The following is a 72089-nucleotide window of genomic DNA, read 5'->3' as shown; positions in this document are numbered from 1 at the left end:
TTATTGGATTTGAGGTGATGGGGAGAGGAAATATGAATAGACACTGGTAGAGGTTAAATATGTGAGAGGGGCCAAATATTGATACAGCGACACCTTTGCTTTTGAGACGGATTCAGTGTCAGATAAGACAAAGAACTCGGGCTCCACTGTACACGCAAGAAAAAAGTGAATATTATGGGAGGATGTACATTATAAGAGGAGGAATAAATCGATTCTGATATCGATCAGAGTAAAAAAAAAAAAAAAAAAAAAAGATCTCTTCCAAGAAATAAATGGTTTAAATCCAACAGCATTGGGGGAAAAAATCATACTAGACATGCATGCTCATATATATATATATATATATATATATATATATATATATACTTTATGTTACCTGAGGCCAAAGATGAGGCTTTTCTCAGTACAGTTGGGAACAAAGGAGAAGTACACTAGAGAAATCTGTTTTCACAATTATCTTTCCATTATTTATGATGTTTTCTATTGGTTTGGGGTTATAAAAATGATCCACGGGCTTCAGTAAAACACTTGGATGAATTTGATTGACTGTGCAGTCTATATTCTCTGCTTTGTGAAGATTATGAACATCTTTGCACTCCCATTTTTGATTTTCATACCATAATATACATCTAAATTTTCTTCATCTTGAACAGTCTCCCAGAAGACATTGTCCTGGCGAAATCCTTCTGAATCAGATTCGTCCATGTTTCTATTCTACAGTAAATGTCTTCAACCTTTCAAATACTTAATTTGTCAACTTAATTTGTTTTCAGAAAACAATTGAGAGGACAACTTTGAATTACTTTCTCAAAAGTAAACTTTGGTTTCTCATTCAAATAGGAATCGACAGAGCACTGGTCTTTTGAAGCAGGTGGTGACTCAGCACTCTATGCTTCAGCAACCTTCTTAAGGAATATATTAGCTCCTTCTCAAACTTTGATGTGCTCATGTGCATACTGGTTAACACCTTAAGGAACCTGCAGGCTCATAACAGGTGATGTGCTTGAGCCAGTGCTGGCCAGCTTTGAGATTGATGCAATTTGGGAAGTGTGTCTTTCCTGAGCTACACGGTATGGTGCAAGGATCATGCAGATGAGACTGGTGAGCCAATGAATCCCTAGAGCTGAAGCCATCGGAAAAGAAAATGATGGCGATTCGGCAAGACAGGTGGAGGAGAAAAACAAAGCATTAGGAATGCGAGGGAGCTGTAACACATTTTTCATTCATCAGAAAACAGCTGACAGGGCAACCAGAAGAACGCGTTTGTAAAGGAAGTTGTCAGAGCTGGTCAGTAAAAGCTGACAAGACTGAATTTCCCCAACACAGAGCGGTTCTTCATACTTATGACATGGATCTTCAAATATATAATAAAATAATAACGCTTTAAGATTTTATATTCAAGTTCCTGCCAGAATTATGAATATAAAATAATCTTCCATAGCTGCAAATTTGCAGGCAGAGTACTGTTATTATATATTTGCTCAACTTTAGCATCATGAACAGTGGAAATACTGTAATAAACATGAAAACATGTTCAACTAATAAAAAGAATAAAATAAATGTGCAATCATATATTTTTTTGTATTTATTATTTTCACATTTTATTTTATTTATATTTAAACGCAATAAATTATATATATATAGCACATTTCCTCTGTGGGCTACTGTTTGTGCCAGTATGCAACTGAAGCCTCCATAGTGAAGTATGTTCTCTTTCTGGCAAATTAATCAACACTGCATATTTACAAACATTTCTCTCAGCTTCAGTCATACAATTAATTTAAAAAAAGACAATGGATGCAGATGAAATCCTCTGCATGGGGCCGCATCTGAAGTGCGTGGATATGGGAACATTGGTTATAACACAATGATGAAATAGGTTTTCATAGTGCTGAATCATTTCTCAATTTAAAAGATTGCTTATCTAGCAACATCTAGTCAATTAAATAGTCTAATAAATCCCAGGGGTGTATCACCTATCATCAGTTCTGTAAAATCCTATATAGGGATTATGTAATATAATCCTGCTTTTTTGCTTGGGTTGACAGATAGCGACAGGGTCCCGCGGCATACATTCTGGAGGGAATATACGTTCGAAAGGATTGCTGTGACCTCGTTACATTCCCAGCCTGGAACTGGAGCTCCTTAATTCAGAGGCAACCACTGAAGCGGATGATTTTGCTGAGCAACATCAAACAGCATTAACAGTAGTTGAGACTCTTAATGTAAACATGATGAGTCGGGTGTCAAGAAATACGGGCTCTCCCATTGATCACGGAACAAGTACAGATATTTCGCCGGGTCTTGACATTCCCAGCACTTCATCAATTATTCAGGCTGCGCTGCAGGCGTTTCGGGACACACAGTGCTGTTTAGCATTATACTGTAACTCTGCGCTCCCAGGTTGTCTGTCGGGACACGTGCTCCGTTGTTCCTCTGCACCTGCCAAAGAGCTTCTGACAAGCTTGTGTGTCCACTGAGGGCTGCTTGCTGGACATGCATCCCATGTTGAGTGCATGAATGTTTCCATGGATGTACCTTTCCATCTTTCACACATGCAACCTAAAGTGGTATACTATCTATCTATCTATCTATCTATCTATCTATCTATCTATCTATCTATCTATCTATCTATCTATCTATAGTAGTTATAGTAGTTAAGATGAAGTTAAGACCAGCACATCTCTCAGCTGATTGTTCATGTCTGCAGTGTAAATTTGTCCAATCAGTGTCCGCCGCTGTGTTTGAACAGAGGATCAATGGTGAGGATCTTTTGTCTTAGAGATGATTAGCATAATGATGAGCTGACCTCAGAACTGCCATCAATCAAAACGCCGCTCTCTGTTCAAAGCTTTGAGCTGACCTTAAGTTTGGCTCTGAACTAAAACCTTTAAGATGCCATTTGATGTCGTGCGTTTAAACAAAAGTGATAAGAACGGATGGCATACAAATGATGACTGTTTGATGGAGATTTCAAACAGAGGGATTAATGATAAAGGTTTCTGTCAACAGGAGATGCTTCTTTTAATCTAAAGGTCATCTCATGCTTGTTATGGAAATTGTGTTGATTTCTGCGGATGCTGGCGAAATTTCCCTCCACCAAAGCACAGCTTTTCCTTTGAGTCATGGAGAGCTCAGAAACGCTACAGTTTTCTGTAATTCAGAAATTTGTGCTGGAACCGTGAAAATGTGTTGTGTTATTGCTGATACATTTTAAACTTTATCTTCGCGATTAAGCACATTTGTCACAGAGCTTTTGCTGTATTCTTCTGTATCCCTACAATGCTCTTGAAATTGTACAGACTCCTGAAAAAAAAGAAATGTTCCTTGCATTCATAAAAAGGTCATGCAATGCAAAAGGCCATTATTTACTCAAAGCATTCCAAACCTGTGACTTTCTTTCATGGAATACAAAACGAAAAAAAAAAATATTTTATTACTTTTCTAGTCATTTTTTATATGCAATTTTTTCAAATGAAAGAAAAACTGAAGCATTCAAGCTTCACAAGAACAGAAACACATAGTGATAGTTGTCCCAAAAGCACTATATTGCCAGTCTTTTGAAGGTTTTTGATACAGGTTTTCTTGGTCACTTTGGTGCTTTTCTCAAATCATCCTTAATATTTTGAAAGAAGTAAGTTTGAATTTCATACAAACAGCACCACACAAAGAGTTACCTGCAAAAGCATGTAACTTACTCAAAATATTTAGTTCATCTCTTTTAAAAGCAAGTATTTATGTCTATAAACATATCAGTGCCATCAGAATGAAAAGTCCTTGTGTCATTGTTCACAAACAAGATAGTCAAAATGTTTAGTCACGTTGTCAATATAACAGTGCGCTCTGTTAGTATCACCTAATGTAAACTATTGCAACAGTTTGGATGACAGTAACTGATTTGAAGTGCAGGAGGCTGCACTTCTTATGTATGCAACGTATCCATTTCAAATTTAGACATTACTGTATGTGAAATATTGATTGAAGGCAGAAATACACAATTAGAAAGGCAAACACAGAAAACACCAGAACTTTGCTTTTGAATGCAGCACTGTTTAAAGTATTGTAGAAGGCATGGTTGAAATGTCATCGGCCACAGAGCTACTGTTGATTTGACAGTCCAAAGGGGAGGAAATCTCATGGCAAATTAATAAAAACGCTAATAGAAACGTGTAGAAAATATGCTTGACAGTTTATGACAACTAGATCAACTATATTGCATTCAATGACTTATACGATGAACTAATGACTGTTTTGGCAGGTAAGACTGTTGCACAGAGTACTATTTAATACATTTTGATCAAAATGACATTAGCAACTGATAATGTAGGAAACCGCAGACAAACATACATAATCAATTGCATGAACTTAACATAGCAATCATAACTTGTTCAAAAGAATGAGAAACTGCTTTCATTATGTGCGCTAAGTATTACGATGATGTGGAGGCTGAAAAGGTCGTTTTGAGAATTTCATTTCTGATCTGAGAAATGCACCAAAGCAACTTAGAAAAAAAATGAAATTTGATGTGATGAATTACTATTGTTACTAAAAATCTGCCTGTTCATATTTAAGATCTTAAAAGAAGTAGCAAAATCTGATTCAGTCTAAAACCAGTGAGATTTTTTTTCAATCATCTATTAATCAAACTGATTCAGTTATCAAGTTCAATTAACTCTTGAATAATGTATAGATGATTAACGTAAAAATCACTTGACTTCAGAAGACTGGATAGGAGTATGGACCATTTGCATGATATATTTATGGGTCCTTTGTGTGTGTGTGTGTGTGTTTGAAGCCTTTTCTACCTTTTTTTGTGGATCACTTGAGATTACATAATTTTGTAGGTGAACTGTTCCTTTAAAACCATCTGTAAACTACCAGGAGCATGGACAGGCCTGTGGTTTGTAAACTAAAGCAAAGTTTACAGAGAATTTCAGTAAAGTTGTGATCTCAGTGGCAGTGGTTTTACAGCATATCTGCTTGTTTCTATTTATATGTAGACAACCACATTTCATGGGTTGCCTGAGACTGTATCAAGCTGACAGTTTCATATGCAACGCATCGAAGATATAAATAAAGTCTCTCCTCCTAGGGGGCGAGATGAGGAGGAACAGCTCAGTTTGCATGGAAACATGCAGATCAGGTTTTATTTCCATTCGTTTTCAGCACACTAGATTACGATGCTCACGTGGATTCAAAGATAATAGCCAACAGAACATTCATCAATGATATTGCAAACTTTTTTAAACACACACACACACACACACATCTTTTTTAATTTATTCTTTTGATGGCATCATTAATTTTCAGCATCATTACTACAGTCTTCAGGGTCACATGTTCCTACAGAAATCATTCTAATATGCTGTTTGCTGCTCTGAAAATTTTGTATTATTCTTATTATTAATGTTTTGGAGTTATCCTGTTTAATATTTTTGTGGAAACAATGATTTTTTTTTTCAGGATTGTTTAATAAATTAAAAGTTAAAAGGAACAGCGTTTACTTGAAACATAAATGTTTACTATCATTTTTTTATTTATTTATTTATTTGCATTCTTGCTGTATAAAAAGTATTTATTTATTTATTTATTTTTAATCTATTTATTATTGTTGTTGTTGTTGCATGAAAAGAGCCCAGGCATGGTGTGCAGGGCTGAGATTCCAGAGACGGAGCTGAAAGATTGAAATGTCAGATATGAGTCAGAACCGCCAACCACAAAGAGATCAGGGCACTCGCACACGAATGACAACAGAAGACAGAAAGACTATACTTGGAAAGACCCAAATTTCCTAGCCCACACACAGCCTGTTATGAGTTCAGGCTTGTTTTATTGACGGTGAAAAAGGGCTTTTTAAATCAAAATCTTTTCCACAAGTTGCGTTTTTCAATGTGCAGTGCCTTTGCCCGGATCTCAAAGCCATTTTGTGCACAAAGTTCATCTTTTTTCTAGCTTAAAAAAAATTCTGTTAGCCCAAAAATATGGCATAATGATCTGTTTAAGGCAGTGCTGACCTTTAAAACTTCACCTCTACAGTAAATGTGACCTCCAGCACACAAGCAGCTCCTTTGAACTGATTCTTCTGGAAAGGTGAGAAAAAGAAAGGGGTCTTTAAATGTCAATAGCTTTGCTCTTGAATTACTTTATTTATTTATTTATTTTTTATGGGATGGTGGATCACATTGCCTTTTTTGGTTTTCTGATTATTCTGTGAGTCTTTTAATTAAACATACAAACCTCATGGTGCAGAAGAACTGCTAGACTCTCAATGCAGTCTCTTGAAGTCAAACTACCAGTTCAGTTGTGCTGAAAAAGACAAATGGGGACATCTAGTGGTGGACTGGTGGTATAACAGCTTTATTATATATATATATATATATATATATATATATATATATATATATATATATATATATATATATATATATATATATATATATATATATATATATATATATATATATATGTTTATTAATACGTAATATAAATATAAATGTTAGTAAAATTTGTACACACACATACTGTCCAAATACATTTTTTGAATAATTTGTTTCATATATACATATTTTTTATTTTATATGCCACAATTATATTGAAATATAGCCTCCTAAGATATTTAAATATATATAAAAAAAAAAACATGATCTCTAAAACAGTTTATCAGTTGCAAGACGAGACAACCCAGATTCAGACGAGTATCGCCGCTGGTCTGCTTACAGTGTGTCCTACACATGACCATGAACTCCACTGGAGGTCATGTGTGTGTCCCGTCTCACTCTGACTGCTCTTGGCTCTGTTCCTCTGCCTGCTGCATCCATCAGAGAGGCTGAAGCCAGTTTCTGGGCCCAGTCCAGCAAAGCTCTCAGCTGAGGGTGTCATTGTGAATTATGGTATGATATGGTATGAATTCGAATAGCCTCAGTAACACATAACAGTGAGTTGCATGTGACACATTCCATCTGTTAATGTTGAGTGAGTGTGATCTCACATCTGGCTATTAGTTGAAACAGTGTTGTGAAGGAAGGGTTTGTTTGAAGTAATCATCCAGTCCATCTGGAATTGTATGAAGAAACAGAAAAACACTGAGACAGACTAAATCCAGAAGAACACTGTCAACATCTCCAAGATTCTTGAAGAAACCTTCCTGCAAAGCTACAATACTGTGATGGGTTTTTAGGCTTTTAAAAATAGTATCATACCGGTAAATAGATTTTATTTTATAATTAACTTGAATTAACTAAATCAAATCAACATTTGGTGTGATCACACTTTGCATTTAAACCGCTTTTGTCCTTGGTAAACTTGCGTATAGTTTTCAGATTTGTGTGAAAGTTTCTTGAAGTGACTTGGAGACATTCCCACAGTTCTTCTGGATTTGGTCTGTCTCAGTTTGTTCTGTTTCTTCATGTTATTCCAGACAGACTGGATGATGGTGAGATCAGATCTCTGTGTGGAGCACTGGCTGATGTAAGACTCCTCGTGCAAACAAAAATCTCACTGGATTATTACAATTAATGGCAAAAATAATGTTTGCAAATGTGAACTGATATTTACTACTGACACTCTACAGCAAAAGATAGAAATAACTGTCTCTCTCTCTCTCTCTCTCTCTCTCTCTCTCTCTCTCTGTGAAAATACTTATCGCCTATGATTTTTGCAGATTAGTGTTTATACATTTTTTTTTCCTTTTTTACCAAAAAACTGTAATATTGTTTGAGTTAGACTGACATATTATTTCAATATACAATGATTGTTTTTTATTTAATCTTTTATATGATCTTAATATTTTCAAATGTAATTTATTCCTTTGATGAAGCCTGTGTATGTATGTACAGTATGTGCGTATGTAAATGCAGAAGTGCATGCGTGTAGTACTTAAAGAACTAAAATAACTCAAACTAAAATTAATAAAAAAATAAAAAAATAAATTTAAACCTAAAAAAATAAAACAAATCTTTAAAATGAAAGTGAAAATAAAAATATGGCACTCTGTGAAGGGTATGGTGTGGTTTGGATTAGTTTAGCTCTATATAAACACATTAGAGGTCTATATAATGTTCCCTTTTAAATATCCAAATAAACGTGTGTGTGTGTGTGTGTGTCTATTTTTTATTTTATTTTGTCTGACCTAATGTCATCCTCTGGAGGGAAACCTAGCTAATAAAGTATTTCATGATTGTCTCCTTACATGACATACCGCAGCAGTAATTTCATGATCAAACATGACCTTTGGCTTCAGTCGATGATGGCCTCGTGGGCACACACTGGATGGTGAGCGTGGAATGGATGGTGAGAATCAGCCCCATAGCTCACAGAGGACTTCGGCTCAGAGCTTACAACATTGCAGACGCTAAACTCTGGATTCAGCCCTGGCAGATCATTTCACAGACCATTTCTTACAGCTTTTACAGTGCGTCACCACTCACACAGCCAGCATATTCCTTTACTCTGCTAATTAAAAAAGGCTTTTGGTGCATTGAAAACACTGGCTTTGATAGATTGCAATACTTCCCAGACTCAACAACCTCTCCGCTTTCCCCTCGTCCAGGTTCTTCAGCAGTTTCATGTCCTTTTTGGCTTTCGGCCTCATTTTTGTAGTTTGATCTTATGAACCGAAGGTCAGCTGATGTTTGGAGTTGATGCTTATAATATGTGATGAATGTGTATTAGGATCACACATATTTCATCTTTGATACAACTACATCTCATTGGAGGAAGGATGTGCACAGAATAAATGTGACAAAAATCTAGCAAGCAGCCACTAGTGATTACAGAGGAAGTCGACTGCATTGATTCAGCAAGTTCAGTTATTATTTTGAGAAAAAGGAAAATATGCATTTAACAAAAATATAATATTAAAATATAGATCAGACTTAAAATGCAACACTTCAGTCCTCTTATAAACATATAATATTTATGTATTTATTAATATATTGATATATATAAGCCTTTATTTGTAAAAAAAATTGTTTTATTAATGTTGAAATATTTCTGTTTACCTTTAGTTTCTTTTTCTTTTTTAGTTTCTTTTTATATATTTAAGCTTACTTATTTCAGTTGCTTGCCAAATCTAAGTTTCTAAGGTTTTTTGTTTGTTTGTTTTTTCAATCAAGATTTTATACTTTTATTTTTATTTAGTGTATTTTACTGCCAGTACAATATTTCTTATTTTCATTCATATTTTAACTTGAAGTACTAAAACAAGTAAAGCTAAAACTAATAATATAAATAAATTCTATATAGACGAACCATAGAAACAAACGTAAAAAATAAAAAATAAAATGACAAACCAAAATTATTTAAACGAAAATAGTTAAATATATAAATAAAAAATAAACTATTATTTATATATATATATATATATATATATATATATATATATATATATATATATATATATATATATATATATATATATATATATATATATATATATATATATATATATATATATATATATATATATATATATATATTACTTAAGCTTCTGCCAAAACATTTCTCATTTTCCTTTATTTTACAAAAAAAAAAACCTACTACTAAAATAACTAAAAATAAATAAACTAACATTTATTTATATTATAGTGCTACATAGATAATAGAAAAATTAAAATGACAAAAACAAAAATAGGTTAAGAAAAGAGTAATTCAAAATATTTACTAAAACTATAATAGTATGTCAATGATACTAAAATTAACAAAAATATATATATTTTTAATAGTTTTAATAATAAATTCTAGTTAACAATAACAACACTTATAAATAAATAAAAATTATAAAAATAAAAAAAAAAATGTTTTCCATCCTATTTTCTGTTGCGTAGGGATTTCTTGTGGTGCTTGACAAAGTGGTCACCTTCTCCTTAAACACGGAGGTGGCCTTGTTCGAGTGAGCTATTATTGCTATCCAGTACATAACACTTTTCACAAAAATATTAAGCAGCGCTGTTGTCTTCAACACTGCTAAAAAATCTTGATTGTTTCTCGAAGGATTTGTGAAGAATCGAGTGACATTGAAACTGCCATCATGTGAAACCCGTGAAACTGCATTTGTTCATCTACATGGCCATGCATTCTCCTTCCTGTTTTCAGGCATCTGATGGCGAGCAATAGACTCTTCAGGCTCCACCGACTGCTGCCCATCTACTTCCTGTTTGCCGTGGCTTACGACGTCTTCCAGAGCATCCTAGAGATCACTGAGAACATGTCGCTTGTCCTCCACACCAATTCTACTTTTGGATGAGAGAGATGAGAGAGACTGAAGATCAGGTGGGACAACCTATGCTGCTGAGAATGGACAGTTATTACCTCACACTGTGCCAATGACCCAAAGCGATCACACAGCACAGATAATGTGTCCACTACTCCAGAGGATACACACAAAACCAAACTTCATTTATAATACTGCCCCAGTATAGAGCATGTGACAAAAGATTTATAGATGTTCTTTGGGCAAACAGGCCCCTCGTGCAAGCGTATTTTTATATCCCCCCTCTTCATTTCCATCCAGTAAATTGCATGCGCTCTCAGTGAGCTAGGAAAACATGTTTTGATTTCCTCAACAATGCCCAATGATTAAATCTGCAATCGTGCCATCAAACCATCCCAACGTTTCCAGAAAAGCTGCTACAAATAGATCTTTAAGGTAATCATGGGCTACTTTTGCTGTCCAGTATATGATTTGTCTTTTAATTTGCAGATTGGGAGTGATTTAACAAGGATAAACCACAACCGAATAAAATATAGTGATTTGATTCAAGAGGTGCAAGATGTTAATGTGTGTATAGATCATGCCGCTAGTTCATTTATTCACTTTTCTGCTCTCTTTTTTAAACTGCATTGATATGATTTAATAAAAGATTAAAGGTGCTTTCATGGCCAGATTACTTCTGATAAACTATAGCTTATTATGGAAAAAGTTCAACCAAAAATGGGAATTCTGTTTTAAACATTTTTAAATGAATAATTATTTACAACAAGGATGCAGTTAATTCATCACAAGTGACAGTAAAGACATGAAAAAATGTTACAAAATATTTTATTTAAAATAAATGCTATTTTGAACTTTCTATTCATCAAATAATCCTTGAAAGAAATGAATAATTCTTCTCACAAAATAATATATCAACTAAAAAGATTTCTTGAAAAAACGGTCCTAAGCAGGAAATAATTATATAAAGATCTGATATATATATACAGTACAGACCAAAAGTTTGGAAACATTACTATTTTTTATGTTTTTGAAAGAAGTTTCTTCTGCTCATCAAGCCTGCATTTATTTGATCAAAAATACAGAAAAAAAAATTGAATATTGTGATATATTATTACAATTTAAAATAATTGTTTTTACATTTATTATATTTTAAATTATCATTTATTTCTGTGATGCAAAGCTGAATTTTTAGGATCATTATCACATGATCCTTTAGAAATTATTCTAATATGATGATTCATTATCAAAGTTGAAAACAGTTCTGCTGCTTAATATTTTTTCAGAACATGATACTTTTTTCTTTTTATATATATATATATATGTTCTTTTTAACCTTTTATTCATCAAATATATTAGAAAGAAATGAGAACTGTTTCCAACACTCATAATAAATCAGAATAATAGAATGATTTCTAAATGATCATGTGATAGACTCATAGATCGATTACAAAACTATACAGGTATTCAAAGGCAGGCTCTAAGATGGTTTAGATCCTACCTGTCCGATCGCTACCATTTTGTTTACTCAAATGAGGTGTCATCTCATTTATCATCAGTAAAATATGGAGTGCCACAAGGATCCGTTCTAGGTCCCCTTCTATTTTCAATATACATGTTGTCCCTTGGTAATATTATTAGAAAATACGGAATTAGCTTCCACTGTTATGCTGATGATACTCAGCTATATATCTCAACAAGACCAGATGAAACTTCTCAATTATCTAAGCTAACAGAGTGTGTTAAAAATGTAAAAGATTGGATGACAAATAATTTTCTCCAATTAAATTCGGATAAGACAGAGATATTAATTATTGGACCAAAAAACACTACACAGAATCTTGTAGATTACAATCTGCAACTAGACGGATGTACTGTTACTTCCTCTACAGTCAGAAATCTGGGTGTTATATTAGACAGCAATTTGTCTTTTGAAAATCATATTTCCAATGTTACAAAAACTGCATTCTTCCATCTTAGAAACATTGCCAAGCTACGAAACATGTTATCTGTTTCTGATGCAGAAAAGCTAGTTCATGCATTTATGACCTCTAGACGGGAATATTGTAATGCACTTCTGGGTGGTTGTCCTGCTTCGTCAATAAACAAGCTACAGGTAGTCCAAAATGCAGCAGCTAGAGTCCTCACGAGGTCAAGAAAATATGATCATATTACCCCAATTTTACAGTCTCTGCACTGGCTACCTATTAAGTTCCGTATCAGTTACAAATTATCATTACTTACCTATAAGGCCCTAAATGGTTTAGCTCCTGCGTACCTAACTAGCCTTCTACCACGCTACAACCCATCACACACCCTAAGGTCACAAAACGCTGGACTTTTGGTAGTTCCTAGGATAGCAAAGTCCACTAAAGGAGGTAGAGCTTTTTCACATTTGGCTCCCAAACTCTGGAATAGCCTTCCTGATAATGTTCGGGGTTCAGACACACTCTCTCTGTTTAAATCTAGATTAAAAACGCATCTCTTTCGCCAAGCATTCGAATGTATCTCTTAATTGTGAGTGTAGTTGCATCTGATCAAATGTGTATTTTTATTCATTAGCTTGGGTTAAACTAATTTAACTTTTTTGGATCAGCAACTCTGCTAATGATGTCTCTATTTTGTTTCTATGTTTTGCCACGGAACTAGGATTTACACAAGCTCCAGTCTGGATCCAGAACACCTGAGAAGAGATGATGCTGACCCTCAGAGGTCCCCAGATGATGCTAACCCTGAATCAACAAACAGATCTAACAATTATTGCTGCAAGTGTGACTGCATCATATAATAACTATTCATTAATAATATTGATAGTTCATCGTCTAGCTGACTACGTCTTGTATTATTATTATTATTATTTTTTCTAAAATCCTGTCAAACGTGCACAAACTGACAGTCACCACCATAAGCTACTACTAAATATTGTAGAAACATAATTTTCTGTAAAGTTGCTTTGTAACGATATTGTAAAAAGCGCTATAAAAAAACTTGAATTGAATAGACTGGATGTCACATGTGACACTGAAGGCTGGAGTAATGATGCTGAAAATTCAACTTTGCATCACAGGAATAATTTATTTTCTAAAGTATATTCAAATAGAAAACTATTATTTTAAGTTGTAATAATATTTCGTTTTTTTTGTATTTTTGATCAAATAAATGCAGGCTTGATGAGCAGAAGAAACTTCTTTCAAAAACATTAAAAATAGTAATGTTTCCAAACTTTTGGTCTGTACTGTACTGTATGTATGTATATGTATATGTATATGTATATGTATATGTATATGTATATATATATATATATTGTGAATATATAGAAGTAAATCTGAATATATAAGTCTACATATATAGAAGTGACTCTAAATGTAAGTTGTGAATGAATAAGTTAAATCAGGAGAATCAAAACACAGCTGTAATATCAAAATATACTTTATTTTGGACTCCAGATCTGATTCAAATGACAACAGACCAATGCAATGCAGGGGGAATTTTTCAACCAAAAACATTTGACTGAGGAAACAAAGATCAGGTGTGGGGACATCTGAAGAGTGAGCAGAACTGAGGTCTAAGCTGTACACCCTCAAACCGACCTCCAGTAGTTTGTTAGGGTTTTATTTCTTTTTTTCTCTCTTTTTGCTTATTTCTTTAGTCCTTTTTTTATAGCTACAAAGAAATATGAATTACAAAAGTTTTAAAAGAGTACAAAAAGTCCAGGAGCCACAGATGCAGTAAGAATAATTAGAAATGACGCTGAAGAACTGAAGGTTGCTTTGGGGCAGGCAGACACTGGGGCGATTACACAGAAGAGCAAAGGGGCGACCCAGACACCCTTCTGTTGTCGTAGGCTGTAATAAATAGTGTTCAGATGGGTTTTTTGATCCATTTTGCACATCTCAAAATACAACACCCTTGTTTAAAATTTAAGTTTAAACACCGATATCCTAAAATATCTTTGTGTGGGACTTAAACAGAGATTCAGAGCCTCTTTCATGGGACAGAAAGAGAACTTTGCATTCTTGGGGTTTGACATTTTTTCCCCCTTGAAGGTCGAGGCATTGAAAACCTTGAGAAACCCTGAGAAAAACAAAAGCACATTATTACAGACTCTCCTCATGCAGCCGATGACTGAGCATCAGCATCTCATTACATGGCAGTGTAGAGAATCCCAAAAATGAGCTTTTATTTTCAAAAGCATCAAAATGATGTCTTTCTTAGATATTTGAGCAATGTTCTGTGCAACAGACTTGCTTCAGGTTTTAGTTCTGGATCAAAAACATGCCGAATTTTGATTTGCAGCATACTGTATAATATATTTTTTTTAACAGTTGAAACCGAAAGACAAAATTAATTGCAGAAATAATCCAATTATTAAAACGAAGTACAAAAGTATGAAAAATAAGCTGATGGGTTTAATTCAAAATATTGCAAACCTAAAACAAGTCTTTCTGTTTTCAGTCTGTATGTATGTCAAACGGTCCTCAGCTTGAACTGAGGGCTGTATGTGTTGATTTTAAGGGGGATATCTACCAACTAAATACAGTAGTATGAGCGAACAGATGCATTTCCTGTGGATGTGTGTGGCTTTTTTTTTTTTTTTTTTTTGTGGTTAATGTACCTCTCATTTGGTGGAGAAACAGGGTACAAGGGGGAAGGGGAGATTACAGTTACACCATAGCATAAAAACTAAAAATGAAGAACAAGATAAAGATTTTTGTTTTTTTTCCTCATGTCCCCACACTGTTGAAATCACAAAACATCCAGTACCAAAAAGACTTAATATCTGTACGTGTGTCAAATGGAGGAAAACATGAGTCCTGGAATCATGCAGCTGTTTCAAATCAAAATCAATTGTGCAAAGGGGGGGGGGGGTATTTGTCTGAAACGGAATCTACAAACAAAGAATAAAATCCTTTCGTTCGTTTATTTTGATGAGATTTTGAAGAACAAATAGTAAAATATCTTCCAAATTTGGTACATATACCAGTCCTCTTGTCTTTCTTCTTCCTCTGTTATACTGTTGTTGTTGTTTCCACCTTACAGAAGTCTTTTGAATGTCTCTGGTTGGAATCACATCCTCCCCGCTCAGCCTGGGGCATCGGGGTGCTTGTGTTTGTTTGTCTGTAGTGGCTGGCCATGGTTCACTAGGGACTGTAGCAGTTTGAGGGTCAGGGACAGTCATTTTGGCTATGTACACATTCATAGTCGGTCCATGGCTTCCAGCAAGCAGCGCTATTTCCGCAGATCTAATACACAAACCTTCAATGAAAGCACAAAAATGTTTAGTATAGGCATCGCCATATATCCATTAGATTTATTTGAGGTGCACTTGTACTTACAGAGCCATCCGACGCACTTGCTCCTACTTTGTCTCCTGCTGCATTCCAGCAAACTTCAAAAATGCCCCCCGTCCCCCTGTAGCTATGGACTAAAGCACCAGTCTGTGGAAATGACAGCCACAAAAAGAGTTCAGCTCGGGCTGCATTTTGGCATTCTGAGGATCAGATGAATCGGAGGACCTCCAGGCTTACCTGTGTGTTCCAGATGTGGACGCATTTGTCAAAAGAGCCGCTGGCTAGATGGCGTCCGTCAGGGCTGAAGGCCACGCTGTACACGGGCTCCTGGTGTTTGGTTAGTGTGTGGATGCAGATGCCCCGATCTACATCCCAGAGCCGAACAGTGGAGTCAAAGGAAGCACTAGAGGTGCCAGAGGAAAATGATGATAAAGAACAATTTGTGTTTAGTTAATAGTTTTATTAAACCACACACTTTTTTATTAGGTATGCCAAAAAAAAATTATATATCTTATATATTTTAGTGTTCCTGTAGCTCAATAGGTAGAGCACTGCGCTATCATCAAGCGCAAGGTTGGGGGTTCGATTCCCCGGGAACACATGATAGGTAAAAATTGATAGCCAGAATTTGGATAAAAGCGTCTGCTAAATGCATAAATTAAATTTTAATTTTAATTTTATATATATATATCTGGCTAGTACCGAAGAGCTATTATTTCAATACCTTTTTTTTTTTTTTTTTAAACATGTTATGGTTTTTGAATACGGTAGCTTGAATATGCCACAGGATTATTATTTTTTCATTGCAACCAATCTCACAAAGATGAAAACACATTTCTATGAAAAAAAAATTTGTATGAAAAAAAAAGAGTCAGGAATTAAATAATTGTGATGTCACAATCACATTTTTCCCCACTGCAGAAACGAGCTTTCAAAGATATCTGATCAATATACAAATTTCTGTACTTTACCAAGTATAAAAATACAACTAAAGAAATATCCCAAATTAAAATCGAAATAAAAATGGATATTCATTTTGAGATTTGCTAAAAAGCTATATGTAAATATGTAAAATTAATTTTTATATATTGATTTACCTTTGCTGTCATCCGATAGTTGAAACGATGTACTTTATATATATATATAAATGAGAAAGTATTTTCATTTTATGGCTGCTGTCTGATCTGATTAAACAAATCGATAAATGAAAAAGCCCTTATTTGTCAGCCATATAGCACTCATTTACTTTTTTTACATGCATTAATAGCGTTCCTCTAACTAAACCTTAAGAATAAGCCTTTCCAAATGAGAAGATTATATATAATGTAGCCAAAAGGAATACAGACTGAGTACAGCTTGTTGAGTTATTTTGTGGTTCGATAGATAGATGTGATCGTGAACATCGAAATCACTGAGGTCACGTAGAGCTGCTTCCCTGCACTGGATTTGGTTTCAATTTTAATTTGTACAAGTGAAATATTAGTGAAAACAGCCTTAATCCACAAAGCAGCAGGTGGTGAAAGTGTGTTAAAGGTGTGTGACTCTACCTGGCCAGCATTAGATTGGCATTGGGGTTGTTGGTTCCTGGACCTGTGGGGCTCCATTTGATGGTATAGATTTCTTTGCTATGAGCTTGCAAATCATGAACACAAGTGTCCTGTTTCATACTCCAGATCTAGGACATTGGAAGAAGCAATTATTTAGACCACCACAACATCATTTGCATTATCCAAACACCTGCTGTGTAGCCAGCATCGTAAATGGTCTTACCTTAAGAGTCATATCATCAGAACATGACGCCAGCAGGTTACCAGTTGGATCCCATTTGATTGCGTTAACTTCATTCTGGAGACAGAGAAAAAGAGTTTGATGCTGATCTTTTTGGCAGGCCGGAGCTGTAGGAAATGGGAGGACGAGCAGACAGGTCTTACTGTGTGTCCTTGGAATGTCTTAATGGGTCGGTCCTGGCCCAGTTTGCACACGTGGATGCACATGTCTGTGCTACAGGAGGCAAACGTGTTGTTACTCTGCCAGTCCACGTCCAGAGCCGGTGCTGAAGTGAGAGGGACAAAAGGCTACAGCATAAGAGCTTGTTCCCTCTAAATAATTGAGAAGATTATTCAGATATTGTGAACGATTAAGTATGAAGTGGAATTTGTGTGAACCTGAATGAAACGGGAACTGCTGTTTGGCTTCCCCCGTGTGAGCATCCCAAATGATTGTTGTCTGAAGAAAAGAAATATGAAATCAACTGTGATAAGGGGAAACCGTTACGTATAAGCTGATGTGGGTAATATATGTGCCACTGGCAACACATAAATAGTAGATTATTAACTAGCTATTTACATTTTCTGAAGAATATGTGGGTGTGTATGCCTTCACAATATGGTGTAGATCAGTAATTTACTATTTCTTTCTCACCAGTTGAACCCCTAACCTAAAATATTTTATTGAAGTATATAAATACCACATGTGATTAAATATTTTAAAAGTTAATATTTCAATGCTTTAACAACACATTCACGTTCATGGTTCTCTGAAGTCGGTAATTGTCACTTGACATGTTGCCAGGTAAGGAAATAAAAAAAAATGTCATCAAATGCATATAAGTATAAATTTTTTCAAATTAATTAATTTTATTTTTACATTTCTATTATTTAACTTTTCATAAACTCCCTGCAGTTCCCACCCTAGTTTGGAAAACCCTATTTCAGGCTTATTATTGTTAACTGTTTTACTCTAAAAATAAATACATAAATAAATAAATAAATAATAAAAGTTAACTGTAATTAAAAAATGAATAATAATAATAATAATAATAATAAAACATTTATTTTTATTTAGTTTAAAATGACAAACTTAAATAAAAACAGAGAAGGTGGGAAACATGAATAAAAATGACAAAAACAAAATAACTACAACTTTAAAATGAAAGTGAAAACAAAATCTAAAAATAAACTTCTAAATATTTAATAAGAGTATAATAGTATATCGGTGATATTCTAAGTGATTGTCAGGGTGCTTTCTAACTACACTCTCTTACTACACTGTAGCTTTTCTTACCTTATCAACACCAGCGCTTAGGATAAAGTTTCCTTTTTTGTTCCATTTTAATGCAAATATTGGACCTTTATGTTGACCCAGGGTACTGGCCAGATTACCTGTGAATGAACAGTTGTCAGTCTGCTGAAAGGAATGACAGAGAAAAGCATTTTGGCGCAGAAGGCAAAAAAAAACAAAAAAACTGTTTTCTTACCATCTTTCGTCCATATTCTTGCAAAGCCGTCATATGATCCTGTGGCTAATAGTGTACCTTCACTCTGATAAACACAAGGAGGAAATGTTAGTCTTTTAAAATACACCCATTTTTAGACCAGAGGGCGCATGTCGAAGCTAAACTCACGTTCCAATCTAACGATGTGACGTCTTTGTTGCTGGGCACGTCTTGGCCACCTTCCCGTATGCAGTGCCTGAGGACGAGCTGTGTACAGCTACTACTGCTGTTCTCACTCAGATTCCAGATGCGTGCCGTCGAGTCTCCAGAACTGTGGAGAGTCACAGTATTAAATAACTCTGCATTGACTGACTTCTGTTTTCTACACATGCACCAACAGCACTTTTTTCATCTGCTTCTAATATTTATTCCACGCTAGTGCTGAGTATTGACACAAATTTCAAGATTCGATTCGATTTTGATTCAAAAGCATGTGATTCGATTCAGTTGTAATCGATTAGATTCTATATCGATTCATTTAAATATAATATAATAGATAGTGAATGGAGGGTTTTTGTTAAATGTGAGCCAAAATCATCACAATTAAAATAACCGAAGACTTAAACTACTTCAGTCTGTGTGCACTGAATTTATTTAATACACAAGTTTCACAATTTAAGTTGAATTACTGAAATAAATGAACTTTATGACATTCTAATTGATTGAGATGCACCTGTACATCAAGGTATATAATCAAACAAAAAGAAATCTCTCAGCTATGCTGTAAACTATACGTTCAGTTGGTACATTATAATTTTGTAAAAAGTTAAAATTGACAACTTATTTGTATATAAACATTTAAACTTCACATAAGGCAGTTTTTATAATAATAGCAACCAACTTTCAATTATCTAATTATTTCTACTCTAGTTTGTTATTGAAATAGAAATATTTAAAGGCGGCTCAAATGAAAACATCATATATTTTTTTTCTCTTCTGTTTTCACAATAAAAATGAAACATGACATGTTACTAGAGTGCCTTTTCTGTAGCTCGATAGTGACGACTATGTCTAACCCAGAGTACTGAATCGGTCACATCTGAACGGATTCAGTGATGAAAAGAGTCAGAAGACCAGCAGACTGTGTAACTGACCCGGAGGCGAGCAGATCACTGACGGGGTTCCAGGCGCAGATGAAGACCTCCGACTCGTGACCTCTCAGCACCATGGCTTTATTCTGAGGGATCTCCACATCCATGTCCACGTCCATCATGTCTGCATGGTTATCTGTAAAGACAGATGGTGGTGAGGACTTACACTGACTAACACACAGGTGTGACTAACACAACAGTTCTTTGATTCATAGCCACAGTACATAACTGAAAGCTACAACATTCACATTTTCAGGAAATAATGGGGGGGGGGGGTATTATGAACAATACTAAGCAGAGTAAAGTGATCCCGAATCAATCAGTGACTCACTAGGTAAGGTGTGAGCACCGTTCTCCTCTCCGTTTGCGGTGTTTTCTCCATTTTTGGTGTTGCCCTGCATGTTGGTGCTGGTTGCTGAGGGCGCTGTGGCGGCCTGTTGCTGGGCGAGTTTGTCTCGGTACGCCTGCTGCCGGGTCTGTACCACATCAGGCATCACCGCATCAATCAATGACAAAGACTCAATCGGTCGCCCATCGAACAGCGTGCCGTCCTGTGGACAGGAGTCAACATATCGGTCAAGCACTCAATTTGACATTAACAGGATTTTAGCTAATATCATTATCTGGGTCAAGCTCAAGAAAACAAACTCCTTGATGCAGATAAATGTAGGTGTCGTGATCGCTTTTGTAAATAAAGCTCTGCTCTCACCTCATTGATGCTGACTTCAGCCTCCACATACTGCAGGCCCTTCTGGATGATGGAGATCAGAGCAGCAGGGGGCACTAGGGCGCCATTGATGTTGGACTGACTGATGTGGCTCTCAATGCCGAACGTGAAGGCCGAGTGGGAAAACCCTGCCAGAGGGAATGTTAAACACTTTAGTGTGACGCTTACTGGATCAACTTTCTCTCCAGCTCACGGCTACGAGAGTATCGCTTGCGTGCGCATGCGTGTTCATTTAAATAACAGTCAGTGTTTTACTGTAATCAACGCTGATAATAAATTATATCCCAAAACTCAAATTAAGGAGACATTACTGACAAATATGTTTACATTTCTGTGAGTGAAAGTGATAGTCTAAATGGTAAATGCTTCAAGACATGTAGACAGTTTTGATTATACGTTGAGATTTTTTTGCCATTTTTGGATCAAAAACCAGCTATTATTAACCATGATTGGTTACACAAAAGCTGTGCAAGATTTGATATGAATACAATTTTGGAGTGTTTATTTGGGCTGTTCTGTTTAAGCAGCACCTACCCGACTCCTGCAGGTATCTATACACCAGGAAGTTGACCTCATCGCTGCTAATACTCATCTTCACATCTGCTTACACCATGAGGTCAGCACACAGGAGACTAGCATAAGAAAGAAAGGACAAAACAATATCAGAAAGCCAGTTCACAGAATGTTCACTAAAAACAGGAACAGAATAGATATGGATATTGTCAGGCTCTTTGCCTTCCACTCAGAGTGTGTATAAAAAGCCTCTTTTACAGTGAAATAAGGGGGTAAAAGCTCTCTTTGTCAGCAGGAACCTGAGTGTGTACTATGCTGCCAGAGGTTACCAAGGGCTTCACAGCCCTGCATGGCTGAATAACAAGTTGTAGTACCAAAAGTGTCCATGGTATTTTGGGGGCGCTGTTGCACCAACACTGCAGAGCAACAAAAGCATCTCCCACTGAAAATGTTTACACGAGTGCTACTACAAAACACTTCTGTTTACTTGAGTTTGACAGTTGGATTCATTACGACTTTGGCTTTACAGAGCTGCCAAAATGTCAGTTTACACTTAAAGATTTTTTTTTTTTTTTTAGCACAGGAACATTTACTTGAAATCAAATCTGACCTAGATTTGACAGTCCTAAATTTACATTTTGAAACATTCACATACCTTTTAGAGTGGTTTATTCAAATCATATCTCATGCTTGCTCTATATTAAGCCACAATTTCAAGACATCCGCTCAGCTTTGGACTTCCTCCAGAAAAGAGCACAAGCGAGCACAAACATATTTTCAGTTCCACATCGAAATACTGCATAACCACAAGTGGGCTAATTCTGAAAAGTGACCCATTTCCTCATGACCCCTGGTGTCAACCATTCCAGATCACATCCTCTTCATTATACAGAGAAGTGAAGTGGAAAGTGTTTCCCCGTCACTGGGCGTTCACGCTCATAGGATGTGGTTTGTTAGTTAAATGGATGGCTTTCGTCTCCTCCTAAGGTTCTTGCTCGAGAACGGTTTTTGAGTGATGGGGTTTCATTCTATTTCTAGACCTAGCCATCGTGTGATGTAACACCTACCTGCTCCCTTATTAACAGACTACAGCTTGTTTTTGAGTAACATTTAGCCTGCTAATGAATGCTCAATTAGTTGGCTGAACTTCTCGAACATTAGAGTCGCATGTCTTGCGTTCCCTTCATGAAATATGCAAAAGTATGCAAATGGGAACATCATCAAAAGGCAGAGTGTCAAGGCCAATCAGACAACAGAGATACTGCGGCGTCCAATCAAATCAGGTAGAAACGGTGCCCCTGGATCAATGCGTTTTATCTCACAGCATAGCCGAATTAAATCTCTGCAACAGTGCAGAGTGCTCTTCTATGTTATCGAGCGGCTGAGTCGATACTAAGGAGGACTGCTACCTTCCAATAAATCACCCGTGCTCTTCAGGACCACCTAGCCTGTAAAACAGAAAAGGGAACTCCAGGCATTTACAGTGGCAACATTAGTTCAAGTAAAGAAACTATGGGTGGGGAAATTCCCTCGTAGACGTGACACAGAAAGAGCTTTTATTGAAACGGGTCACGGCAAACAGGGACCTCCATGAGATATATCGCCATGTGCGCCTCGTAAATTGTCCTCAGGAATGCAAATATCACAATATGTTCTCTGCCTTGGACGACATTTTGGTGTGCTGGCGGATGCTTCGTGTGTAGCGTAATCTTCATTGTATAATCAAAGGCAGCATGTGTTGCGTAACAGTGGAGTGCACGCAGTCGGGGTGAGGGAGTTTGTACTGTGTTATTCCAGGCTGAAAGGGAAGTCTGAGAGGAAATGCTGTTTAACTGGTTTGGGTGAAAGGTGTAACTGCCGGCTGTTGAGTTACGGACTGATAACAGGCCACTTTACAGCACGGTGATGAAGTTATTTTCCTGCTGATTTAAAGCTATTTTACATGTTCAAATAAGAGTAACTTCACAAAAAACAAAAGCTATTTTACATTTTCAAATAAGAGTATCTTCACAAAAAACAAAAGCTATTTTACATTTTCAAATAAGAGTAACTTCACAAAAAACAAAAAAAAAGTACTTTAATACCATTTAAAGATTATTTTATAAAAATGTTTATACTACTTAAAATAAGATTATCATCAAGTAGCATAACCAAGAAAATATTTTGTACACATCTTTATTATTTTCAAGAAAAACTTTTTTCAAGTAATTAAAAAAAAATGTATCATACAAACCATACAAACTTAAATTATTACATCTACACATTTATTATTATTAACAATATAAATGAATAAATAAAAATCTATTTAATGACTGTACAAAAGTCATGTGGTATAACCAAGTAAAAATGTTTGTGGTACATCTCAATAAATAAAACGTTTTAAATATAATTAATAATAAAAATTGTCAACAATGATAACAATATAAATAAAAAAAGTGTTATGACTGTGCAAATGTCATGTGGTGTAAAAATAAAAAAAATAAATAAAATTATATATATAATATTTAAATATACATAATTTTTTATTTTTTTTGGTGTTTGGTCGTTGTCTTTTCACCCGACTCCCATGACAACAGTGAACTTGATCCTCTCGAACCTCTGCGGGCCTCAGTGAACAATGAGAAGCTTGGAGAGCTTGTGTTCTTGTGTAACACTGACCGTTGGACACAAATTCCTCAAGACACTCTTCACAGTCAGTGCTCCTCTTCCACCAATTAAGCACAAAAGAAAATATCCCAAAAGCCTAAGCATTAAAAATCTGTCTCAAGAGTACCATGAATTGTGGGGATTATGCTTGACCTGCTTTCCAAGCAATATTACAAAGAGATAAACAGCTTGGTCCTGATTTTTCTAAGCGTAATGTATATTAGAACTCTTAAACTTCACAAAACCACAACATATTTAAGTAGACCCCGCACGTGATATCTACTTAAACATGCTGTGGTTTTGTGAAGTTAAGGAGTTATAATTTACATTACACATTTTTCTAAAGTGTCAGCAATTGATATATACTTTTAAATATATTTATATTTATTTATTTCACCATCCCAATATCAAATTTAGCATATGCAAATATTTAACCAATATGCTCAAATATGCCTTTATTAAATATAACCATTATTATTATAATTATAATTATTATTATTAAAATTACACATTACATGTGAAGCAAAGATTTAATAATAATTATTTTATAATAATGTTTTTATATATTTATATGTGTGAAATTATTTTGAATTCAAACGCACACCTGGGTACACAACAATATAATTACTTTTTTGGAAATTATATTTTCTGTTCTTCACTTTGTAATGCCACAAATGGCAACTACACAATCTACTCTTCTGAAATATAAAACACTTAGCTAAATGTAAAGTAAAGTAACGTCACCGCATGTAACAGAGCAGCTCTAAAGCAGACGTGCTACCACCAACCCACATCCTGACAATAGTACCATTTTTCTTCCTCTTTTTAAGGCAATTATGTCAACCCCATTTTTACCAGCTGCTTTTGGAAAAATCATATAGCTCACATCCCTCTGTCAGCATCTAACAATCGAGGTTGAGTTCAAAGGCAAAGCAGCCCAATCAATCCAGCAGGAACAATGACCATTGCTTATTAGATGCCTCATGCTAATGATTTCTGTCACAAGCGATTAAGACAGATGCTGGCCTAAACTGCTTGTGATGCAACCTACTCTCCGAAGGGCGAAAAATCAAATCAAATTGGACCAGCGAGATTACCACGTCACCTCATCTGACCTACTTTAGGATCTGGATCCATCAGTGTCTGTCTGAACATGGAGGGATAGGGGAAATACGACACGAGGCCCATGAATGGATCTCTCTACTCTTCTTCTTTTGTGTAAAGTGTCCTAGAAGCAGGTCAATGGATCGCACTGGCTGTGGTCAATCACGCATACATCCGCCGTAGGCCTTGTAGTGCTTTTTATTAAGAATCTTTTAACCACTGCCCTGCAGATGACATCGTCCTGCCATTATGGATCCTTCAGAAACAATATGTCAGCCTACGGATGGCTTGCATATAGTTGTCTCTGCACACAGGATAATGTATTTTAGCAGACAGACCAAATCCTGTAAAGCACATAACCACCGGCACTATGGGATCATTAAACCGTCTCATTTCAGCTCCAACAAAAATTGGACCGGAGTCATTCTGCAGAGGACTAAAGACTCTACACACAAGGATGTTTAAAGCCGCCTGCATTTCCAACACAGTTTAAGTCAGCCTTGTGTAAAATTATAATAAACATCATGAGGACTAAGTTCAGAGGCGAATGACAAAATGTTATGAAATTGGAATTGAAATGTAAGACTTCTAAAGAAACACATTCTAATGCAAATTAAACATCAAATCGATACAGTTTTCGAAAAAATCCTTGATTAATGTCTTTTATATATTAGACTTTCTGAGATTGTTTGCAATGGCCAACTGAAACTGATCAATAAACCAATTGTTTAAAATAAATTCAACACTTATATAGTTTGCTATTGTAACTACAGCTAGAAAATAAATCAGTAAGTCCACAAAATTGTATTGAAAACGTATTGAATGCTAGATAGTTGATCTTGTTCACAACCAAAAGTAAATATGACTGCTTATCAGTTATCTCTAAGTATTTCATATCATATCTCACAACAAGTCAAGAGAACATTTCACATACTGAAAACTAAGCCAGTCTTCGGAACACAAATTAAGATATTTTTGATGAAACCCGAGAGCTTTCTGAATTAATGACAGAATTTTAATTTTTGGGTGAACTATCCCTTTAACTCTTCAGTCCAACAGCCTGAAGTACACACCCCATGGCAAACAGTTATGGGTGATGTAACACAAGGACATGTTCAGAGACAGAGAAGGTTATCTGCTCATGTTGTGACATTGCTTCTGGGTGAGTGCGGCTGTCACTTTACCGAGGTGCCATTTTTTTGTAATGAAATGTTGACTCATCTCATATCAACAATTTTATCTTTGGCGCACAGGTGGAAATTGTTGGGAAGGGCGGCAACGTGCTGCTCCAAACTTGACAGAGGGCAACAAGAATGTGAGGTAACATGAGGACAAGATCTAAACTGCCAGCATTCCTGGAGGACCATGGGGAATGTGTAACATGTTTGCCCTCCTCCGGCACTTTGAGAACTCTACTAAGCATGTCATTCAGAAAAACAGCTATGTGACTTGTTTTTATTAAAAAGGAAGCATTTTGAAAGAAAATAACATTTTACCCAAGGGTTAGATAAAAAAACAGCTCCTTTCTAGAATCGATTAAAACATTAACTTGAGAATAATAAGCTATATTGACAGATTCATTTAGATGCTAATTAGCATATTCATATACATACTCAGCATTAATAGTCGAAAATCTACTGTCATTGAAAATAAGTCATCAGCAAGTTGTTTTTGAATCTATGTACTATCCTGCTGATGATGTGCTGTAGCACAGGTGCAGATGTGCTGAGAATGTTAAATGTACTCATTTGCCTCTGTTAACTAGTGACACTAAATGTGGCACAATTGCTTGCAGCTACAGAGGTAAACTATGAGTACAGCAGCTGAAGGCGACCTTACAGCCTACACAGTCTTTCGTAGTATGAATCACTCAATTCAACACCATGTTGGACCAAAGGTGAGGCACTGATGTGTAGCCTATGTCAAAGGATTCATGCGTTATCAGCTCGTCTTGTGAAAGGTTAGAATACAATAAAGGTTTGAAAAATTACAAAACCTGTCCAGAACATTTCACCACAAAGACGAGAAATAAGAAAACATTCATTTTAATCATTGTTATTAATACTTAAAATGACTCCCTAATTCTTAAAAAAAAAAAAAAAAAAAAAAAAAAAAATTAAAAGGTTTAGACACAAATTAGAGAAATGTGCTAAATGTTCATATAAATGTCACAAAAAAGGACAAATCTGAAACATGCTCTGAACCAAGGCTGCATTTATTTGATCAAAATAAATACATAAATAAAACCAGTAAAATTGTGAAATATTATTCAAATTTAGAATAATTGTTATGGATGCATGGATACCACTTTTTACAGAGCAAGGCCCATACAGATACTATTATTTTAGGTACTTGCTGATAATGATACAGATATCTGTATTTTCACTGCATTTGTAATAAAAAAAACCTTGGTACAGAAACCAAAAGATTATGAATAATGTTGGTTGGCTTAGTTCATTTTGTAAATATATATTTCCTTCAGTTATCTTCACACTTAATTATGATCGTTAAAATGTATTGTACAAGCTTTTGTTACAGTCACTGGTCATTTTATTGCTCCATGGTATTTCATCTTTAATTTAGAAACATATTAACGTTGCTCCTATGCGGCGGCTCAGTACAGTAATTACAAGATGTTTTCCTCTAACAACGCAGGGAATCACACATTATTCATAAATACTGTAACAGCGATGAACATGTTCACTGAAATATAAGTCCTGATTTTTATCATCTGAAAGTGCTATGACTTATATTCCAAAGCCACTCATATAAAGCAATTAACGCCGAGCAAGCAAAACATGCAACGTGCACAAAGTTGTCCTTTGTACAGCCTGTTGCACTTCACACAGCCTGCTAGTTTCACTTTTGATTTTCACTTTCATCCTATAAGCTTGATGTTAGGCCCCTATATATTTTGTTTGTTTTATATTTACTATTTAGATTTAATTTAAATGATGCATGTGCTAAGTGAGCAAACAGCAATCAATATTATGCAACAGAAGTGTGCGCTCTCTCCCTCGCTCTCTCTTCTTACCGCCAAGTAACTTGTGCATTGTTTTACTTACTTGCTTTTGACTTCTGACCAAATTACAAACTTTCCAGTGATGTCTGTGCTGCCGCACGCTCAAACCACTCAGTGTGCTTAGCTTATCAACTCTACAGGCCAGTACCGATATCGGTGTATCCCTAATAGTTTTCTATTTTAAAACATTTCAAAATTCATTACTGAGATGGTAAAGTTAAATATTTGTCAGCTATTTAAGCATTTCTTATTTATATCAATATTGAGTAAAGTGTGAGTGTGAATTCTATTATAATTTTTTTTTTCTCTCTTTCGATATTGGGGTGACAATCTTTTTTTCTTCTTCTTCTTCTTGACATGGTTATTGACAGAATTGGAATAATGCACCTGAACCTTATCTGGCATAATTAAAGAGTATCCAGCATGTGACAAAAAGCAGTAGATAATGAGTGATAACTGAGCAGGCAAAGAAAAGCCCATCATCGGAGCTCAGAGAAAGTCAATAATCAATAGCAGACTTGTTTAACCACCTCTGGTCAGTTACGAGAGCTATACATCTGCATGTGAACCGAGTGCACTGCCAGTGTTTCCAGGAACTCAACTCAGACAGCAGACCTGACTAATGAGTAACATATTCAAGGTCTGCAGAGACCTGGTCAACACTGGGGGCTTCTTATCTAGAGCGATAAAGAAATTACACAGGCACTTCCCTTTAGACCCGACTCTGCTGCTGGTGTGCTTTTTTACACATGTAGACCCTTAGGATGGGGTGTTTGTGAAACATGTGGGACAGGCACTGCCTAAAGGTCTGCTGGAACACGATCGTGCTGGAGCTGTTCAGAAGGTTACATCATATCACCACCTGCCAAAATCACTTACTATAGCTAGAGCGCCGGTACACACAGACTCATTCATTGCTCTGATTTGAGTGCATTAGCGATTATGCTAAGAAGCTTTTGTTTGTTCTCAAATCACAACAGTGACCGATAAAGGCATCGTGGGATAAAGCTGTCACCTTTGGACTATTATAAAAAGCAGATTGTTGAATTTATAAATTACATCCTAGGCACCACCTAGAGAGTCTTGTGAATAAGATAATGGCTGCCTTCACATGAACACTACTACAATGCTGTAATTATCAGTGGGAAACTCGGCTTTCTGGATTTGGGGTGTATGAGTCAATGAATCATGATGGAAGCTAATTGGTATCGGTTATAATTATGTTTTGATTCATGATTCTGAGTGGAAAGTCTGAAGGCAGTATATGATCAAATTATAAATTATATATATATATATATATATATATATATATATAAAGCAGTGCAGCTGTCCAAGATATGTTATGACCCTTGACCTTTATGGGAGTCAATAACAGTAATTTTGAATCAGCACAAGGGCGCCAGGCTCTGCGTATTATTCAAGGAAAAGCTGATACAGGACAGACACCTAAATACTTTGTTGAAAATAAAGTTCATAGACTCACCTAAAACAACAACAACAAAAACTGTCTGAACAAGACATGCAGTGTTTTATACAACATAATACAATACCATTCAAATGAGATCAGTATGTGTTTGTGTGTGGGTAGGCATGCGTGTGTGTTTTAGAAAATTCATATTCAGCAAGGGTACATTCAATTGATAAAAATGACAATAAAAACAATTATAATGTTACAAAAGGTTTCCATGTGAAATGCATGCTGTTAACCACGCGTTTTGACCATTGGTAATAATCGGAATTGTTTCTTGAGCAGCAAATCAGCATATTAAAAATGAAGACTGGAGTAATGATGCTGAAAATTTAGCTTTGCATCACAAGAATAAATAGTATTGTAAAATACAGTCAAACAGAAATTGTAGTTATTTTTTTCCCCAGAATTTTTCCATTTAGAGCATTAAAGGATATCTTACAGACCCAAAACATCTGAACAGTAGTGTATACAGTCTACTTAAGTATTTGATCTGTCCTTCCATCTGCCAGTATTACTACAAGTGCTTTGATTATCAATCATACACTCACACAGAGTTATTCAAGGATTCACACCGAACGGCCTTCATCCATGTCATATGAAGAAATGTCACTAGGCATTTAATTAAAACAAAACTTAAATTTAATTAAAAAAAAAACAAGAACAAAAAAATAAATAAACCTAGAAAGATGGTGTATATACTAGAGGGGACCAGAGATCTTGAATATTCCTGCTACAAACAGCCTATGATATAGCTGTACCTTTTCCATGTCCTTTCCAAAAACACAGAGCCCAGCTTAAATTTTTTTTTTAAAAAGCAAGTTTTTCCATTTTCCTTAGAGAAAAAAAATAAGCCATCTTAGCAACAACATGCATTTATACTCACCACACTATCACCTCTATTTCCGCAAGGCAAACACTTTTTAAGGATCCAACCCAAGTGTCTCAGCACCTGCAAAAACATTAGAGAAAAAGGTGAATGAAGCAGAATTTGTCAAGCATCTGGACAAAAAAAAAAAAAAATGCGTGGCTGGTGTGTTGCTGCGGAACCAAGGGAATGCAGTGTTGCATTTTGGTGAAATATGGACATGCGACCCATTCAGAATTAATAAACTTTTAACAAACTACAGAACAAAAAACAAAAACAAACATTTTTTTCCTGTATTTCGCCATAAACAATAAATGTGAAATTACGGTCAAATAATCATCTCAGACTCACCTAATTAATATGAATATCTTTAACTTCAAACAATAGGCTAATATACACTACCAGTCAAAAGTTTTTGAACAGCAAGATTTTTAATGCATCTAAAAAAATATCTTCTGTTTACCAAGCCTGCATTTATTTGATCCAAAATACAGCAAGAACAGTAACATTTTGAATTTTTATATATGTAAATATTTTAAAATGTAATTCATTCCTGTGAATTCAAAACTATATTTTAGCATCATTACTCCAGACACATGATCCTTCAGAAATCATTCTTATATTCTGATTTGCTGCATAAAAATAATTTATTATTATGTTGAAAACAGCAGAGTAGAATTTCTTTAGGTTTCTTTGATAAATAGAAAGTTCAGACGAACATCATTTATCTGAAATAGAAATCTTTTGTAACATTATAAATGTCTTTGATCAATTTAAAGCATCCTTGCTAAATAAAAATTCCTATAATTTCTTTAGGAAAAAAAAAAAAGAAAGCAAGCTAGAATCCTAAAAAAAAAAAAATGTAATCAACTGTTTTAAATATTGATAATCGGCAAATCGATTTTTGGATCTTGTTACACTGAAGACTGGAGTAAAGAAGCTGAAAATCTTAGCTTTGATCTCAGTAATAAACTATATTTTAAAATAAAGCAGTTTCAAATATTTCTAAATTTAACAGTTTTTGCTGTACTTTGGATCAAATAAATGCAGGATTGGTTAGCAGAAGATTTCAGAAAATCTAGTAATTTTGACTGGTAGTGTAAGCTGATTATTCTTATAGATTGAAACAAATGTTTTATTTTAGCAATATAAAGAGTATGAAAAGTGCTCTTCAGTTGATGCAGAGAAAAAAAAAAAACTATGAAAACAATAAATGAAATAAAATAATCATGCAGGGCAGTTTTCCCAGGTGCAGATTAAGCCTAGGTCTGGAAATAATTTCTGCATTTATGATTCACCCTCTTGGTCTCACCCTGTGATTTTTGAAGGGCGCATGCATTAGTTTCCACATCCAAGCAATAAAACGCATGTATTGACATGGCTGTTAAGTTACAGCTATTGGCAGGTTTCAGTGGTCTCTTGTCTACCAAGGTTAGGCTTGAACAGAATTGGGTGGAAACTACTTCCTTCAAGCCGCCCGCTCTCAGTCCATGTCTCGCGGGTTTCTGAGACTTCTCTGTGCTGTTGCACCTGCTGCGTCTCTGTTTCCCAGAGCAGCGTATGTTCCAGTTAGCTCCAATAATTGGCTTGCACTTGCTAAGCAAAGTAACAGGTGCCGTTACAGTGGCAAGGCAAAGAATGTGTGACTGATGTCTGAAAGGTTTGTTAAAAATCAACTTGGGAACTGAAATCAGTTCGAAATCGATTCGATTACATTGCCAATTCATGGAAAATTAAAGTGAAAATGATTGGGAAAGCATGTCTAATCCATTGAAAACATTTGCATAACTCATTCTGAATCATGCAATTGCTTAATTTACTTACTCTTCAACCAAAAATGTTATAATGTCCACAGCTTGCTACATTAGGCCCGAACCATTCTCTACCCAAGCTCAATTTACTGTTGTTGTGTTACAAAATGTGTCAGACTGCAATTAATAATGCAACTCAAGCATGTTCCCACAAGCACTATAACAGACATTGTTGTAAATCAACACTAATACTTACTAGAATTGTATAATCATAACAAGAGTGAAGCAGAAGAGAGTAATATTTTTACACAAACTGACTCTTTTACAGCATTAAGACTGTGTAGCATATGGTTCTGTACAGAGGTTATGTATATTTGCACTGAATTGACAGAGAGAGAGAGAGAGAGAGATAACAACTAAGCATGTGCGATCTTTTGCATCTGTCCTTTTTCAGGGCAAGTCGTATATTCATGGGAAAAAAAAGTCAGTTTGCCATCAGCTGTCAGAAGATGAAAGCGATATCTTTGTCATAGCATCTTTTCAGTATTTAAGGGGATTTCCCACGACTGGCATCAGCGCTGTTCAATGCACTCATTCAAAGGCATTGTTCTCCCTGAAGTGAAACATCAGCTTTAGTATTAGCAATCGTCGATTGAGCCTTTTAAAGTGGCCCTTAAAGTTGAATTAATTTCAAAATCTTGTTTCAATTATGAATTAAACTTATTAGTTGACTCACTCTTAAAGACATCCCATTGCCTCCGCCTCTTGGCGTAACAATGTACCTGCACTGACAGCCTGTGTAAAATGAGCGCAGAGTAAAGTCCCTATACTCATACTGTTGAAATCTCAACAGCAGGGTTTGAAAGCCCCTTTTCCAATTAGATTCAAGAATCATAACTTACAATGAGCTTAAATAAATAAATGGCAATAATATTGCATACTCAAAATCACTGAAAGGGAAATTTCTTCACTGTGACATCACTAGTATCGCAATGCCCAAGTCTCAAAAGAACATTTTATTCAAATACAGTTCTTCAAAAGCCATTCTCATGACGTGTGAGACAAAGTGCAACGTAATGAAACAACACTGAAATTCAAAAGACAAACTCCTTTTTATTTGACACCATCTTATGAAAGCAAAACCACATACATTGAACCAGCAAAAACATCTATCTGACGCATCTCCATAATAAGTAAAACTAGCACATGTGAAATATAAAGGGTTAAATCCACATTATGTAAACCTCCCGTGATGAGTGTGGTGGACTTCAGCTCTTTCGTAGTAATAGTAATACTGAAGTGTATTACAGTAGTAATAATATATTATTAAACTGTAAATAAATAAATAAACAGATAGGCCTTGCAATAATGGACCTCACTGAAGTCCACTACAGTCACCACGGGAGGTTCTCATGCTGCTATATCACATTCTATCTTTCCCACAGTTAATCAAGCTGTCATGATACTTTAGCTGGTTTATTACTGTGAGACACCAAAAAGACATTGGGACATAACAGTTTTCTCTTTTAGATCAACTATTGTCAGAGGAGATAATGCATTATTCTATCAACAGGAGTTAGAGAGAAGATAACAATAGGTTATCATGCAACTGTAGGATTAACTTGGTAACATGTTGTGGTGTTGAATCACCTTTTAGTGGAACTAATCACCATGGCAACTTATATTCTCGGGTTTAGCTCAGGTGAGCAATTATTCTCTTATCCTAAGCTTTTAAGCTGAAACCTTTGTATAAACCAACAAAACTGTGTCCAATCTTCAACCAACAGACCTCAATATCAACAATCTGCTTCCCCTGATAGCTTTAATCGATGCACGCTTATAATAAATACTGTAGCCTTTTTGTTTGTTGGTTTTCTAGTGAAAGGAAACGGTTTGTTGTCTGTGGTTCAGTTGTAAGCAGGGGACCTAGATTCACACTGAGAATGTGCTGAAAGAAATCCCCCCTAGTTCAGAAAGTCTGCCACTGAAATTGAAACTTCACATACTTGAAGACACAAAACGTTTTCGGCAGTCTTCACAATGCTACCTAGCTAAAAGGAAACAGATGTCACGGTTTCCTTTCAAAGAGCAGTTAGTCTTACACACTCCTACACACCAAAGTGAAACAGTTCAGTGGAGAATGGGAGGCTGTTTATCATCTCTTCTCTCGTAAAGATGGAGGCTCCATCAGATGCCTTCCATCCCCCATCCGTCACAATAAGGTAATGAGGGGGGCATTCGTTAAAAACTGTTGATGCACCTGCTAGATAAGCCAAACACCTCCTCTATTGTTCTGAGGATCTTACATCAGACAGGAAGCAGACAGATACAAAAGGCCATAATCATGTGTGCTTTAGATGGAGCTGAAACAGCTCTGGCACAAAGGTTACAGTTTGCATATTCATCACTAAATGGCAGTTGCCTTGACGTGATAAATAATCTCAGGTGGTGATAGCATCTAGAAATCAAGAAGGGTTTTATGAGGCAAAAAAATAAATAAAAAAACTAGAAAAGGTCAAGATCGTTAACTAATCAGAAGAGCTGGCAATACTATCAAATTTTTTTCTTATACTTTTTTAGCCCGTTCACATCGTGTGATTCTTAGTTCGTATGATACGATCCTAATGATTAAGCATGTAAGACCATACGATGTAAACTTATGATTGATTTTATCAAAGATGCATAACAAAAAAAAAAAAAAATATATATATATATATATATATATATATATATATATATATATATATATATATATATATATTATATACACACACACACACACACACACACACATATATATATATATATATGTGTGTGTGTGTGTGTGTGTGTTGTGTAAAATTAATTTAAAAATGTGTTTTCTTTTTATAATATATTTTAAAATCTAATTTATTCCTGTGATGGCATAGCTTAATTTTCAGCAGCCATTACTCCAGTCTTCAGTGTCGCATGATATTTCAGAAATTATTCTAATATGCTGATTTGATGCTCAAGAGACATTTCTTATTAATACTGAAAACAGTTGTTGTCTCACCATCGTGATCAGCCATTGGCGATGGACGATGCCTTTGTCTATTATTAAGAGTTGAGTTGAGAACTCCAATACTATACCTTTAAGCCTTAATCTTTGATGTTTTGATTAATATGAAAGAAATTGCAATTATTAAAATTTCGGACACATTCAAAACCTTTCCTGAGGCTAACATTATTCCTAGAACTCCCTTATAAAAATAAATCAATAAAAAATACATAAAAAAACTGATCTGCTTTTGAATACCGTAAACATTTTCTAAATTAATAAACGAAATGAATAGTGAATGACAGTTGAGTGAGGCCGTGTTTTTTATAAAAGCAGCAGGTCTTAAAGCATCAACTAGGTGCCCTTTTCACGGTCAACTCTCTAAAAGATTGATCTTGAAAAAACAACCCAGACACAGATAAGCCTGACTTTGTTTTCTAAACCTGGAGCAGGAGCCATGCAGGGTCATTTTTTGCCCAAAGCCAAAACATGGAAATTCAATATTGTTGTACAGCTTAAGTCAAGGAACTGTGGACACAGATTACATAATTGATACAGGCTACACCAAAGCGAACTCCTCCGGCTCCAATTCTACACAGCACCTTCACAACTCACAACAGATGCTTATTTTTGCACAACAGTTTGGCTTTCTTTACATTTCCGATATATTCTGATAAACTTCAGACACCCACATGTCCAAAAATGAGTATGATAATATGTGAAAGCCTTGCATCTCACTCGCCCACACTGCCAGATAATACGTTTTTTTTTTTAGCCCATCATGTTTTAAAAGACCTGTAACAAATACAGGAGTTAAGAGGTTTATTAGGCCTCTATTTTCTTCCACTCTCCACCAGCTTAGAGCCAAACCAATCTCTGCTTTTCTATACTCAGTGTTTCTATGGCAACACTCTCAAGAAAGCCTGACAAAAGGGTCTGAAGTGCAAATAGCATTTAACGTGGTTCAAAATTACACATAGAATTCAGTGATTTCAAAAGCAACCATAATAAAAATTAAAAAAAAAAAAAAAAAATTAACTATTCCACATATAAAAATTGAGCAGACATCCTTCTCCAGCTCTAAAAGAAACTTGGTTTTGAAATTGCAAAAAATTTCCAATACATCCCGTTGAGAATATTCAACAGAAAACTGAGCTGCAACTCTTGTGAAGGGTTTAGGGGTCTTCGGGGGGATTTGTGAAGTGGTGCTGCTGACTAACAAGTTGAACTGACACTACTTGAGTAAATTACAGGTAATTTCAGCTTTCAAAAAGGCAGTCAAAACTGCTGTCCCATAAATAGCAAGAACTCAATTCACTAAAGAACTCACATTAATTACCATTCATAATAAGTTCTCAAACGATGCATGACTAGCTCCGAACTCACTTTGTTATGGAAAAACATTTCAAGTAAAACATTTCTGAAACAAGTTAAAGGCGAGCTTGAGTGGAGCTTTATGTAGTGCATGACCCAGGAAGGCTTTTCCCTGTGTTTACAGATAATGAGCTTGTATTTGTCTTGACTGAACAGACTAAATTATTGTGTTACAGCAGCATGTTCATTTGGTAAACTTTTGGTTACGCAACAGTGCTTAAGTGATCATTTTATCTTGGGATGCACCAATATTATTACTGTGGTGCATAAAGATAAGACGGTTATTTAATAAGTCTATACCATTTTGTTTAAATTAAAACTAAAAATGGAAGTCAATCATTATAAATGCTACCTTAAAACCAAAAATAAAACCAATAATTTTAAATATTACAATACATTAAAAATAAAAAATGAACCCCAATTTGAAATGAGCTAAATGATTTTAAAGGGGTCATTGGAAGCCCAATTTTTACACGCTGATTTTTATTCTTTAGAGTCTGTAACATAGTTTGGTAAAAATAAGGGATGCATCATCATGATTTTTCATGGCCGATTCCGATACCGATTTTTTACAAGCAAACTGGTCGATTCCGATACCCAATATTTTTTTTATATTTAAGCAACAAACAAGAAAAAAGGAAAGTGTGCATAAACCAGATGTTTATTTGGTATTTAATAGGCCACAGTGGCTTTGGCTATTGAAAATAATAACCGTAACCATCTAAAATTTACAGCAGTAACTGCACAGTAAGTAGCCTACATTCAGCACAAACATAGATGGTATAGACATCAGCATTTAGCTTTTGTTTTTTTTTAAATTGGGTTGAAACTACATAGAACTGGCCTTAAATGAAAAGTTTAACTGTAACCATGTGAAATTAAAGGCAACAATTGCATAGTTCTACAATCCAAACAACACAATCAACACGCATTCAATAAGATTTTACTTAATCAACATTCAGTATGTTAAATTTAAAACAAGGTCTTTACCAGTGAAACTAAATAAAAATATGCTATATAAATATTATTCCAAAAAGTTAAAATCTAATAATGTTGGTGCGAATAAAACAAAGATGCAAAGTGTTTCATTCATCCAATAATAAAAAAAAAAATTAAGGTAATGATTTACATCTATATTTTTTTTTACATGAAACCAATGAAAAATAAATAACTATTGTCTCAAGTTAAAAAATATAGATGCAAATCATTTCCCTAAAATGTTTTAATTGGATGAATGAAACACTTTTTTCAGTGTGCTACAGCAGGTGATTTTAAAATCAAATTCAGTTGATATAATTTTAAGGTAAAGTAAAAAATAATCATCCTATACAGAACTGACATTTACTTCTGGCTTTTCAAACATGCATGCAAGTTCTACTTTACAAAAAAAAAAAAAAAGTTTAATACATTTAATTTCTCATCTAACACATAAGAAGTTGAGCTGAACATCACTTCAGTGTCTCCGCGTGTGCAGGGTGCGGACAGGTACAGTATGCTCTGAAAATTGTCCGAAAAAAGACCAAAAAACGGCCGATTGCCGATCACATATGTTAAGCAAAAACTGGCCGGTTCCGATTTATGGCCGGTCAACGAGTGCATGCCTAGTTAAAATTTCTCAATGGTAGTACAAAAAAACACCATTATTTACCCTGTCACAAACAGCTCTTTTCAGAGCAAGTTTTATAGCATTTTCCTTTACATGTTAATGAGCTCTGCTGACCCCGCCCTTCTCTTCCGAGCAACTATCAGAAAGACTGTTTACTTAAGTCCCATTCATCGTGAAACTTGCTAATAAAAACATGATTAGGAAAGGCAATTTGGAAAGATGCACAAATATTTTTACTGTGGTGCATAAAAATAAGACAATTATTTAATGAGTTTATACTGTTTTGTTTAAATTTAAAATTACAATAGAAATCAATCATTATAAATGCTACCTTAAAACCAAAAATAAAATCAGTAATTTTAAATATTACTATATATTAAAAATACTAAAATTTTAATAATTTTAAAAGCCTCTTTAAAATAAATGAAAATGAGCTAAATTATGTTAAAGGGAGACTGTTTACTTAAGCCACATACATAGTAAAACTTGCTAAATAACACATTATTAGAAAAGGCGATTTGCAAAGATACACCAATATTATTCATTTAAAAACTTTAAACTCACTTTTTTTGTATGTGAAGCTGGACCAGGAATGATTAGCGTGAACACAGATGCATTTAGGTAGATCGGGGGCGCATTATTATTATTACTACATCCAACAAACAAACACATTATCGCTTAGGAGTCATTCTGACGTCACACTGACAAGCATCTGAGATCGACTCGATTTGAGAAAGGGGTAAAGACGCACATTTCAGTTTAAACAACTTGTAAAAGTGCATGTAGCATCTGATGACCCCTTTAAATACAACTAAAGTCAATCATTTTAAATATTACTTTAGATTCAAAATAAACACTAAATCTGAAATATATTATGTTAAATGATACTTGAAAATAAAAACAAAAACCTAAATTTATTCATTTTAAATGCTATTTAAAATTTAAAATCAAAAACTGAAGTCAAATGTTTGAAGTCAAATGCGACTATATATAAATATTTTAAATGCTACTTGAAAAAAATACAGCTTAATTGTTTTAATTCTATTTTAAAGTGAATTTAGGCTTCAAAACATTACAATGTGCAATATTAAAACCAGATATTCATGTTAATGATTACATTTAACATTATTATTAAAGGGGTCCTATTATGCTCTGTTGCAAAGTCTTGATTTAGTTTTGGAGGTGTACTACTGGAACATGCTCACATGATTGGTGGTTTAAAAAACTGAGTATTTTTTCACATAATTTACATTATTAAAGTACATTATTAGAGTCCTTTCTCCCAAGCCTGGAACAAATGGCTGTATTAGTTCGAGGTATGATGAAAGCCCACCTTCCGAAAAACTAAGTGTGTTGTAATTGGTTAGCTGTCCCAGTCAGTTGTGATTAGCGAACTAGTCTCAGCCTCAGACATCACACCCACAGACCGTTGGTTAAACATCTGATGCATACGGGACACAAAAGTGGATAAAAAAAAAAAAGAAAAAATTATACAAGATTTCAGGGAGACACGTGTGTCACGTTCTTTAACGATCGCCTGGAAACAAAGATGACGTGCTGCTAAACCCCCTCATGAAAGAAATAAGCCATAGTTTTTACAACTGTGACGACAAGCGCTTATCAGGATCAGCTAAGTATGTAAAATATTTAAACTTCGCAACAAAGAATCTTTAAAATACGTCTGAGAGTTTACACATCAGTCTATTATTGTGGCGACATTTGCACGCCCCCAAAACGTGCTGCTGAATGAAACTAACTGCGATTGGTTGTTTGACGTGTCAGTCAAACGGCCTTATGGGCGGGCCTTGGCCAAAGAAAGTTTCCATGAATTCCAGACTTTCAGCTGTACGGTTACGCAAGACTATTGGCAAACAGCTTAGACAGTGTTTTAGTACTGCCACACCCCTAGCTCCGTCTTTCAACAAAAGCTTTTTGGCGAAACTGGCACTGTACTCCCTCATGTTGTGGAAGCTGTCCTCAAAGCAAATTGGGGTTATAATCCTCAGGAACAGAGCTACAAATAAATCGCAACCACTGTTTCCTTATATCATCCACTTTCAGGAGCCCATAACAAAGACGTTTTTGGCACGGGGGTGAAAAGAAACAGCATTTCTTAAGGCGGTCAAACACCGGACGAGAAGCGCAGCGCATAGTCGTGTCATGCCACATCTTTCAAATTCGAACACATTATTTTCTATGAGTGTACGCACACCGACGGCACCATATGGCATGACGTGTTGTACTTGACATGAGAATTGATCTAAGCTCAGTACTGCACTTCTCGTCCAGTGTGCGTCCAACTTTAGACATGCTGAAAACTTGACGTTACAGCACCACTTCTTCGTCATAGTCTTGTCTGATGCACTCAACCAAAGCGTTCTAACCACGACTTCGCCCCTCCACACCCCCCAACCATACAAATTTCTATAGGTGGGAATTATTTCAATGATATTCTAATTGGCCGCTTTGTGACATCACAAAACACCGAAAAACAATGCGGTAGTCCAAACGAGTCATTTACTGTAGTTCTTAAAAGGGGATTTAAAAAAAAAAAAAATGTATATCTCCCTTTGGAGGGGAACTTTGAGATCTGTAACTGTGTAGATATTTATGCCCAAACATACACCCTACACACTGACTAAAATTTAAAAAGTAAAAAAGCATAATACAACTTTTAAATTATTAGTGTTTTTAAAGATTGAGATTTAATGAGTGATAGATGGAGAAGAGGAAATAAAAATGGACATGGAGGCCATATATATTGTGCAACTGCTTTCTGAAGCTGCTGTACAGTATTTAGTGCAATATCGCGGTACTCAACCTAAATGTCTGCACTGTCTGTGGAAAAGACATTATGTTATTCCTGAAATAAAAAATAAAATTGATGAATGCCAATAGTTCAGTTACAGCTGTCTACTCGTCCACCGCTCCTGAGACCACATGTGTGATGTTCAAGGTGCCTTGATGTTGACCAAAACAAATAGTTGCAGTCTAGAAAAGAACAAGAGATCTTTTCTTGGCTTACCATGTGATCAGGTCTTGCTCCAATGTGAACCCTTAGCAGAAGAGGAGTCTCTACAGTCTGGACATAAAGAAAACACAGAACAAAAAACTGTTACTTGGTGCCATGTAAAAACAAAAGGTCAATAAATCATGCTTGAATTGTAAACATATCATTAAATTTCTGTTTTGTCTTTGAAAAAAACAAAAAACAAAAAAACAAGCAACTGTTTGTCCAAGAATAGAGCATGAGGCTGGTTTCATTTCATGAGAAGATCGTACTGTTGAATTACAGTGACATTAAGGTTTTTCAAAATGAGCCTATCAAGCCTATCAACAACCATACTTTCATAAAAATACATTTTACATTATTAAGCAAATAATGTTAATTATTTAAAAAAATAGCATCGCTAATGGTCAGTGCAAAAGCAACCTCTAGAGCTAATTCCATGCCAAGTATTTGAGAGAACAAATTTCATTGTAGCTTCAAAAAATGTTTTGACACAAAACCTACAGTTAGTTGGGTTAACTAGCACAACAGGAAATTATACAAGGAAATGAATCAATTATCCAATGGGTTTTGGTGTTCAGTGCTAAAAACAGGTGGAGACAGGTTCTGAAACATTTTATGAACAGGTCACTGAAAGCACATAAGAAGGTAGCCAAAAATATACGTGACCACACTGTAGCACATTTGTAGTGGAAGCACTGTCCATCCTGAATGCATCTAGGAACGCAGAAAGTAGTCTATTCACCACCCACTCACCGTAAAATGTAAAAGTCAACATTTTAAATGATACTATAAATATAAAAACACATAAAAAATAAAAACTAAAGTATTTTATTTATTTATTTTTATTAGGGATGTTAATTTTAACCTGTAAACCGTAAACCGACCATTAACAATTTTGACCGATTAATACAATCAGTTACACTGTTTAAAAAGCCATATTTATTTTTTTTATATCCAGTAATTTTTCTAAATATTTTAAAAGGTTTGCTGCATGGTTAAACTAAGCTACACACATAATTATTATTATTTTATTCTTTTAGAGAAGAACAAAAAAACAGTCTAAGTCACGTATAAGTCAAATTGTATCATTTCATTCAGAAATAGGCATAATGCTGATGTGAAAATGTTTACAAAAATTATAATAAACATTGTAAACATAGCTAGGCTAGTTTAGTTCCCTTCTATACACAACAAATCCTTTCTATTGACAATATTTAGAAAAGAACAAGAATTAAAAATATAAGAAGCTATTATAAACGGCAAGCCAAAACAAATTATTTTAGGCTCAAACAAAACTGAAACTAATGTTGGGTCTCTCATTCGACACAAAATAAACTGTGTCCATATTCGAAATGTATATGAATATTCTAGTGATTCAATTTTAACTATTCATAAGAATATATCTCACAATAATGGGGCATGTGGTTCATTCTTCTCTTTTCAGGATGTTCCCACTTTAACTGCTTTTTCTAGTTTTTATTTGCCTACAGCTAATGAAATAGTGGAATGTGTCCAAAAATCTAAGCCTACTACCTGTCATTTAGATCCTATTCCCATACATCATGAGTTATTTTTCCTTCCTAGTTACGCCTGATAACTCAAATCATACATTCTTCTCTTATCACTGGTACTATTCCTTTATTCTTTAAACTAGTAGCCATAACTTAATCCCATACTTAAAGGGGTCCTATTATGCTCTTCAACAAAGTCTTGATTTTGTTTTGGTGGTGTACTAGAACAGGCTCTCATACTAGGTTGTTTGAAAAACACATAATTTCTCACATATTTTACAACACCTCTCTCCCCAGTCTGGCATGAACGGCTCGAACAGTTCCTGTATCAAATGAAGGCCCGCTTTCTGAAATACAAAATGTGCTGTGATTGGTTAGCTGTGCCAGTGTGTGTTTTGACTGGCACCGATCAGCACCTGGTTGGGAAATGTCATGCCCCTTACCATAGCCGCCCGTAAGCTTCAGTTTAATCAAATCAATTTGAGCGCAATTTAAACCTGGATGATTGTAACCACTGTAAGTTTGTCTGCCTTGGGAAAGCTAGTCTGACATAATGATAGTTAGCCTTCTCTAGTGCAGCTCAACCAGGTCTCGTCCCATTCGTCAGTATTTGTAATATCACAAATACCATATTTTCCAGACTATAAGTCACACTTTTTTTCATAGTTTGGCTGGTCCTGTGACTTATAGTCAGGTGCGACTTATCAAAATTAATTTGACATGAACCAGGAGAAATGAACCAAGAGAAAACATTACCGTCTAAATCCGCGAGAGGGCTAAATAAATGCGACTTATAGTCCGGTACGACTTATATACGTTTTTCTCCTCGTCATTACGTATTTTTGGACTGATGCGACTTGTACTCAGGTGCGACTTATAGTCAGAAAAATACAGTATGTGTTGTAGTCCAAACGAGTCGTTCGTTGTAGTTTTTGAAAAGTGATTTATGTTAAATAAAATATATCCTTTGGAAGTGGACTTTGAGCTTTGTGACTTTAATGATATTTTTTATGCTCAAACAGCAACATTACAGACTAACTAAAGTTGAAAAAGTGAAAAGGCATAATAAGACCCCTTTAAGAAACCTAGTGTGGCTCATAATAACCCAGAAAATGTACGAGCTATTTCTAACTGACCTTTCTTTCTAAATTACTGGAAAAAACTCAGCAGGATCATACTCATTTAATGAAGAATAACTTGTTTGAGAATAACTTGTTTGTTTTTCCATACCATAGCACAGAGACAGCACTTATTAAAGTCACAAATTATCTGTTTATGGCTGCGTATTCTGGACTTTTATCAATGCTCATTCTTTTCGATTTAACTGCAGCTTTTGACATCTCAGATAGTCATTGGAGATGTTGATTTCTATTGGAATTCCCCTTGACTGGTTTCATTCTTATTTGTCACATGTAAATAATTAGGCACACGTTAAATATTACACGGTCAACATATTATCTGCGAAATATCAATGTTCTTCAACCATCTCTTTTGTGGATTCATGAGTTACATCTCAAATTGAATATTGTAATTCTCTTTTCAGTGGTGTTTCGCAGAAACGTATTCACAAACTTAAGATGGTTCAAAATTCAGCAGCTCGAATCATTACACAAACAACATTGATTGAGCATATTACTCTAGTTTTAAGACACCTTCATTGGCTTCCGATTAGATATCAAATTCAATTTAAGATTTTACGTTTCACTTATAAAGCTCTTCACAATCTAGCACCTTCATATCTAAGTATTCACCTACCCGATATCTCAGGTCTTCTGCTTCTGTGATTCTTGCTGTACCATCTGTATGTTTGACTACCATAGGAATTAAAGCCTTTAGTTGTATTGCTCGGACGTTTTGGAATACTCTACCTCAGGACGTACTTAATAGTTTTAGTCTCTCAATTTTTAAAACACGTCTCAAAACTTTTTTTTTTTTTTTTATTCGCCTATCCTGAGCGATTTAGTTATTTTATTGCGTATTGCTTTTATTTGTATTATTGTTTATTGTGTTGTATTGTTTTTTTTCTGCTTTATTTATTTTATTATTGTAAGGCTAAGAATATTCATTTTGGTGCATCCCTAGTTTTAATTATCTAATTATGAAAATAATGAACTTCACATCACAACCATATCTGCACAGGAACGATATCATTATTTTCACTTTAAGAATTATTTTTCCAGCTGATGAATGACAGAAACTCCCAATCAGGAACCCACATAAAGAGCTTCGTCATTTAAAGCTTCAGACATCAAAACGGTAACACAAGCGTATAATTAACAGAATGATATCCATCCCCAGTGCTATCCATCCCAAATGAGTCCAGAAATGCAGCAAAGCTCCGCCTATTAGCCACCCACTCACCTAAAACACATGATCGTTCAAACACATAATTCAGACTTTACTCTGTTGTGCAATGAGTTACAGTAGAAATCGCAGCTGCCCTCCTTTCTTTCTATTTGCTTCCTTCCTGCTCACACCTAAGCCACACAAAATGGATTCGTTCATTCAATAGTATTTAAGCACTGTTCCCACAAAAGTGTAGAGCCAAAAAAAAAAAGAGAGAGAGAGAGAGAGAGAGAGAGGGTCTCAAATATATCCAAATACATTTGGTAACAGCAGGGACTTTTGAAGGGCATGTTAATACTAGATAAAAACAGCGATGTATCCTGGCTGATCAAATCATTTAAAAATACATCTATAAACCAGGTGTAAACAGAGCCTTACCAGTCTTTAAACAAGCTCAGATCCGATCAGTTTCACTGGTGAAGTACAATATCAGACTCAACCACTCATGGACCTTTAACAGAATGTCTGTCCAAGTCACAGTGATTCCAATTTGACTGGTCAGCCTCTACTGACCGTCCGGAAATCACCTTGCCAGTTGTATTCCTCAAGTTAACAGGCTGCTACAAAGAAAACAATCTTTCTAAATGCCAAAGCATTGGCTAAAATGTCTGTGTGTGTGAGATCAACACTAAAATATTATCATTAGGTCGAAATAAATGTATATTTTAAGCTATATTTGCTCTAGTGCAGCTAAAGCTTTATCGCTGCTTGAATGAAAAAGCAAATGCTGACCTGCAAGTCCAAAACCACAAAGTATTTTAGCCGAGCATGACATATATAACCTTGATATTCTCTAAGGCTCTTCAAAACAACTTCCTAGCTTCACAGATATGGCAGAAGCAATTACTTTTGATTGAAAATATTTTTTTAACTGTCAAAAACATACATTCCTGTTCACAATTCACAGCTCTTGTATTTGTGAATTGGCAGCTCAGTAGCTTAAATGTATTTTATTGTTTGCCCCCTTTTGAGCAATTCTGCTGTCAAATGTACCTCTTGCATTCTGATTCATTCTCAGCGATGAATTGAAAACAGAAAAACGCCTCTGGAAAAACTTAATCATTCAAATCCATTCCAAAAAACAATAGTAATACTTACTAAACATGTACAGAGCTCCGATAGGAATATAAAACTGTCTTTACCCACTGGGTGGTTTCTCAAATTCGACATTGTAAAACGTAAATTTTAAACACATTTTCTCAAAGAGGAACACAAGTGTCTTGGCAACATTAAACAAAGGGATCTCTCTCATCCTCATCCTGGGGGATCTGGATTGATGAGAAACACATCTAAAAGGATTCCTCTATCAAAGTCTATTCCTGCTGCCCGTTTACAACGGCCTAGCTGATGCATATGACAGCGTCTCCATTTACTATCTGGCTAGACTATCATTACAACATATTTTTCTCGCACAGCAGCATTTCACCATGGAGATGCCCTTTCCTGAACCTTGACTCTCACCCTTTTAGCAGTCCGGAGTGAGTCCAGTGAGAATAGCAGTGCAGAACGAGAGAAAGAGTTTAATTGGGTCATCTGAGACCGGCAGAAGAGATGTGTGGGACTGATGAAGGTCAGCCGAGGCAAAACCCCATAAGGTTGCACAGGTTTGTCAGAGGAGAGGGGAAAAAGAGTTGGAGGAGGAGGCACGATGGTCGAGAGGCTGGACAGAAGCGAACAAAAGGCCACAAAAAAGAGCTGAGGACATAATTATTGCAACTAATTGGACACAACGTGTGAAATTATAAATCAGAGCTTGTTCAATGCAATGAAAACCAGCAATGTGTATTATAATGAGTGATGCTGTCTACACTGGATGCATCGCAGCGCAAAACGACAACATGACAAATCCCCGACTGTAAACTGATGCAACGTTCTATTTAATGACGTTCTGACACAAAGTTCAAATGATTTGCGACAGTATCCATGTCGTGTCTAGTATAAACAGACTGTAGCTGTAGTGGTGTTGCACGACAAGTGTCACGTCCACTGTAGACTAGGAAGGGGTGTTTAAAAAAAATATTCTATTGTAATGTTTCGGCTCATAAAAAAAAAAAAAAAATATATATATATATATATATATATATATATATATACTGTATATATATATATATATATATATATATATATATATATATATATATATATATATATATATATATATATATTTGAATACTTGTTTATTTAACTGAGGCTATCTTTCAAAGTTTTTGTCACCATTTCTAAACTTATGAAAGAAATTATAATGTTCTAAAAAATTACGTTATTTCTCAAGGTTTTCGTTTAGTTGATATGTAATAAAGTTATATAAATAATCACAAAAAATGATTACTTATACAGGGATTATTTTAATATGCCTTTAAAAATGGGGTTCATGCATAACATTATGTATATTGGGATACTAATATAAGACAAAAGCAAATACAAACAAAATGGAGCAGTCTGACGTAACCCCCAAGGTTTATTTAAACATAATGCAATAGTAAACTGTGGAGGACAAAATAAACATTAAACATAAAATTAGGGATGCACCGAAATGAAAATTCTTGGCCGAAACCGAAAACCGAAAAAGAGAAAACCAAGGCCGAAAACCGAAACCGAAACACCGAAAGAAATTATGCCAATTATTAGTACCATTGCATTTATTGCTATGACCGTGTACTAACTTTACTAAAATTAAGACATTGCAATTGCATAAATTAATATTAAAGTTTCAAAGATAATTACAATTACATAACTTATAAAAAAACAACAACATAAAAATACATAATTACAAATGATGCAAATATTTATTAAGCACATTGCAACAATGCACAGTATAAAATAAAATTCAAACCAAAAATTTATCCCACTCATGTGTATATTTAATAATAATGTACAGGCCTGCTGGCCTGCAGAAAGGTCTTAAAATGAACAGTTCTCTCATAAAAACAAAGTGCATTTAGGTGAAGTGCATTTGAAATTTTTCTATGTAGGACTAGAAAGTGCATTACTTCTCCAGTTGGCAAGACTGTTATCACTTCTGGGGATGGGGAGTTCAGACAGATAACCATCTAGCTGTTGAGCAATTGAGCTTGTCATCTGCCTGACATTTGAGAAATATTTGAGAGAGTGTATTTAAATAGGACCAGGGCATAAATAAACATTTTTATCAAATTAAAGAAGAAATCTAGCATAAAATCTAGCATAAATATGGCTACAATCTGATATTATGTATGTATGTTTGTGTGCGTGTATGTATATATATATATATATATATATATATATGTATATATATATATATATATATATATATATATATGTATATATATATATATATATATATATATATATATATATATATATATATATATATGTATGTGTATATATATATATATATATATATATATATATATATATATATATATATATATAGTAGCCTAAGAACAAAATAGCCAACGTATTATTATTATTTGAGGCACTTTCTTGCAGAATTCCACTGAACATATCAGACAACGATGGTGCATGCCCCTCATCTGGTGCAGAGACCAGTCTTTTTTCTGCGCTCTGATCAGTCTCCTGCGCTTGGCGGTTCTCCGCATCCAGCGCGGCCTGGATCATTTCTCGTGCGCGCTGCCTTATTTCCGCATCCAAGTAATGGTCTTTATAACGCGGATCAAGCACATTCGCGATGAAGTGCAGAGGATCTCAAAAGATCTCAGTGAGACGTGTGCTAACAGACTTTATAAGACTGTACTTTTCTTTGTTTTTACTTCGTGGTCCGTCTTAATCTCTTTGTCAGGAGACGTTTTAGTGCTGCGAATAAAGGAATAAGAAGAGAGAGTGTTCTCACTGGTGTTAAGTGAATGTCGCGTGGAGCTCGTGGTCTAAGCTATGCAGGTGCACGTGCAGGTCGCGGTTTCTGTTTGCGTCATCACAACATTTCGGCCGTGTTGTTTCGGTGATAAAAGTCTATCGGCCGAAAACCGAAAAAGGCCATTTTCGGCCGAAAATTTTCGGTGGCCGAAATTTCGGTGCATCCCTACATAAAATTGAGAAGTCTGACATAACTTTAACATTGTCCAATACAACTCTGAGCAGGACAAAGATTAATGAAAAAATAAACAAACAAATAATAATAAAAACATTTAAAACTCCTTTAAGAAATAATTGCAGTACAGTAGTTATTTAAATTCCAACATTGAGAGGTCTAATGTAACCACTGATTTCTCGCACCCTCTCGCGGCTGTAGACGGTAATGTTTTCTCTTTGTTCATTTCTCTTGGTTCATGTCAAATTAATTTTAATAAGTCGCACCTGACTTCGCAGGTGCGTAAGTTGCAGGAAAAAACTATGAAAAAAGTGTGACAAAATATGGTAATAAAGTTGTTTTAAAAAAAAAAAAAAAAAAAACGCTGCCATGCATGTATGTATAGTTTAATACAATGGATTTAAGAACACGAGATACAGTGAAATGGAGAAAAAAGTCATAAAATCTTGAGACGTTTTCACAATGCATTCTTAACATGCTGCCCTCTTGTGCGAGACAGTGTAATGCGAGAGTGTAATGCTGATGCTCTAACTTTCCGCAATATACTGAATGAACAATGTAGCAGTGCCACATCTAGTGGGATCATCTGGATAGGCTAACAAAAGCATTAAAATGCAATGACACTTACATTGTCAACGCATTTTGTGCACCAATTAAAAGGCTGCCTGACGTCTGACACGAACCTAAAATTCAAATGCAACAGTTTTGCATTTGAATGTGTATTTTTATTTTTATTCCACGAATATTCAAAATTTAAATGTTATTTTTGACAGCTCTAGTTACCGTTACCCCTTATAGCTCCGACAAGGTTTTGAGAGCTGCTTTTGAAACATGCCGCTGCTGTCTGGTATAAACACAAACATTTACTAGATTGACTAGGCTTTTGAATTTTGAATTTAATTTTATCCATTTCAATCCCGACTCCAATAACATAAAAAATATTAATAAAAAAGAATAAAACATTATTTTCTGTCTTTTTACAAAGCATTCTATTGCAGCTAAATAACATCAGCAAAAATTTGCATCCTACAGAACACACACTAAAAACTAAAGTCAACTAATAATTTAGTAATATCAAAAATGAAACTGGACAAATTTCAGGTAGGCCTACAGAAATTGAAATCAACAGCACTGCATTAATTAAAAGCACTGCATAGTATTCTTTTCATAAATAAAACACAGATTAATCCTCATTGTAGTTACAAAAGATGATCAGTGTCTTTTTTTTTTAAATTAATTACAGGCAACACTTTTATTAGGCTTGTGTCTCTTAAACACAGAACGTACTCGGATATAAAATAGTGTTACACATGAGTTCTCTTTCTCACCTGTTTACATTCACTTAAAAAACAGTTGTGTTTACAAGGATGTACTGGCGTTATTTTGTACACATTGGTTGCAAAATATGAAAGAAGACAGCTCCGGACCAGAACTATCTTTTCTACAGTGGAAATGCACGGAATGTGAACACAAAACAGCGCTCGCGTTCTTTCTTTTCCTGCACTTAATTTAAAATCACATTAAAATGCAAATACTGGAATCATTAAGTGGAATCGAAATTCACGGGTCTTATCAAATATCCGGTAAAGGAAAATTTGGAACCGGTTCTCCATATCCAACCCTAATGCTCAATCTCAATCACATACCTTGTTTACTAGGGAACTGAGCCATTTGGATTAGCCTGAGGAAGCTGCTGGATGTTGTAGAGATAAATCATATTGTGTTTATGTTTAAGGAAGATGCTCACAGAATATATGGACCATGTGTTGGTATTCAACGGGTGCAGCAAAGCAGGAGAAGTACAGCTGCCCCTATATATAGTTTCAAGATGAAGAGATTCTGTGGACATATATGTTAGTCCTCCTACATGTTTAGGCCTATCAAAAGAACACATTCATCTCAGAATAATAGCTGCTAGTCTGTGAATCAACTGTAATGCTACAGTGGAACTTGTAATACTTAAGGAGTTACTTTTATTTTCATAAATGATGTCCAAGAAAGCCCAATATATAAATATACACACACACACACGTACAAGCAAATTCTTTTAGCTATACGAGTTGTTAAAAAAAAAAAGTAAATTTTTCCCTTCTGGTAAGGAATTATTAAAAATAATAATAATAATAATAATAAATAAATAACCTTTTGTGACACTTAAAAGTTTCTCTATAATCCATTTTTATGTATATAATAATTTGATAAACGTTAAGATGTAAGCCATGATTACAAAAGGTTCATGGAGTAAAACATCTTGGGTCAGGAAGGTTCACTAGTAGCCCACCAACTAAAGATTTTAGCTTTAACATGCTCTAACAATAGTCTTGAAATTTCTAGCAATCCTGACTACCTCGATTTACCAATTCAAATGTATAAAATCAGTGTTGGAACTAGCCTTTGTAGGAAGTAGAGCCCGACCGATATGGATTTTTGGGGGCCGATGCCGATGCCGATATTAACTCGAAAATAGCCGATTTATAAGCCGATATTTTGATTTTGAAAGTAAACTGGATATTAGACCCATTTCCTATAAACTGCACTTACACAACATTGAATAGCAAAATATCTACCTGATCTATGTATGTGGGCTGTATAAACCATTTTCCAGAAGGGATTTATGTAAAAAAAAAAAAAGCCTTAGATTACGGTCTCAATGACTAAACAATTGCACATCAAAAGTATATATTTTTTAATGATCAAAAAACAGTCTGGTTTTAAACATTTAACACTTTTACTTTCTTCCAGTTGAAGCTGGTTTTAACAGTCTGTGTGTGTACTGTAAATAAATTATAATACTAAAGTTAAAGTATTTGCAGAAGTAGTCCCACACTTTGCTGCTACAGCATTCACCTTTTTCAGGTATCTGTAGGGCAGAAAGAGAGACAGAGAAAGAATAAGCATGTGTATTAATAATATCACCATGTATCATTACTCATGTCATCATTAGAATTATAATAATAATAAACAGGGATCTCCTACATAGGCAAAAATGAGAAATTTATATATTTTTTTTATTTGTCAAGCAATAGGTATTACCTACTTATATTTAACTATATTATTTCAACATTTTCCTGTTATGTCTGTAAAGCTGCTTTGAAACAATATGTAAAAAAAAAAAAAAAAAAAAAAAAAAAAAAAAAAAAAGCGCGTGTTCAGCTCACATTTATTTACATGTCCCCTCTGATTTAATCATTTCTGACGCACCTACTGTAGTTACTGTAATTACACTATATTTGCTCTCACAGACACATTCACAACGGACCCGTATATCTTCTCCTCTTCTCTTTGTGCAGTCTGAATCAAAACATCGTCATGCGCTGGCGAACGTAAAGTTTGCCTACTGTTACCGGAAGATTACGGAATCAATTCGAAGTTGAATGGTTAACGTTAGTGTCATGAACACACCGCTGTCAATTTTGAGAAGCACCACCTTCAAACAAGTTAATAGCAAGCATTTAAGGGGCCTGCTAAAAAGGAAGCTATATTAGCGTTAGAATAACATAACCAGCCTGAATTCACCAAATTGTGCTCTGGACCTGAGGGTAGCCTTCTCTTCCTTGCTTCTCTCTTAATTATCATCAGCTGGACTAGCGCTATCGCTCGCTTCTTACAACGGGACAGATACATGTTTGCTGCTGACCGAAAGGAGGAACAACAGACTATTAAAACTCCGCCAACGCCATAGCGCAGCGCAGCGCAAATCGCGTTGTATCTGAAGGGCAACGCTGAACCCAGCATATCGCGTCCTGTGTGAAAGGACCATTACGCGGTCATTATGTGGGAAACACACCGCAATAGAATAAGAATAATTTAAATGCTAACGTTATAGTTTGACCTCTTATTAACGTTCGCGCTCTTCCACTAATAAACATGGTATTAGCTTTGTGGCTAATCTAATATAGCAATGCATGAGCGGCTGTAAGTGATGTTGCAGAATATTTAGAAGTGATAATGATAGGACCGTTAGCTAGAACTACCACACCGTTTTTATATACAGTGTATGAACTAAATCTACAATCATTTCATATGACGAACGACAGACTCACCTGGGTGGCTTGGCTGTCCTTCTGTAGTGAATTTCTGGCGCTGTTGTCAACTCTGGAGTTGCAGACCGCCCTCTGGTGGGCAAAGTATGCAACACTCATAACATGAGTGAAGCATGAGACTCTGTTTTTTCATGTTTCATCGGCCGTTATAAACGCCGATGCCGATTTAAATGCAATTAGCTCATATCGGCCGATAATATCGGCCGGCCGATATATCGGTCGGGCTCTAGTAGGAAGGCGACTTTCCAAGAGCAGAATTGGACAAACCTGATCTTTACTGTAATTTTTATTTTAGTTGTAGTTTTCTCTTTTTTTATGTCGCTGAAGCTTTCAAGGTGATTAAAAGACACAACTTCTTTCTCTTCAAAGCATCATCACTAAGGCCCTGTTCACACCGAGACACAGAGCCCACATCTCGTCCTTAGTCAGACATCTCTACGTCATGTAACAGCAACAAAAACATTAACAAACACTGAACGATTGTATTTTTATTGACTAACATTAACACAGATTAATAAATGTATAGTTTGTATACCGCGCACAAGGTTTAAGTGCATAGTCCAAGTCTTCTCCGTTTTTAATGTATCTCTGTGACAGAAATACAGAACTACATACTGGTCTGGCATGTATACTACATTGTTTTGTGTCTTTTTTTTTTTTTTTTTTGGATTCGTGTGGACGCAGATATTTCTTGAAAGGATGGGGAAAAAAATGGATAGAGAATGTTTGAATGCAGCCTAAAACACGACTTTTGTAAAACATTCATCAACTAAAAAAAACAAAAAAACAATTTAAATCTGTCACCTGTTGGCAAGCCAGCAAAGTTTTTTATTAGTAGGGCTGCAAGATTAATTGAAATGGAATCAAAATCATGATTCAACAGAAGCTGCGATTTTCATGCCTATCTTTCAAAGAAGCACAGTTCTGTGATCAGCAGTAAATCTCCATCCAAAGCCAGAGGGCGCTCTCGTACTGAAAATCCAAATATGCTTTAAAGAAGAAACCCCATAAATGCTGCAGCTGAATAAACAGAAGATTTAACTGTTTTCACTGATTCAACCTGAATAATAAACACACGACTACAACTATGTATTTGTATTATCTTATATTAAAATGAAGTATATTTATAATGCTGTGCTCCTATCACCACTTGAAATACTATTAAAGAGCCAGTAAGATGAAAATTCTAAGCTTCCTATCACTGTTTATAAGTCCTGTACATTAGATTTAAATCCATCCAAGGTTAAAAAACATTGTCATTTTGTCAAAATATAATTTTAAAATTACCTCAATTCTCAGAGATCCACAAACGGTTTGCGCGAAGCTGTTCAAAAGATTCAGTTTCCTTAAACCCCACCTTTCGGTAGCATACTGTGTTCTGATTGGTCAACTAACATAACCAGTTTGGACTGGTTGTTCCGCACACCTCCACGGTAAACTATGCGTTAGCATCTGTTTGGGGTGAATTAGGTCTTATTCCTCTCATCCCGAAGCAAACAGTAAAATAAAAAACTTGAACAGTCTCGCTGCTTTTTCTTCTGTGTGGATGTATTCAAGCCGCACGCTTCAGTTTGAATCTGAATAGCGCGTTCAGCGCTGGGGCGTGGTCACATTGGATATAACGAAGGGAGACATGAAAAACAGACATTGCGTTGTTTTCATATGGATTACTTTATCACAGAATATCTGTTAGCAGCACTTGTTTAGTTTTAAAGTAGACATGTCAAGCTTTCTATAGATATCTCTCTAATGTCTCTTCGTTGAGTATTCACGGAGTTACAATTCATTTTAATGACGTGTTTGTACATGACGATCAGCACAAACAAAGGCTGCAGACAGCACACATACTGATAAGACGCTCTGAAGAAAACAGACACATAACTTCACAATCATACTTCGCGTTGTGATTCGGAGATGCTCGTTGGTCTAAATAAAGTTGGTAATGAACCCTCTTTTATGGCCAAACGCTTTGAAAATCCCGCCTTGTACTCACCGAGATTAGAAAAGCAGTCATCAGTGAAATGTTGTGAACACAACAAAAGGGATTTGTTGTACTGCTCTGGTATTGTGGTGAAAATGAATTTTAGCCATTGGTTCTTCTGATCTTCATTCTTTGGCAGTGAAAATAACACAAACTTGCCTTTTAAAAAGACAATTAAAAACACACTGTCTCCTCGACATGATGCTCTCACACCAACCAGAGCGTCTGTGTGTGTGTGGGGGGGGGGGGGGGGGGGGCAGGTCAGAGTTCCGTTTCTCCCAACACGGTAGGCGGAGATTATTATGCAAAGTGCGCCTAGTGACGTACATAGAGATGGGGGAAATTTTTTTTTTAATTTATAACGACTCGTTTCAGCGAGTCAGAGTTGACTCCTTACTTTAGAAGCCAATGACTTTATAAATCGTGTACTTTTTGGTTTAATTATTTGCACATTGTTTACACTGATGGACAGCTACATCATACACTGTAATGAAGGTAATTTTTGATTTCCCATCTGTGTGGCTCTTTAATTATGTTGCGTGCCTTGTTCAGTAAACACGTTATTAAGTGTGGAATTTTCAAGTGCTCTCAGATTGAACAACATTTACTACACAAAGCCATAGTTCACTGAGAAGTTACGCAAACAGCTGTCATTATCGCGAACGATTTCATAATAATGCAATAAAATCAATAAAAAAAAATTGCGTAAATTTGTCAGTGAACTATGTAGTAAATGCTGCTCCATCTGAAAGCAGGTGATGGTGATTTACTGCTGATTACAGAACCGGCTTTACTAACAAGATGCACATGACAATCATAATTATTTTCGTAATTCATAATCATTACTTCTGCAGGTGCGCTGCGTGGTACTTCATACGTAATTAAATGATCATTAATATGATTTATGGTTCATTAATATAAACATGTGATTAGTCAACTAACCGCTTAATATGAACGACTACTGGTCGACCAGAAAAATCTTTAGTTGAGGGCAGCCCTATAGCCTTCAGCAAAAATATAGGCCTAATTCCTCCATCCTGATGCCACATGACTGATGTGCTTGGCCCTTTTACTCTCAGAGAACAGATACTGTGATCTCAGCTTATTAAGATGAGGTTTCCCATTCCCTACACTGAGCGCAAATACCCTATTATATAGCCTAGTCTTCTTTGTCCAAGCATTGGTCTAATGGACAAATGTAATTAGGCTAAGTGACAGGGGTCCTTCTTTACAATTGTTAAATGCATATTATCTGCAAGTCCAAAAGATAGTGGTCTAGACAACATGACTATATGACATATAATGGTCTAGCCAACATGAGCTATCTTCTGAAAGGAAAATCTTGACAGTGGCAAAAGAAAATGAAAAAAAAACTTTCCCTTCAAACAAGAAGCAGGAAGATAATACGCAATTTCTGTGTGTTTGTCACAAAATAATCTCCCTCCATAATATCTACTGTTAAAACCTAGCATGATACAAACAAATGTAGATACCGCATTACAGATGTTGTATCAGTAGGGGTGTGACGGTTAGTATATAACCGTGAGACCGGCGGTTATAGTTGAACACCGTCATTAGAACTCTATAACCGCCAAAACCGTGTCATTAAAATATTTTTTACAAACATTTTTTATCAAAAATTATTTTCATTTTTTAGATAGGATCATAAGATGCGCAATATATTGGGAGACATGGTTTTTACCACTTAATGAAGTTTTGTAAATCGTCAGACATGATATTTACCACTTCATAAAATTTTGCTTTGTAGAAAACCTTTCTTAAAAACGAATTTCGTTTTGTACAAATTTTATCTTAATTTTAATAAATGTTTCATCAACCAATTGCATGTATTTTAATAAATAAAAAGCAAATATAGCAGACAATGATAACCGTGACATGGAAGCACCAGCGCGCCGCGTTCACTTGCACTGCACTGTGAACTAGAGCACATCTCATCGTAAATGAAACTAAGCGTAGGCCTATGCTTCATACATTAGCATTAAATATCTTTGCTGCATCCTTTCTAGAACAGACAATGGCTTTTTTTGCGGCTCGCATCAGCAAAGCATTGCATCGCAAAACAATCAGTGGATGGCGGGCGGGTGCGGCTTTGAAATTTGCTCAAAAAACGTTGGTGCGGATGATGAGTTTTGTGACAGATCTCCTTAATAAACGGAGGTCTGAAATCTCTGCCCCTTTAACCGATCAGAGTGGCGCTGATACGGAGTTAACCCGCTATCTCCAAGAACAACCAATTGACTCTACGGCAGATCCACTAAGGGATTTCAACAAATTAAAGAGCCATTTAAGCAGTGTCTGAGCTTATTGGACTGAACCACTTGTTTTTAAAGCCTCTAGCAAAAAATGCTGAACACCTCAACCTACATTTGTTTCTCTATCCGCTTATGTTTTGTTGAAAAGGTAATATCAGTAACTTGTATGCTTAGCACCAATGTACTGAACACAGCATCAAATCAATATAAGGTGTTTAGGATGAACAGGATGATAAAGAATCTGCAGCGGGTGGTCCAATGTGACATTTAACTCTAATTGTCAGTCACAGTCAACATGAATGCATAGAGGCACAGAGGGGGAAAAAAATGACTTCCTATAGATAGGCTATCCATATCCGGACAGAGATCTTCTTTCAGTGTATTGCACTATTCTATTAGCCTGAACCAGTTGAATGCCACTTTTGATTTGCAGTTTACAGGCAGAGTTTCAAACTTGAACTTTATAACACATTCATTCCCTGGATGCCATCCTTGAAGTTAAAAAGCAAATGTGAGTTTTCAAATAGAATTTGTGAAGTTGCTTTGCAGCATCAGCAAAATATTTAATCTCAAAGAGCACAGCAATCAAGAGTTAAAAATGATATGTTATATAATTATACGTTAAAATATCTGAAGCATCTAGGCTGCAATACTGTTCACAAGTCTCCGTGAACTAATGGAAGCAGCACCTCAGACCACATTAGAGCAGACTCCAGGCACTTCTGTATTTCTTAAAAGCATGCATGAACACACATGCCAGACACTCTAAAAACAGAAATGTGTGTCAATTGCCGAACTTTTACATTTGATAAAGCCATGTATGGGTCTGGTTTTCTAATGATTTAAGGCACTAAAATTTTTACTGATAGATTGATCTTTCATTTTTGACAGGAATGAAAATGAGGCTGTGAGGGATTCCCTTCAACGGACTGTACTGTTGTTCAACAACATACCAATTGTTCAGTTCTAAAAAAATTAAAAAAAAAATAAAATAAAAAATTAGATAAAAACTTTGTAAATCATGTGTTTTATAGTCATTGTAATGACTGTCTATTCTTCACAGCTTTGTTTTTATCGCTGATAATTACAATGACTTAATTCACTAATCTTTATGTTCATCTGTTACCAAAAAAAAAGCCTGCTGTAATAATAATAATAAAAAAAAAGAATGCCATAATCATCACTTCTAATGTTGTGCTTAAAGGACAAGGTCAGTGATTTTCAACAAGCTTTGTACTGTTACAATGTTGGTAGTTTATGTAAATAAACGTACTACCCTGAAAGGTACACATTGTATATATGTATTAGGGCTGGGTGGTATATTGAGTTTGTATGATATATCAATATTTTCTTTATAAGTGATACCATATGAGGCAATACAGTTTATATATTGATGCACAGTAGCTTGATATATACACATCTGAAAAATATAGCAGAGGACAACAGACTGAACTGCTGCGGAGAAAGTGCAAAATCCAATTTGTTCTAGACATGTGACAAGCTTTATATTAATGCCTTTAAAACTGGAAAGACATCGTATAGTTTATAGTTTTGCACAGTTTAAGTGGCTCAGACTGTCAGATGCGTGTCGCTACTAACTACTCCGCACTAGGCTATCCGCGCTGTTCAAGATGTGCCATTTCCCTTAATGTATCCATCTGTAAATGTTATAAAAGTCATGGAGATATTTCCATTTTGCTGTCAGAAGTGCATGAGCCTTCTGCTTTGCGATTCTCTGCTAAACTTCACAAACAGACTTCATTTAGAATGAGTGCAGTCGCGCGCACATGTGCCAAACAGACAGAGCTTAATGACATAGGAGCGCAATAACTTTAAATAAAATATACATTTTGCTGAAATATTTGTAGTTGGACAATAAATGCGACATTTGAATTTTATACCTACAAGTAAGTATACCTACAAGTAAGGGCTCGAAATTAACCGGTTAACCAGACCCCCCATTTTGGGACTCACAGCTGAAAGTGCCCAACCTAACTTAAAATTGCAACAGTTCCTTACTTCAGTGTGTTACACAAATAATTTTGGTGTCTTTGCAAAGAAGACCCTCTGGTATTTACCTTTCCAGAGTTGATAATGCTCAAAAAGATAAAAAGTTATAGACACTGAAGTGCCTTGAAAAAAATTGTGCCACACTGATTTATTTACTAGATCAGTCCTGGAGCGATCTAGAAAAGTAATGGGTTGAAAGTTGAAATGAGTTTCTATTTCAAATCTGAAGAAGATACAATGAAAAATGAGATTGCTACAACCATTTTTCTGAGACTATGTCATTCAGTGGACCCTTACCTTCCTAACTAAACTGTGATTTACAGCTGTGGATGGGTTTAAGACTCGTTATTACGACGAATCTGGTATGTACTGCGTTTTGATTCTTCGTATTTTGATGTGTACTGCTTACACAAATTTAGCAAATACATTCTTTATAAGCTTTCCATTGAAAAACAGTGATCTGTCGTCGATGCTTGAGGCTTAGATTTTTAGAATGATATATAGTTTGTCAAGATTTATTTTGTCCCGTTTCATTTAATCTATTAATAAACATTGACACGTGCATACAAAGAGAGTTCAGTGCGCCCTCGTCCAGGTGCGGGTTAACTTTTTTGCTTGTTAGCAAATTTAGGAGCACTCACCAAAATGTTTTAATAGCATCACAATTACAAATTATTTATTAACAGATTTTATCCTTACATTCTTAACTTCAATGTAGAGTTTAGTCACAGCTTTCTGCTAATTACCGTGAGAAAAAGACTGAACAAGAGAACAAATGAAAAGAACACTGACAGATTTCTTTTATAAACAACCTAAAGTTAAGCTCTACATTGGCGAGGGTTAGCATGGTGTGTGCAGTGTTACATATTACATTCAGCAGGGAACTACACTGCGACCAAAATGGTCGCATATGCGACCTTTTGAAATGACATTGCTACCATAATTTTTATGAGGTCGCAAATGTATCACTGATTATTTTTGTACCTACCTTATGTTTTAGGCAATATGCTATGATTTACTATGAGCATTTATTAAAACAGAAATGTGTAGTTTAAAAATATGTTTAATAACGTGCACTAAGCATTCAACACATCAAGTTGGCTTCAGCCCCGCGATGCGGTAAAGCTGAACGGAGCAGCTGGTTACTCGCGCGCTGTGTTAGGTGCACACGAGAGAGCCGCATTTCACGGACAGCAACACTAAACCGAGCTCTCTTTCAGGCCGTTCACGTCCTCCTGCACCTGAATGAACAAATACAAATTGCAGTTTGAACAAACACAAGAGGATGCGAAAGAGCTTAATTCAGCAACGCAGTATTCTGGTGTTCAGGACACAAGCAGAAACGCGTCTCAAAGTCTTCTTGCTTTTTTACCAACAAATAGGCCTATACATGCTAAATATGTAAAAACACCTGTTTTGGAAAGTGTGTTCGAAAAGTCTCTGGTTATGTCTTTAGTGAAAGTAAAGAGTTGGAAAGAAATCGGATGTGTATCATTATAATGGATGCACGGTCTCTTAAAGTGACCGCGCCTAATTTACTAGCTCTGCTGTCTGTGTCTTTAATGTTTATCCAAGGAAATGAAAGTAAATCACTCACTGCTCTTGATTGAATTACTTTGTAGTTTTAACAAGAATTTATCCACAGTTAAACTAAAAATTTGATATAATTGATTAAATTGTTTTACTGGTGGGTGCAGGACACTAGTTCATTTATTTATGTGAGTATAGCAAAATACAGCGAACTGTGAAATATTATACTCAAAAATTCTTCATACTGCAGACTACAAGTGAAAAAAAAAGAAAAAAAAGGGGCCTGACCATGTTTTGCTTAAGTGTTTCTTTCTTTAATTGCTAATGCAACCTTTTCACACCACAGACTGAACAAATTTAAGCATTGCTTGCTTGGTAATTGTTCAACAAAGTATTGATAGTTGTATAAATATTATCATACTAACAGTTGTCTGAAGTTTTGGTTGATTCCATTACATATCTTTCTATCAAAGCTATCTGACATTATCAAGATGAATTTGTTCTGACACAGTTTAACTCTGAGTTCTTTGTCATATTTTATTACCAATTTCTAAACTATAGCAAACTAAACTGTGATAATGTAAGAATTGTCGAAGGTGTCTGAATACATTTTGGATTGACTGTGTATTTTATTTTACAGTGAGGACCTTGCAGTGCTATTTTTAATTCGTTTCTGGACACCTACAAATGTGTAAAAAAAAAAAAAAGTAAACATTGTGTAAATAGCACAAATAAATAAATAAAACGAACATACAGTAAATATTAAGCCATTTCAAATAGGGCCCACTGTACAACCTGCACCAGGGTCCATCTAACCCCAGCTATGACTCTGGGTTAAAGTACCAAGACGGAGCAATGCACTGTGTGTACTGTAAGAAATAAAACAAGAAGGCATGTGGTTTAAAAGATGGCAAGTAAAATAAAAAGCACATCTGTATGCAATACAGTTTCATTATTATTCAGAGCGGCTTACTATAAAAAAATTGTGTGACCAAATCATGTTTTGCGCCAGTAACTGAAAAAGTTAGTCGCACAAGTGAAACCAGTGGAAAAAGTTAGTGTAGTTCCCTGACATTCAGCCAATTGGACGGAATGGCTGGCAGCTAGGGGTGTGCAATATTGACAAAAATATATATCTCTATATTTTCTGGGATTTTATGATAACAATAATTTGACTGAGTGTTACTGTGCTGATATCTTGAGGACTACAGTTGACAGCTGACTCATCTACACAATTTTCTATATCTTCATATTCTGTGTGGTGGTCAGTTCCCAGCAGTGACATAAATTAATATTTTCCCATAAGTTTAAATTGATTTTTATGGACTTTTATGGTCATTTTTACCTTAAAGCAACCCTCTACAGACACAGTTGAGCCATTGGCTAGTACATTTTCTCCATTTACTCGCCAGCCATGAGATTGCATTTGCACATTAGTTCCGCCTACTACAGGAAAACATGGCAGATCTTACAAGCTGAAAAAAATCATTATTTTGACAGGAAAATACAACAAAGAAGCTTTACATGTAGCATGTCAAATCTCTCTCTCTCTGTCATGCACCTTCACACTAAAGTCTACAGTACATCAAATACAGGTGCGCTGCGCATCCATTGATCCATTCAAATTTGAGACAATCAGTTAGTGTATTCGGTGAGTGAAAATATATCTGTGCTAAACTTATACTCTGCCTCCAACTCACATACTGGCCAGTAATATCTGAGAATTAATTAGCCATTGGCTAATATTAGACATCATTTAGTCGCCCAGAGTGAAGATTTAGTCGCATATACAAGTGATTTATAAGGGATGCATCGATCCGATACTCTGGATCGGTATCGGCTCCAATCCAGGAATTTTCTGTGGACTGAGTATCGGACAGATGAGACCGATCCAAATCCGATCCGGTGTATACTATTCTGTGTTATTGCTGAGCTCCTCGAAAGTCATTAAACATTATAAAGCACCAAAACATTTTCATGAACATATTTCAATTGTGGTGAAGCTCAATAGTTACATAGTTCAATGTGAGGTACAGATTAATATTGAAGTCATTAAATTCAGTTCACATAAACTCTTCTCTCCACTGCGGCTATCGGTCATCCTCCATTCAGTGTTCAGACTGTGTGGGGCGTTCGTTACTACAGTCAAAACAATGAAACTCTCTTCAAGAGCGCACAGTAACTGAGGTTTAAAACTGTTCAAAGAAAAGGCTCATTAAACTAACACACATATTTAATAGACCACGTATCAATATCTCTTGCCTTTGTAATAGTGATGTCTGGCTCGCGAACGAATCGTTTAATATAACCGGTTCTTCTTAGTGAACCGATTGAACCAGTTCACCAAATAGGACTGAATCCCTTGAAACGTTCGAGTCTCCAGTAAGTATTAATCCACAATTAATTACTTTTTTAAGGTGGCCAATACTCTCTCTGAGTTGAAATAAACGAATATCACGGACTAATTCATTTACTTAAACAGTACACTGTCTGAACTGTAGTGAAGAGAGAACTGAAGATGAACACGAGCAGAGCAGCTTTCTATGTGGACTCGGAGGGCTGTGCAGCCTGCGCGCTGCGACTCTGTGTTGTTTCAAGCTCATCATTCTGCGCACAGAATGCGCATAAGCGCTCTGTAGCGCTCTATATTGGCGCCTTCAGTATTATAATATTTTCTGCGAAATCAAAGATTATTAATAGTCTTTCTTGTTCTGTCCTATCTATGATATGTTACTGCCTTTATAACTGTGATTTTTATTTTTATTTTTTTACTTTATAATTGATTGTTTTTTTGCGTCCCACGCTAGCCTCTTCATACGCGTCGCCGCAGCAAGCGGTGGAACCGAGGCTGCACCAGCGCAACAGTCGGGGTGGACATTACCACAAAAGCCTAATGACAGCATACTTCAGCTTTGTACACCGAAACATGAACTGGGACAAATCTTTCACCCTCCAGTACTAGCAGCGAACTATATTAATGCAAACATTAGTGGCATACCCTAATGCTAGTATTCCCTGTCATTCAGGATTTGTTCAGAGATGAAGACTGCCATCTAGCAGTCGGGAAATAAACTCAAAACAAAACAACTGCCATGAATCTTGTATGATTTTTTTTTTTTTATATCGATATACTGTTTTTGAGAATCGATACCTAATATTCACAAATTGCCACCAATGTCACATAAGATGAACTGTACGTTTCCTCTGCCTTTTAACATTTCCTTCATTCTCAAAACAACATGTGCCCGGCCTTTATACTAGGAAGAGCACTTGGGACTGCTTGTTGAACTTGACCTTCAGGTCACACACAACAAAAGTATGCAACCGCGTAGGTGGGGGGAGGAGCACTATAAAGGTTTCATTAGTCTGTCAGAGAGCAGGAAGAGACAAATGAACAGCTAAAGCACAGGTCAGACATACAACCATCCCCCAAACACCACCACAGCTGAGCACATGAACAACCAGTCAGCAAATTTCAGCTCTCGCTTGTGTGTATAACCTTTAATCTGGGAAATGAAACCAACATGACGATGATGATTTATGACTGCCTCACGGATCTGTCTGAAAAATGGTAAACACACAGTAAAATACGTGCATGTTGCATAACTGTTATCGGCCAAAAAATGCGATATTGAGTCATGCTTAAAGGTCCCCTGAAGTGCCTTGAAACAAGCAGCGTTACTCTATGTGGTGACGTAATTTAAACTGAAACAGGAAGAGAGGGCATATCGAGCAGACCCGTCCTCTTTTTAAAGTAGCCAATAGCGTTTTGATTATGTCTGCTCGGGCCAGAGCTGTTGAGCTTGGTAAAGCCGCATTTGACCATCACAGACTAATAGATTACCCCCTAGATTCAGTATGAAACTCTTAGTAAAACAAAATAGTGGTCATAATCAGGCGGAGACTGTGTAGTTGTAAAAGTTTTTAATAAATGCCGACTTGCAAATATGATCTGCACAATGCGATCGCGTCTCTGGACCGGAGCCAAAGTCCAGATGTGTGCCGCCGTGGTTCACGTGAAACCAGACCTCTTTGGCACCAAGCAAACTTTTTGCATATTTTGCATATATACACTGTCTGAATCGTTCCCTATCACCTACACTGTGCACTATGACGCATAGACTGTACAGGAAATATTACACTGAACAAGTGACTGTGTTTCAGCCAGTGTTTCAGCATATATAGTTATAGTGCAGGAGGCGGGCGCTTCGGATTCTGGAGAGTATTTGATCGGTCAGAGTATTTTATGTGAAGGTGAAGTATGATGTGACGTCAAATATTTAATTGAGCCATTTTGGCAGAGGAGATGAACTGCAAGCTTTGAATTAACATTCTATTTAAATATGAATCCTGCATCTTCTGCGTGTCTGTGTTAATGAATGGAGCAGAAGCGCGACTTCCTTAGTATCTTCTAAATGCAAATTTTGTCACTGTTTTGGAGCACACTGCATTATAGATAACCTTAACATATTGATGCTAAAACCCAAAAATGTTTTATTGAATTCATGGGGACTTTAATAAACATCCTAAAAAAGTACCACACTGCCCGAATGAGTAATAAGGAGGTAGAACAGATACTCAATTTATGATGAAATAATCTGAAAAAGGGACGTTATGAGAATATGAGTGACCTGTGTTACTTGTTGGCAAAGAAAAGGGGAAGCAGCTTTCTGAAAGTTTACTTCCACTTACGTTCATATCACAGATTATCACAGTTTCACAGAATCGGAGGCAACACAGACAAAAAGTAAACAGCCAGAGGTCAACCAACATAATGAAACAAGATTCATTACTGTAGATCAAATTCTAGTTCAGTAAAGCCACATCAGAAAGCCCATGGCTGCTTTTCTTAGGGCCCTATGATTTCCACAATGTGGACAGAATTGCAGAATCCAGTCAAAAAAACAGAATTCACAGTTTAACACCGAATGTCATGGAATGTCAAATTTTGAATGAATTAATCAAAAGTAGGTCATTAAAAAAAACATTAAATTGCGATATTGACTAGTATCTGTTAGGCCTGTTGCGACAGTCGATAAATCAATTAATAGCACGATAAAAAAAAATGAGCTTGATCATTTTTTTGGCTACAACAATTTATTTTTTACATTTTTATAAAAAAAAACGTAACATATTATGATGTGGGGTTAGTCTGGAGCGCAGCCTGTGGACAGCCCGCGGTAGAAAACACCCTCTCCGATGGCACAGATGTCCGAGGAATAAAGAGATAACGTCTCGCTAGAGTGACCAGCTTTGGGATGCGCCTTTCATTTGCTTGTGGATGTTTGCGTCGCAAGTGATACAGCATTGCAGGTTCACACACATGCAACTTTCATCTCTCTCTCTCTCGCTGATTAAAATAAATTGTATATTTAATTAATACAAATATAAGCGATCTTACCGCACTGAATCTCTGTGTCTGATGTAAAGCAGGCAGAATGCTAACGAGCCTTAACTGATGAAAATGACCATAATTTGAACAACGGAAGAATTATCGTCTTGTGAAATACAACTATTCAAAAACTCTGCAGAGTTTATATATGAACGCTGCACCTGATGTTCATAAACTTTAATAACTGGTAGGCCTAAGTGTTTTTTCTTTTGCCTTGTGAACTGCCCGAGCCCTAATGATTATGTTTCTTTACATGTATTTACTGACCGTTGCAGCGGTAAATTCCCTCAGGTGCGTGATTTCACATAGAGCAGCTGCTACTACACAGAGCCGTTGTTAACTGAGAAGATGCGCAAATAAACGCTGAAAAAGGAACGTGGATTTGCGCAGCTTCAAACCTAAGGTTTGGGCTTCAGTTTAAAGCCTGTGCAGACCTCTAACTAGCATCACCGATTGCATAAATAATAACTGTGTCCGAACGGGTTTCCCAAACTTTTCACCCCACCCCAGTCACCAGGGTGTAGATTTAGTCGAATATGAGAGTGATTTACACGCAATGTAGAGGGTTGCTGATAGTTCCACCCAAAACGAAACTATGCATTTGCTTATTTTTTCTCTTGTAAATCATCAATTTGGACTGTCGAAGCCTTTCACTATATAATAAATACAGCCATATATGTCATTAATTAAATTGATACTTTAGATTGTATTCCTCCTCAACCTGAATATAGTCCTCCACACTGTGCTGTGCTACGTGTTATGCTTTCACAAACCCGCAAAACTATGTATAACAGCACATTTATGCTCGCTGATGAATCACTCACAGAGGGAAGCTGACCATGGTGAAGTCAAACACACCAGAGACCATCCTGCACATCTAAAACGGAATGCCTCTTCCTCCCCCCCAAACACACACACAGATCCACAACATGACATCCAGACAGACGAGGTGCCGAAAAAGCCTTCATCAGATTAGGTGTCAAATTCCACATAAGCCACACTTAATTTAAAGTTGATGCCATACTTTGTACATTAAAATACTTCTTTCTATACAAGTTTCATATTCTTAATAAAAGAACACTATTCGATAGCTTAAGTTTCTGTTTGTCCAAACAAAGAGAGACAGGGCTAATATTCAGAAACCTGTTTGGAAACAGTCATTTTTGGAACTAGTTAACTAGTTAATGGGTAATCCAAACAACCAGTTGATTAATTGACCATAGGAAACTGCTAAAATAATAAGCTGGTTTTAGGTTATAGCGTGATGGTGCACAAAAAACAATGGAGCAGAATGCATGGATGCATACCAACCACAAATTAACAGGTAAAAAAAAAAAACTATCCACTACCAAATAGCAGGTCAAATTTCCTGTGTGCATGTAATAACTGAATGATAATGTGCATGTAAACAACTGAATGTTGTTCATCATTCCAAAAATTGTTTACATTCTACAGTATGCAACTTAATTTTAGCGCAAAAACCGAAACCAAAGGGTGCAAGGCATCCAGTGTCTATGAGACCGGAGGAGGGGAGCCCCATTCACTTTGTTATTTTAGCTGTACAAAATCAGTTCATTATGTTACTAAATATTACAAATTGGTATTTATCATTATTTTAATTTACAGTAAACATAAACATGCTGATTTGTGGCTCAATTTTACTGTCCACTCGCTGTTGTTCTTCTAGTTATTTACATATAGCAGCTAATGAATCAGAAGTCTTGCAAAATTGACAGAAAATAGTTTACTAACATGCTGAAAAATAAGATGGATACTGATACAGTAGTGTGCTGTACAGTGTTACTTCAAACAAAGCATGTGATTGACGACCCTGATAGCAGGCCACCAACCATATAAGCCACCGATCGTTCAAGAAACAGACCTGAGAGTCATTTTAACTTCACTTGAACTCGATTCCATGTTAACTAACCAGACTGGCAACACTACGGTGTTTCCCTGAACAAATGCATGTACACAGCAAAGAAATAAACAATGCCACAATGAGTTTGTTTACTAGTTGTCCTTCATGTTTGATGCTAGTACAGAGTAAAAAAAAAAAAAAAGAAGTTATTACTGTTGCTTTACCTGGACAAATAAAAACCCAATTTGCATACTGCATTGAATTGCATGACTTGCCAACAGTTACAGCAACAGTGTTCCTCAGTGACCTTGCAGAAAATAACACAGGCCTTGTTCAAGAAAGCACAGACCATAGCAGGCATTTTCAAGCTCACTACACCATCTGCCCATCTCATCTCAACCTTGAGGCTCAAGAGAAACAGGGTCAACAACACGGCATCGCAACAGAGCACAGACACAAACGTCACGTTTCAACACATCGGCTGGCCCACTGCGATTCAGCTCGGTGAAGGGAAGGAAAGGAAGGGAGGAAAAAAAGAGGGAAAAGGCGCAATAGATCTGTCTGTCCCATCCCCCACATCTTGCTTCAATCCACTCTCAGGCACGAGTTACATAACCGTGCCACTCTTCCACTTGAGACGCAGATTTCAGACAAAGACTGAGAGACTCAAATCATCCACTTACAGAATCAGAGATAGACTATATGTGTAATTAAAAAAACCTTTATTGGTATTTTTTTACAGTTCATTATTAAATCCCTAATTTTCGAGGGGGGTTGTGTAAAATGAGCTGGGTTAACCTAACCCCAATAGTAAATGACTCCAATGCTAGGTGATCTAAATAGGTTACATGTGATGTGAGCCATTACAATGGGAGTTTCCCAACACACATGGCCTCCAGATCTCACACACACACACACACACACACACACACTAGAGCTCCCCACCCCCACACTATGATCAAATATCACACACACACACACACACTCATCTTATACAGAACAGCATTTTACAGTAAAAAAAAATACAACTGCACTCTTTAAGTGACTCAAAAATAATAATAAAAAAACATAAGCTTATCTCAGTGTCATTTGTAATAATATGATTTGACAGTGATAGTGTATATAATCAGTGTGCACACTAAGAAATATCTCTTTACATGTAAATAATTATAAATTCATGATCCTGTTATTCAACACACACTGTTTATAAAAACACAGAGTGGGGGAGGGGAACTTAACATCCAGAGTTAGTGCACAACACTGTCATGTGTTTATACTGATCATGTACAGTCTTATTATAAACGTATTATAGTTCTCACAATGCTCAGGTTATGTCACATTCACTTACATAAAGAACAAAAGACTGTAACTTACAAATAAACACCAGTGTTTTCAAGAGGGCCATCATTTAAACAGAATAAATGAAGATTATTTATGTGAGAAAATCAACTTGAGTTGGCTGTATGATGCCTATTATAATAAACGTAAAAAATAAACGGCCTAATATTAAATATCAAACCTAGTATTAAATTATATTAAAACATACCAATAATTACAATAACATCAGATGTAAAGAGATCAACTTAATGTATTAGTGACTTTAAAACGGTTTTTTAATTACGTTTTGCATAAACTACCAAACAATCTGAAGAGCTGCTGCATTTACGCGCGCGCGCACACACACACACATACACACTGCTGCCCATCCCCCACCCAGTCAGATCCTCCAAAAGAAATGCTCTCACCAAATTATATATCGCTGTATGTTATTATTAAAAACACAGAGAGGTACATAAAAGCACATATGCTGCTATATTATCGATAAAACGGGAAAAATTAGGAAAACACTCACTTTTATACCCGGATGAACGCAAGGACTGCCTTTCACTGCTTGTGTGGAATTTCCACCTCCTCGACTATTTTGTCAAATAGTACTCAAACAAAGCGTTATAAAGCTGCTTTGAGGCGGCAGATCGTCAGATAAATTCCCAAACAAGAGTCCGGTCCCGTTCGCATCGGCGTGGAGCGGAATAAAGCCGTTTAAAAATAGATTTAAGAGCGATTGAGGTACATTGTGGAGCTGTTTGCTAGTGGAGAAAGAGCCAAACGGTTCAGGAGCAGCCAACGGCTTCAGACACTCAAACACTGGAGATGTGACCTTCCAGGCGAAAATGGGGGAGGCCTGGGCGGTTGTCTCTGCAGCTTTGTTGAAACTGAAGGATGAATATCGCAATAACGTGCCTGTTCCTTCCATCTACCTCGGCATTTTACCCTAAACTGCGGCAGAGGAGTATAATTTAGCCGAGTATTATCCCTCCCACAAACGGGACTGTTTATGGCATACAACTGGAGAGATTAGTGTATTATAAAAATGCATCAAAAAAGATTCTACTAATATTCTGATAGGTTAGGTTATCTTTTGAGATCTTTTATGGTCATAAATGTCGTTATTAGTATTTATTGAAAGAAGCACTACAGTGATACATGTAATTATTTATATTTTGACAAATATACTATATATTATTGGTATTTTGTATTCTTGGTTTTCCATACAATATTTTACTTAAATATATTAGCATTTTATTCCACCTTGTCCCATTTTGTTAGTCATAATTACAATGACTATTTAATTCCTTTGTTCTGATGTATTTGTTGGAATTATAGATTAAATTAAATTAAATTTCAAGCTAACAATTTCCTCTTAACGTGTTATTAGTATTATTATTATTATTATTATGTAATAACACTTTCAGTTGATGAACTATATATATATATATATATATATATATATATATATATATATATATATATATATATATATATATATATATATATATATACACTAAAGGCTATTATTTTTGCCATGTTAAAAGGTTATGGGGTCATCTCAACTTTGTAAGTGGGATATCAACATGTTCTTTAATATTAGTTTTTTTTGTAATTATCTGTACTCTCCATACAATATTATGTCTGGAGTCTGCCCTTATGTGCAACTTTGGTAATGAATTTATGATAATTTCGCTAGCATGTGAAGGCAGGATTATGGTGTGCTCAAGTCATGTCAGAATTACCGTAATTATCTGTTCTTGAAATTTTCCTTGTCACCAAACTTATAATTACATGACAATGTAAAATGGCAACAGTTGTTTGGTATCTCAACACATAGTTTAGTTTGCTATTACAGCCACTTTTTGATTCTAAACATGTTTCACAAACATTTAGAGGTGAACTAACAAATGAATGTAATGATTAAATATTTTGCTGCCACCAGCAACAAAGCCACACATGGATCCATTTTGGCGTTATGAGAGTTGCCATAGTAACAAATCATTTCTGAGTCTGAGGACATGAACAGCTCTGAGTAGAATCTCATAATTACAGTAATTCAAGACATGAACGCAGCATGACTCCTTGGTTATGTGATATATGGGGTAGGGCAGGGGTACAGTTGCCTCCAAAATAAATGCTGTATGTCATGATTAGATAATTATTTGATTAATCACATAACCAGATGTAAAATGAATTTGGTTGCCATAGCAATCATGCTGGCCATGTTTGAATAATGATGTCTTCACTGGCAGTAAACAGAGGAGGGCTTCAAGGCAACCCAGGCATGTGTGTGGCTTCTGCAGTTAATGGAAAGAATCAAAATAGAAATCCGTTTCTTACATCTTAAATGTAACTTTTAGTCATTAAATATTTCATTGGCTATAACTAAAACTCATTTGAAGTTGTTGTAGATCATTAGACATGCTCTGGAAGCCTGTCTGAACTTTTATGCAAACAAGCTATCAGGCAATAAGGCTATTTCAAACACAGCAATTTTCATTTCTTACTCTCTTTCTGTGCGTTACACAATCACAGTGTTCAGGGTGAAGGGTTTGTGTCTGTTTGGCTGTAATCTTATCAGACCTTGAAGTGTGCAATAGCTTTGAACAGATCTCTCCTCCTACCTTCTCTTGTCCTTTCGTTTTTTCCCCTTTTCTGCATCAAAACAATAAATAAATAAATAGGTTATTTACATTAATTTTCAAATAAAAATGTAGATATGTTGCCATTGAAATATATTAATACAGTAGCATGAGTTAAAACATTTTTTTATATTTTAAAATATTGATTTTCCCCGCATCACTAATAA

The 72089-nt window shown here is 35.6% G+C and overlaps 1 protein-coding gene across 3 annotated transcripts; it reads right to left on the bottom strand.

Annotated features, from left to right (window-relative positions):
* Window positions 1–13623: 13623 nt before the first annotated feature.
* On the bottom strand, window positions 13624–70152 carry LOC128022440 (F-box-like/WD repeat-containing protein TBL1XR1). 3 transcript variants are annotated; one of them, XM_052610032.1, is made up of 17 exons: window positions 69804–70142; window positions 40990–41046; window positions 30233–30298; window positions 21128–21225; window positions 20576–20721; window positions 20198–20417; window positions 19870–20002; window positions 18905–19046; window positions 18758–18821; window positions 18565–18662; window positions 17667–17727; window positions 17433–17554; window positions 17272–17346; window positions 17049–17176; window positions 15739–15904; window positions 15547–15648; window positions 13624–15466 (listed from the first exon to the last, which is right to left on the bottom strand). In XM_052610032.1, the coding sequence occupies exons 4-17, from the start codon at window positions 21183–21185 to the stop codon at window positions 15440–15442; spliced, it is 1542 nt and encodes a 513-aa protein (XP_052465992.1). In that variant the 5' UTR covers window positions 21186–21225; window positions 30233–30298; window positions 40990–41046; window positions 69804–70142; the 3' UTR covers window positions 13624–15439. The 3 variants fall into 3 exon arrangements, with proteins under 3 accessions (XP_052465992.1, XP_052465993.1, XP_052465994.1); XM_052610033.1 differs by lacking the exon at window positions 30233–30298 and having other exon boundaries at window positions 69804–70145; XM_052610034.1 differs by lacking the exons at window positions 13624–15466; window positions 15547–15648; window positions 15739–15904 and having other exon boundaries at window positions 17045–17176; window positions 69804–70152.
* Window positions 70153–72089: the final 1937 nt, after the last annotated feature.

The sequence above is a fragment of the Carassius gibelio genome, chromosome A11 (genome assembly GCF_023724105.1).
Source record: "Carassius gibelio isolate Cgi1373 ecotype wild population from Czech Republic chromosome A11, carGib1.2-hapl.c, whole genome shotgun sequence".
Taxonomy (NCBI): domain Eukaryota; kingdom Metazoa; phylum Chordata; class Actinopteri; order Cypriniformes; family Cyprinidae; genus Carassius; species Carassius gibelio.
Note: the sequence above shows the minus strand (reverse complement) of the source record. Positions and strands in the feature narration are given on the sequence as shown.

Coding starts and splice junctions, on each gene's coding strand:
- LOC128022440 (XM_052610033.1), bottom strand. CDS start 21,185: ATGAGTATTAGCAGCGATGAGGTCAACTTCCTGGTGTATAGATACCTG. Junction 20,418..20,575: donor CTGAAGTCAGCATCAATGAG/GTGAGAGCAGAG, acceptor TCCTGTCCACAG/GACGGCACGCTGTTCGATGG. Junction 15,467..15,546: donor CAAGTGCGTCGGATGGCTCT/GTAAGTACAAGT, acceptor CTTTCATTGAAG/GTTTGTGTATTAGATCTGCG.